The sequence below is a fragment of the Chiloscyllium punctatum genome, chromosome 23, assembly GCF_047496795.1.
Source record: "Chiloscyllium punctatum isolate Juve2018m chromosome 23, sChiPun1.3, whole genome shotgun sequence".
In the NCBI taxonomy this organism is placed as follows: Eukaryota; Metazoa; Chordata; class Chondrichthyes; order Orectolobiformes; family Hemiscylliidae; genus Chiloscyllium; species Chiloscyllium punctatum.
The window spans coordinates 58,557,610-58,629,698 of NC_092761.1; the positions used below are offsets into that span (position 1 = coordinate 58,557,610).

At 44.4% G+C, this 72,089-nt stretch overlaps 1 long non-coding RNA gene across 1 annotated transcript; it reads left to right on the forward strand.

Moving 5' to 3' along the window:
* The first annotated feature begins 12,205 nt into the window (after window positions 1–12,205).
* On the forward strand, window positions 12,206–46,096 carry LOC140493984 (uncharacterized). The gene is made up of 3 exons (XR_011963821.1): window positions 12,206–12,329; window positions 21,117–21,223; window positions 45,704–46,096. It is a non-coding gene; the product is annotated as an uncharacterized lncRNA (long non-coding RNA).
* The last annotated feature ends 25,993 nt before the right edge of the window (window positions 46,097–72,089 follow it).

Here is a 72,089-nt window from a genome sequence, read left to right on the forward strand (position 1 = left end):
TAGCCAGATTCTGCACTCTGACTTCAACCAAGTAGTGTACTGAATTGCTCATTGAAGTGTGAAGTCTTGTTTTGACTATAAAAGATTTGATAGCCATGGATTCTGACAAGCACTCGATTCATGATAGCTTATATTCACTCCTTTTGCATTATATACTGTAAGTTTATTTGTTCATGTCTGATCTTTCAATGCTCCATAACTACAACAATTGGCATGCCCTGAGAAATCTGTATGAATTGATTCAATAGAGTCCTTGGACTTTGGGATGTCTGGTTAAGTCACACTTGCTCGAATTTTGTTTTGGGTTGAAACAGCTATCAAATGCCTTTCAGATGGATTTGAAATTTGCAGAGATACCTTCCAGCCCCCTGTCATCAACAACCAGCTCAATTTTAAAGAGAACCTATCAACCTGGTCTCTCTGACCTTTGCCAAACTCAATACATTTGACACTTTGGAAATTTGCCCATAACACCCAATGCTGGCCTCTTTGAGGGTCTTCGAATGGCTACAGAAGGAACAGTGACAGCTCAACTGTGCTGGCCTCTTTGAGGGTCTTCGAATGGCTACAGAAGGAACAGTGACAGCTCAACTGATGCCGGGGCTTCGTCTATTCATGTACAAAACTTACAATAATTTTTTTTTTACTCTTTTGAAGTCTGCAGATTTCATTGAACCTGACACTAAATTATGATTAAATCAAATTCTCCATTTTGATGCCAACTTTAGTGTTGCCATTCATTTGTCATTTGAATTGCGCTTGCATTCTGCACATTGGAGAGAGGGCTATCTGGTCTCAGGTGGTACCTTGCGACCTGTTCTGGGTTTCCCCTTACAAAGGGAAGCAGTGGCACAGTAGTAATGACACTGGACTATAACTCCAGAGTGAAGATGAAGGTGAATGCTCTGGGGTGATGGATTTGATTCCAACCACAGCAAATGGTGAAATTTGATTTCAATTACCTGGGTAGCTTTGTAGTGCCATGGTCTAGGGTTCAATTCAAGGCTTGGGTGACTGTGTGTGTAAAGTTTGTACATTCTCCCTGTGTCTGCATGGTTTACTCCCACTGTCCACAGATATGCAGGCTAGGTGGATTATTGATTTGATGAGATTAGATTCCCTACAGTGTGGAAGCAGGTCCTTCAGCCCAACCAGTCCACCCCTCCGAAGAGTAACCCACCCAGACCCACTTCTTTCTGACTAATGCACCCATCACCATGGAAACTTAGCATGGCTGTTTCACCTGACCTGCACATCTTTGGATTGTGGGAGGAAACCGGAGCAAACCCATGCAGACACGGGAGGCAAACTCCACACAGACAGTCAGCCGAGGTTGGAATCGAACTTGGGACCCTGGTGCTGTGAGCAGCAGTGCTAACCACTGAGCCACTGTGCCACCCCATGGGAAATGCAGGGGTAGAAGGTGTGTGAGATGCTGTTTGAAGGGTTGAGATGGCCTGCTTCCATACTGTGGGGGTTCTTTCATTAAATGAGTGACCTGGGTGCGTCTGTGGATTAAAGGTGGAAAGAGCAGTGAATGAAACAGTGTGTTCAGCTTTATTCATAGGGTTGTAGAGTGCAACAGCAGGAAGGTGAGATTGGACAAGGCACTTGTCAATCCTCAGGTGGAGTATTGTGTACAGTTACAGATGTCATATTACAGGAAAGATGCAGAAGCAATTAACAAGAATGGTCCTAGGAATGAGAAGCTTGATTTATGAAAATGAATTGAAGAGGTTGGAATTATTCCCTTTGTAAAGAAGAAGGTTGAGAAGAGATTTGATTAATATTGTAAAATCATGAGTGGGCTGGATAGAATAGACAGAGAGAAACTGTTCCTGCTGGTAAAAGGGATAGGAAGAGAGAGATAGAGAAAAAAAGGGTGGTACCTTTTCACACAGCGAGTTGTTAGTGTATGGAATGCACTGCCTGGAAATGTGGTGGAAACAGACTGAGACATTCAAGCGGGGCATTAGATGACTATTGAGATAGATATCATGTGCAAGGGTATGGGAAAAAGGTAAGAGATTGGCACTAGTAATGATACTCATTTAACAAGCCAGTGTCGGTATGATGGACCAAATGGTTTCCTTCTGTTCTGTAGCAATTCTGTGATGTCATGGACCTTTATGGCTCACTAGTCCACACTACTGCATCAGCCAATCACACACACACATAGGGCAAGATTTGCAATTGATTTTAAATTCCTTTGGGTTTTTATATTCTTGAAAGGATAAAAGGTATCCATGTCTTTTGACTCATGCCCACAGTCTAGAATATAATCCAAAGGAAATGTTTTCCTACTGTCAGAAGGTATTTAGATACCTTGCATCTCTACTGTTGAAGTTAGCTTCTTTGAAGCTCCTTTGACACGCTACAAGGTGTGACATTCCAAGGCTTCACACAGGAAATCTTTCAGCAGTCAGTGAATTCCATTTTTAGAAGTTAGATTATCAATCAGGCTTGGTTTTGCCGTCTTTGTTTTAAGAGAGAAAAAAATCAATAAATCCATATTTAATCTGGTGTTCTGGTTCATTGTCATGGCATAATACCCATCATCATCTCATTATCCTATCCAAGCACATGCATTAGAATAGATGCCTGTATGTATCATCATAATATTCTAAGCATTGCTTCTCAGGAAGGTAGCTCCACACAGATAAAGTCACCTTTCTTGCTGTCACTTCCTATGTTGACATTAGCTCTCTTGCCCTTACTCTCCAACTTATAGCCATGAACAGGCCTCGGTCAAATTCCTCAATGTGCCTTGCTATCTCTCTAACCTCCTCTAGCGTTGTAAACTTCTTAAATCTCTGCCTTCACCAATTCAGGTACTTGCTGCATCCCTCTGCACCATTGAGCATTGTTCATTTAGCTGTCTGAGCTATTCTAAAACTTCCTTCCAAAACCTCTCTGTGTGTCTCTCTCTGACTCTCCTTTTAATAGTCTCATTAAACCTTAACCTCATTCAGTCAGCTTTTGATTAGTTATTCTGCTATTCCTTCATATGGGCTGGGTGATCAACTCTGACTGACAGCTTTCTTGTGAAGTGTTTGGCAATGTTTTACTGCGTTGGAGGTGGTTAAGGACTACAAGCTGGTTTTCTTGTTGTCTGAGCTCCCAATATGGAACATCACCCATTGGTAATGAACATTCCAGTTCCTGATATGTGTTCCATTTGGAAAGTTGACTCTAGGAATTGAATACCTATGAAAGGCCTGTTGTACGATTAAATCCACATGAGGCAGCTCCAGCCTGCAGCTGAGCAAAGACCAAATGCTAGACTCGAACAACAGAGATCATGAAGGTGTTGCCTCAGCTACTTGTGGAGGTCATTGGGGCTGAGTATCATGTGTGATGGACATCAGGCAGCTGAGGGGATCCCATCTACTTTGTATACTGTACAGTAATGGCCAAATAGCACCACACCCTTACTTTGTAGTAAATCTTGCACCTTATAGCCTCAGGGAAGTCAGATTTCAAGTGTTCCTGAGACAGCTTGCAGGAGGAGATTGCCTGGTGTTTATAGAGTGTACAGTGGGTGAGCAACGTTGTTCTCTCGGTTGCCCTAGTTACCATGGTTGAGCTAAAGTGACCCCCTCAAGTTTTGCTGGAAACGCACCAATTTGATTGCATTTTTAGAACTGCTGCTTTCACTGACTAATATTTTTAACATGAGTTTTGCCCTCAAAGCTTCTTGAGGGAGTTGAAAGACATCTTAAACCAAGGCCGTGGGACATCGGAGTGAAATTATCAGGAGAAACCCAGTGTCAAAGTGTGGCTAACAATCGTAATAATTTGATTTGAGCAGATTCTCAGCCCCCCCCCCACCCCTGGCTTTTAGGATTGGCCCCATTACTTGTTTCAGTCCATAAATCTGTGCTCTCCACAAGGGTCTCATTAACATTTGACCTTGTGGATTTCACATTATTGAAGTTTGGCGGTGGACTGGCACTATCTAACAGCCAGAACCATGGCTTGACATGTGTCAGCAATGTCTATGACCTCCTGAATTTAAAACAGATTTCTATTCCACAGTTTCCTCTGATTGCTGTGTTTTAGGAAAATTTAACCCTTTCATGTGACACCTTCCTTCAGACACTAACAAAGGGACTGAGTATAAATATAAAGGATTTTTCTCCCTTCATGCCCTGATGGTGTTTATATCTCACACTCCACCGTGATTCTGCACAAAGGCCAGTGCCCCTATACTGTGTAATGTCTGCCACCATTGACCATTGAAGCTGGGATAGCATGCCACAAGAAACAATAGACTTGCATTTATGTAGCACCTTTCACAACCTCAACTCTGACTGACAGCTTTCAAAGCACATGCTGTTTAAAGTGTAGTCACTGTTGTGATGTTGGAAATGCGGCAGCCAACTTGTGCTTAGTAACCCCTCCCCAAAATACAATGAGATAATGAGGAGATATTGATGTTATTTTGATGGATTTTATGATGTGGAGTGAGGGGTAAATATAGGCCAAGACACCAGGCATAATCCACCTGCTGTTTTGATTTGGAATAGTGCCAACACTGGTGCTGTCACAGTGGCCTGTTCTTATTTTAGGCAGGATTCCAGCACCTCTGGCTCGATGTAAAGGTTTAAGGGGATTATTCAGAGAAAAATATTCCACTTGATGTAAAACTAAATTATAACCAAACTTATTTAGTATGTATCCTCCCATGGGCCATCGCTAGACTTTTCACTGCTTCATATACCCAAAAGATGTTACATTTTGCTTCATAGAATGTGACTTGGAGAATTACCTGCAGGGTATGTTATTCCAATCTATCTGCTGCCCTTGTCCTTCCAGGTGGTAGAGGTAATGTGTCTGGAAGGTCCTTGTTAAGGACTCTCGGTAAGTTGCTGCAGTATGTCTTGTCAATGTTACGTTCTGTTACCTGTGTGTGTTGGTGGAGGAGGGAGTGAATGTTGAAGATTGTAATGTTGTGCCCATCAAGTGGGCTGCTTTGTCCTGGTTGGTGTTCTTGGAGCTGCATTCATCCAGAAGGTAAGAATATTCCTTTGCAATCTTGACAAACCTTGTAAATGGAGTTTGGGGTTGGGTTACTCGTCTTAAATTTGACCAGCTCTAGTAGTCACAGTATTTGATAGGCTGGTTCAGTTCAGTTTCAATGGTCAATGGTAATTGTCAGAATTAATATTGGGCCTGAGGATTGTTCGGCAATGGTGGTAAATGTCAAAGGGAAAAGGCTTGAGTCTTGTTGGAGACAGGCCTTGATTACACTGTTGTGACATAGATGTTACTTGCCACTTATTAAACCAAGCCTAAATTTTGTGTGGGTCCTATTGAATTTGGACAGGGACCAGATCAGTATCTGAGGAGCACAAATGGTGCAATGCTCAGAGAACATTCCCACTTCTTTGATAAAGCAGCTGAAGCTCATTGAGTCTAGGATGTTACTTTGATATGCTTTTGCAGGGTTGTCTTAGTGTTGACATCCAACCAAAACCTGCTTCTTCATGCAGAGTATGACTTCAATCAGCAGAGAGCTGATTCTCATTGGCCTTAGGTTTGCTAGGGCTCCTTGATGCCATACTCAGTCAAATGGGCCTTGATGTCAAGGGGAAATTACATTCATGTTACACTTGAATCAGCTGTTCTATCAGATCAGGAGCTGTGTGACTTTGATGGAACTTCAGCTGAGCTTTAGTGAGAAGGTTCTTGCTGATATAATGTTGCTTGACAGCATAAGGATAACACCTTCCATCACTTTGCTAATCGCCTACAATGAATTTGACCTGTTTTTCATGCACAGGTCATACCTGACCAATTGTGTGTCTTGTAGCCCGACCTGGAGCAGCCTGTTTAAGGATTTGCTGGACTATAAGATGACAGGCAGATTGTGGTTGAATACAATTCTGCTGATGATGGCCCACAAGGAATCCTACCTTCTGACCTTTTTCAAAAACACCAAGTTGTTGTGAGGTTTGGAAGCTAGAAGATTGCTTATTGTAAAAGAAGACCATTGCATTTCAGAATCCCTGCCAACTATCCATCTAATTGAGGCAATGTGTTTTGGCCAAAGTCACTTCCTTCAACCCAGATAGTTTTAGCAATAAAATGCATTTACACAATGACAGGCATCTGAGAATGTTTTGTTAGAAGAATTTAGGAGAGGGATCGTATGTGGGTTCAAGATGTAACGTTTGAGAAGACTGCTCAAGGCGGTGAGACTTTGTGAGGCATTGAGTTTTATTTAGAAAGTTAATTCCTAGAAGATGGTTATCAAGTTGTTTGCACATTGTTAGATGCCGTGTGTCGAGGGAGAGTTGGAATCAAAGCTCAATGGTCTCAGATTGCAAACAGAAACGTGAGTGGTTTAGGGATCAGATAAAAGCCCAACCATAGAATGGTAAAAGTGTCCTCATCAGGAGCGGAACTGAGGTCATTGTCTCTGATGACTTTTCAGGCAAATCTGCATTCCCAGAACTTTTCTGACAAATAGGAAACTGAGCTGCTCTCCCGATTTAAGGAAGGATATCCTTGCATGGGACGTTTGAAGAAGATTCACTCAATTGTTTCTAAAGGTGAAGAGGCAGTCGTACGATGTGAGCAAATTGAATTTTTGTTCCCTAGAAGACTGAAATGTGATCTCATTGAGATGTACAGGGTTCTGAAGGGGCTTGATAGGGTCGATGCTGAAAGATTATTTCTGCCAGTTGAGAAGCCTGAAACGCTGGGGGAAAAGAGCCAATCATCTCAGAATGAATTCAAGAGACATGATTTCAATCAAAGCGTTGTGAATTCTTTGTCTCAAGAGAGCTGTGAATGTTCTATTGTTGACTATATTTAATGCGGAGAGATCTTTGTTCTCTCAGGGATATGGAAGTGGGCAGGAATGGAGTTGGAAGCCCAAGATCAGCCATGATCATATTGAATGGTGGAACATACATGACAGATCCAAGAGATGGCAAGCAGGAACTGCCTCCAGGCTTTGCTTCTTAATAAGTATGTTTCGACCCATAGGGTTTTACAGCACAAAAGAGGCCCTTTGAGTCATCAGGTCCATACTGGCCCCAAGCCACTCTAGTTCGACTTACCGGCACTTGGTCCATAGCCTTGTACATTGTATGTTATGGTCCTTCTAAATATCATCTAAATGCTTGTTAAATGTTGTGAGGGTCCATTCCCCCCACATACTGCCATTGTAGTCAGTGAGTTCCAGATACCCACTTACTTCTGTGTATTCTTCCTTACATCCCCTCTAACCTTCTTGCCCTTTGTCCTCAATCTTTATTGCATCTCAATACCAAAACCTATGATACATGGTAATCAGAGCTATGCCAGGCTCTAATCTTACTGTTACAATATGATAGACCATTCCTTCATCTATACTCGCTAATAATAATTCTTTTCCAGTGCAGGATCCTTGATATGTGGCTCTCTCTTTCATTCCGTATTGATCAAACTTATTCCTCCTACACTGTGCTATTGACACCCAGAGAGGTATAGCTCATTGACATAATTAAAAGATTGCTCCAGGATCCTAAGGTCCCTTACTCATTAATATGGGCCTGTCGACCGAACAGCTTAGGATCAGAAAGGAATGAGACCTAACATCCTGGACTTCTTCACTGTATCTGTAACAATGTCAATAACATCAGTGTAAATTGTATTTAATTGTTAATATGCAATGACGTGTTTTATTTAAGACCAGTGGCTCTGTTTGTTAGACTACCTGGTGATATTTCTCAGCCACACCAAACAAAATAGGCTGTGCAGATCTTACACTAACAGAGAATAGTGGCAGCAAATCTACCCCATACTGAGCAAACGTGCCGACAGCCACATGCAGCACTGCCTGTGGTGAGAATTGTTCCCATGGCACGTTGAGCCAGGTTAGTTAGAAAGGTTCCAGACCACACCTCACTTGCTGCTTTGATAACAAGCATCAAGCTGGTTCAGGTGTTACCATGATATCCCTGGATCATGAGACTATAGATTTGGGCTCCATTTCAGAGAGTGACCCTATAATCCAGACTAAAGATTCAGTGCACTAATTGAGGAAGATGGAATGTGGGTGTCACTGGCTGGGCCAGCATTTATCACCCATCCCTAGTTGCCCTCGAGAAGGTGGTAATGGGCTGCCTTTTGAACCGTTACATTCCATGTGCTGTATGTTGACATACAATGCCCTGAGGGAGAGAAATCCATGATTTTGACCCAGCGCTAGTGAAGGAACGGTGATATATTTCCAAGTTAGAGTGAGTGGCTTGGAGAGGAACTTGGAGGTGGTGGTGTTCCCTTGTATCTGCTGCCCTTGTCCTGCCAGATGGATAGGCCATGGGTTTGGAAGGTGTTGGCTAAGGAGCCTTGGTAAATTTCTGCAGTGCATCTTGTGAATAGCATACACTGCTTCGACTGAGGGTCAATGGTGGAGGGAGTTAATGTTTCTGGATGTGGTCCCAATCAAGTGAGCTTCTTGAGTTTTGTTGGAGCTGCACCCATCCTGGTCAATATTCGTCACTAAGCCAACAATAGCAAAATGCTGGCTCAGCCGTCAAAGCCCACATCTCCTAAGTAAGTCAAAGAAAAGCAAATTAGATGCACATATATCTTAGACCTTGTAGTGGGATCTTACTTTGTGCTCATGTGCAGATATGCTTTTTAAATCATAACAGCGCAGACTTCACAAATATAGAAATTCCTGAGAATGTGGCAGGCACTACGTAGATCCAAAGCAATTGTTTTTAAAAACAAAGCAAGTCAGAGCTGAAGAAATTTGAGGGACACATGCACCAACATCAGAACACAAAGGCTGGAGTCAGGAAGAAAATTAAACATGGTCCTAACATCTAACTGGGAGAGAGAGCAACATTTGCCTGAGGGGTAGGGGGTGGGGGTGAAGGGTTGGGCTGATCTTTGGCGAGATGCAAATGCTGAGGGGGAAAGGGTTTTTTAATTGTCCAGGACAATGAGGCTTCAATGTGCAGAGGTTTTTAAAGCTTTGTCAGAGGAGCTAATAGTTGTTAATATAATACATGTGTTCATAAATTTAAAAATGAATAAATTGACAGAAATCCCTTTCTGATAATATATCTGTGACCCAGACTAAGGCCTGAGAATGGTAAGCATTATCACTATTTTCCAAGCTGGTAATCAAGGTAGCATTGAGGAGAATTTTTGTCGACCCATCCACAGCAGTTCAATTAGACATCTGGAAAAGCTCGCCTGGGTTTCGGTAATTGGCTCATTATTTGAGTGTCCAAGGCCATTATGTACGCGCGTCATAAGGAGCTCAGATATACGGCCTGATTCAATCATCTGTGGCTTCCAGCAGTTTTGTGCAATAGCCTCCTGTGCACAGATTGGAAACAGGCCTTGTTTATTGGATTATAAATAGAGGATGTGGAGGCCTTGTTGTAAATAGCTCTGCAGGCTCAGGAGCCTTTGCTGACTTCACCTTGTTAACCAGCCGAATCAATTGAGAACTAGCTAATAAAGTGCAGCCAAGTCACAGCAGCAGTTTTGTGCTGTGCTTGATGTGTTCATGTGTGACTGTTTGATGCTCTTCATAAAGGCAACCTCTGGTGATCATTCTGAGGCGAGGTGTGACATGGCAACACAGTGGCACACTGCATCATAAGAGAGGCAGGGTTTCTGTGCCCAGCAGCCCAGTGCAGTGAGTGGGAGAGAGCACCCATGTCAAATTGAGGTATAGCTTCTCCCATTGCTTCATCATCAGGAGGTGTAGAGAGCTAAGGGGGAATTTGGCGTGTAACCTAACAGCCCATACAGAGGCTTGTAGTCAAGTGCTTTGTAGACTGGAAGCGCTCACTGGAGTTTGGATTGAGGCTGACTTTCAAAGCAATATAAGAAATGGCAAAAAGAATAGCAAAGCATTTCAATATTTCTCACTCTAGGTCAGTGTTAAAGACTTTATGTTATTGAGATAGTGACTCAGCCTACAGCCAATGGACACACGTAGTTTGTAGTTTCATAAAAGTGAAGTTGCAAGTAGACAGGATACTGAAGAAGGCGTTTGGTATGCTTGCCTTTATTGGTCCATGCATTGAATATAGGAGTTGGGATGTCACATGGCTGTACAGGACATTGATTAAGCCACTTTTGGAAAATGGTGTTCATTTCTGGTCTCCCTGCTATGGGAAAGATGTTGTTAAACTTGAAAGAGTGCAGAAGCAACTTACAAGGATGTTGCCAGGATTGAAGAGTTTGAGATAAAGGGAGAGATGGAATAGACTGGGGCTATTTTTCCTGGAGCGTCAGAGGCTGAGGGGTGGTCTTGTAGAGTTTTATAAAATCATTAAGGGCATCGATAGAATGAATAGCCAAGGTCTTTTCCCTGGGGTGGAGGTGTCCAAAATTAGAGGATATGAGTTTAAGGAGAGAGGGGAAAGATTTAAAAGGGTTCCTAAGGGGCAACGTTTTCACGCAGAGGGTGGTGTGTGTATGCAATAAGCTGCCAGAGGAAGTGGTAGAGGCCGGTACAATTACAACATTTAAAAGGCATCTGGATGGGTATATGAATAGGAAGGGTTTAGAGGGATATGGGCCAAATGCTGGCAAGTGGCTCAAGATTAATTTAGAATATGTGGTCAGCGTAGACGAGTTGGATCGAAGGGTCTGTTTTTGTAGTGTACAACTTATTATTCTGCGGAGATTCGTTAATTCATGTCAGTAAATGAGTGTATGAGTAAAAAGGACAATCACTAAGTAGAAGGATGAACGAACAAATCGTGCCAGACAACAAAATGATTCTGAACATGCCACCAGTCACTTTATGAAGCAATGTTTTGGTCTCAGGACTCCTAGTTTCTTCTCGGTTCTTCAAGGCTGATCGCTTACTAACTTTACTGAACTGACTTATTGCACAGTGTATAGGACATAGTATCATGACTTAATAAGTTTAATGTAATATATGAAAACACTTTTAGAGCTTTAAGATTTTAATTATAATTTTCCAGTCCACTTTTGTTGGGTTACACATGTGGGTGCTGTTAATTGTTGCCTCTCTTTTTTGTCTTAATTCTTGGTTAACTAACTCTCTCCTTTAACTCTCTCCTGCTCAAACTCTTCCTTTAATTCTCCTGACTTTATATCTCCATTTTAACTGTTCTAACTAACTCTATGTGGAGACAGGATTTAATAGATATGTTGACATGCCTGTAATCCATGATGTAACCATAACCTTAGTTGTTATGTGTGAAGACTCTGCTAGGAGGTTGGAACCAGTAAAACACAGAGAATGCTGATTTGTAGCCTTGCCTTTAAGTATAATCTGCTAACAAATGTGCTTTACAAGGATCAGGCTGGAGCTCAAATGAAGATCCATTATAAAGCATGGCAGCAGCAGTGGAAACGCAAGTCGAAAATGGACTGTGTTTTCAGTGGCATCTGAAGAAACATGAGGCAATGTGAAAACTTCCTCATGAGATCTCCCTAAATATAGTGACTTGAAGGTTTAGCTGAAGTGAGTTTAGGTGAGGTATGCTTTGAAGTAACAGTGTACTTGCTCCAGCTCAGCAGTCCCTGTCTTTAACAATGCCCTTTGTTGCTGTTGGCAGACTGATAGAAGAACTTAAACATCAGTTGTTGAATCCCCAGTCCACAGGTACCATAGAGCCTTGGCTTTCCATTTAAACCAGCAACAGCCACATTGCCAGAGAGATCTTTATCAGGCAAGATGTAGGTGCAGCTTTAATAGATTTTCACTCAGTCCGATGCTTAGTTCCGATAGCCTTGTTATTGAATGCACTTAGTCCAGCAGCCAACAGTCTTGGTACACTCCATTGAGGATTTATATGATATGGCCAATTCATGTGATGATGTGGCATTGAGGGATGAGCCCATTTGAATTGCAGACTCTCTGAGTTATTGTACTCTGAACACGGCTCAGCTTTTGTAAGAGGCAGACCATGTAGAAAGCACAATGAGGGTGAAGATTTGACAAGAACCCTGAAATCTTATTGGCCTGCTATTTCTCTTGAATGTTGACATGTTTCCATTTTTCTCTGATGCTGTATCTTCGTCACTCAGCACGTCTTCACCACCAGATCTTGCCTTCACAGGAAAGCATCATTACAGAGTTAAACCCTGATTGGAATCCAGTCAAGTACAAGAGTAGCAATCTGTTGTCAGCCCGATTCAATGGCCCACTTGTGCCACCATTGCCAACCGTTAAGATGCTGTTTCTAATCCTACTCTTTTTTTGTTTAAGTTGGTGAAAGTCTGGCGGCCTGGACCATATTCAGGTCATTGGTCTCCATCCTTATTTCTAATGACCAGATCGGGGAGAGTTGTGAGATCTCCACTGAACAACTGACTTTGAAGGACAAATGGTGAGGTTGGAAATGCATGGAGCTAAATGAGAATGCTTTCAGTTTAATATTTCAGTCTGTAATGTTAAGAGCATATTTTAAAAATTATTAATATAATAAATTGAGAAAGTACTTGGTGGGGGTCGTAAGTATAGATTTTAATGGTTAAGTAAATTAGTCTGAGGAACGATGCGTTATACTGTGACTTCAGAGCATGTATTTGTGCTCTTTTCGGAGGAGTCTGTATAACATGGAGTCTGTAATATTACCATCATGTATTAACATTTATTAATGTACATTGTTTAAATGTCACCTAGAAATAAGGTTGCACTTGTGTGAACATCCAAAGAATCCACATTGGAACACTTTCCATTGAATTCTCCACATTCAAATTCTTTAAGTCTCCTGATGTAAACTCTGTCTTGGCAAGAGCCCCTCTTTAGAAACGGATCCTCTGACAAGTTTGTCCTTTGTAGGCTGTTGAACACATAAACATAAGAAATAGGAGTAGCTCACTGGGCTCTTTCAGCATACTCCAATACTCAATACAATCTTGGCAGATCTGATAACCCCACTTACCCCTGAGCGCTTGTCATCCATTTGCTTATCAAGAATATATCTACCTTTGCCTTTACGGTATTCAAAGTCCCTGGTTCGTTATGGCCAGGGCCTGGGCTGCCACACTCCCAGAAGGGTGTGGATGCTTCACAGAGAGCGCAGAGAAGGTTTACTGGTCTGGAGGGTTTTAGTGATGAGGCAAGGTTGGATAAACTCAGAATGTTTTCACTGGAGAGACGGAGGCTGAGGGGCAACCTGATCGAGGTCTACAAAATTATGGGAGGCATAGATAGATAGGGTGGAGAATCAGAGGATTTTTCCCAGCGTGGATAGGACAACTACAAGAGGGCACAGGTTCATGGTGTGAGGGTAAAAGTTTAGGAGAGAAGTGGGGGGGAAATGTTTCTCAGAGGGTGGTAGGTGCCTGGAATGCATTTCCAATGGAGGTGGTAGAAGCAGCAATGTTAGCAACATTTAAGGCTTATCTTAATAGACACATGAACAGGAGGTGAACAGAGGGATAGAAACCACGCATGGGAAATATGTAGCGGGTCTAAATAAGGACTAGAATTGGTATATCCTTGGTGTGTTGAAGACCTGTTCCTATGCTGTATTGAATCAAATTAAATGGAATTGTGGAGGCTTTCTTCCAATCCCAGACTAAATGAATTAATCTTTTAAACAGACCAATGTAACCAGGCTTTCTTGAGCCAATAAAAGCGTTAGATTGAGTTACTAAATGTGAAAAGGATTAGTAACACAGCACAGTAACACACAGATCGCCAGTAAGAGTGAATTCAAATGAAGATCAAAATTTAAAAGACTGATAAGTCAGTTCCTCTCCATGAAAAGTAGATAGTGGAACATTGATGGGTATATTGCCAGGAATAGAAGGTTTAAGTGACAAAAATAAGCTGGATAGACTGGGGCTTTTATCACTGGAATGTCAGAGGTTGAGGCGTGACTTTATAGAGGCTTATAAACTTGTGAGGGGCATAGATAAAGTGAGTAGCAAAGGTCTTTTCCCTAGTCTGGGGGAGTGCTAAACTAAGGGTATATTTTTATGGTGAGAGGAGAAAAATTTAAAAAGAATCTTTTTTACAGAGATGGTGATTAGTGTGTGGAATGAACATCCAGAGGAAGTAGAGGATGTAGGTACAGTTACAATGGTTAAATGGATAAGTACATGAAAAGGAAAGATTTGGAGGGAGATGGGCCAAGTGCAGACAGGTGGGACTAGTTTAGTTTGGGAACATGGTCAGTGTGGACTAGCTGGACTCTGCTTCCGTACTGTGTGATTCTATGACTGTGCAGATTAGTTGAAATCCTGTTGTGGTTTGCTAGCAGCACTTAGTGAGAGAATAGTTTTCCCTATGATGCAGGGCTGACAAGTGAGCAGTTCTTTGACAGAACGCTAACACTCAAACCCAGGCTTGTACACATGGGCCTTCCAGCCCTCCATTTGTTCCTCTCATGCCGACTGAAACAGTACCCTTCTACTCATGCTCTCATTTGATTGGTTGAAATAGCCCTCACTCTTAACAATTTCTCCTTTGAATCCTCCCACTTCCTCCAGACCAAAGGGGTAGCCTTTGGCACCCACATAGGCCCCAGCTATGCCTGCCTCTTCATCAAGTATGTGGACACCGACACCATTCCCCATCTTTTCCTCCTTTACATCAATGACTGTATCGGCACCACATCGTGCTCCCATGAGGAAGTTGAACAGTTCATCACTTCACAAACACCTTCCACCTTGACCTTGAGTTCACCTGGACCATCTTGGACACCTCCGTCCCCTTCTTGGACCTCTCCATCTCCACTTCTGGTGATCGACTCAACATGGACATCTGCTACAAACCCATGGACTCCCACAGCTACCTGGCCTACACCCCCTCTCATCCTGCCTCCTGTAAAAATGCTAACCCTTACTCATAATTCCTCTGCCTCCACTGCATCTGCTCCTAGGTGGACCAATTCCATCACAGGATATCCCAGATAGCTTCTTCTTCAAAGATGGCAATTTTCCCTCCCACATGGTCAACAATACCCTCCAGCGCATCTCCTCCACTTCCCACCCATCCACCCTTGAACCCCATTCCTCAGATTGCAACAAGAACAGAACCCCTCCTCTCCTCCCACCCCAGTACTCACCTTCCTCCCCACCAACCTCCATATTCAACACATCATCCTCCGCCATTTCTGCCACCCACAAACAGACCCCACCATCAGGGATATATTTCCCTCCCCACCTCCAGAGAGACCATTCCCTCCACGACTTCCTTATTATATCCACGCCCCCCCCCCCCCCCCACTCCCCCACTAACCCACCCTCCCCTCCCTACACTTTCCCCTGCACCTCTCCCCTCACCTCCGTCCAAGGCCCCAAAGGATCCTTCCACATCCTACAGAGATTTACTTGCACTTCCACATATGGCATTCTGTCAATTCCTGCCTCAGGCAACTGTCTGTGTGGAGTTTGCACATTGTCCCCATGTCTGTGTGGGTTTTCTCCGGGTGCTCCAGTTTCCTCTCACAGTCCAAAAATGTGCAGGTTGGGTGAATTGGCCATGTTAAATTGCCCATAGTGTTAGGTGAAGGGGTAAATGTTGAGGAATGGGTGTGGGTGGGTTGCTCTTCGGAGGGTTGGCGTGGACTTGTTGGGCCGAAGGGCCTGTTTCCACACTGTAGGTGATCTAATCTAATCACATTCCCAGCTACCTTCCCCCCAACCCCACCACACACACCACCACCACCCCCCCCCCTCCCATTTATCTCTCGCCCCCTTGGGCCGCAAGTCTTATTCCTGATAAAGGGCTTCTGCTCAAAATGTCGATTCTCCTTCTCCTTGGATGCTGTCTGACTGGCTGTACCTTTCCAGCACAACACTTTTTGACTAGTTAGTATACACGGGTATCATGAGCACACACAGACCAGGGCTTTAGTAAGTTTCAATCCCTTCGTTTAGTATATTGATGGAAGGATAAAGCCCAAAAGGTATCTCCAGGAAGTGTTTTTCTGCAAAGAGGTGTGGATGATAGCCCCATTGATGTCTTTTTCTGTTAGGCCTCCCTTTCTCTCTGTTTGAATTTTCCCTGACACTCTGCAAATGTGATATTTCATGAGTCCCACACAGACATCACTGAATTCACACCTGCAGTGTGTTTTTTTTTGTGTGTAGCAAGTTTGTTGGAGAACACACTTTGGAATTCGAAATTAAAATGCCCAAAGTACTTTAGGTTTCTGATCTGTCATCTTAACAGCACTTCTGAAGGCCAAAGTTCCAAAGAGTCCTGAGCTTTTGTGAGAAAGAAATTCTCCTCACCTCTGTCTGAAATGGGTGAGCCCTGGGGTCACAGTTCAAAAGTAAGGGCGAGATGCGATAACTATGAAGACAGAATAAACACTTTTCCTGGAAACAGGAGTCTGAGAGGAGAACCCATTGATGTTTTTAAGATTATCTAAAGTTAAGCATGGAGAAGGTATTTCCAGTTGTGGATTAGATTGGAACCAGGAACCATGCTGTAACACGACCAAGTGAGATCAAGAACACATCCCAAGGTATTCAAAACTATTTGAACGCTCATGATACAATCCCTTAAATGTAACCTACAATAGGCTGCTTATGATAAGTGACATAGACAGAAAAATGAGTGAATCTGTACAGGTGGAGTTCAAATTAAGGGGTTCTGCTTTGGGAGAATGTCAAACTGATCTTTTAAAAAAATTCCAATGGCAAATGATGAAGGCAGTGACAAAGCCCAACATGGTGGGTGGCACGGTGGCTCAGTGGTTAGCACTTACTAAAGCCTTGGTCTGTGTGTGCTCATGGTACCCGTGTATACTAGTCAAAGAGTGGGGTGCTGGAAAAGCACAGCCAGTCAGGCAGCATCCAAGGAGAAGGAGAATCGACATTTCGAGCAGAAGCCCTTTATCAGGAATGAGACTTGTGGCCCAAGGGGGCGAGAGATAAATGGGAGAGGGAGTGAGGAGAGGGGGGACCTGGGTTCAATTCCACCCTTGGGTGATCATCGATGTAGAGTTTGCATGCTCTTCTTGTGTCTGCATGGGTTTCCTTTGGGTGCTCTGGTTTCCTTCCACAGTCCAAAGATGTATGATTAGGTGGATTATCCACGGGAACTGCAGTGTTACAGGGATGGGGTGAATCTGGTTGGTGTGGGCTGAATAGCCTGCTTCCACACTGTAGGGATTCTATGAAAGCAAAGAAAATGTCTTAGATTATCTTGTACTTCTTCATGTTCAGGAAGCTAATGGGATGACCTAACTGGACTGTTTACAACAGTAAGGAAGATTTGATCAAATAGAAAATGAGAAGGTATTTCCTTTAATAGGGTCATCTTCACCTGTAGCTGTCTTTGAATGTCAGCTCCTTACCTTGAATCATGATTTGAGATTCAACCATACTTTGGTTTATTACAAACAAATTCTTGTGCAAAATCCCACCTTTGGGACATTTTCACCAAGATGTCAACCCATGTAAAAGACCCTAAACTGCTCCTTCATCGGTTGGAGGGAAATGCACAGTATGTAGACACTAACAGACAATGGCAAGATAATTCCAGATAATTAAAGGTGTCGGCAGATAAGTACAAATGGTGTGAGTGGAGTGTCGCTGGGCTGAATAACAAGTCTTTGCAGGTGATCAAAAGTGTCAGATGGTGTGAGTAAAGTGTCCACAGCTGAATAACAAGTGAAACATTATTTGCTACCATTTGTTTGGGTGTCACAGTAAAGGAGCAGTCCCCATCCCTGACCGCTCGTATTGCCTCTGTTCACCTACTGACAGTGAGGCTGGATGGGAGTTAACAGATTTTTTACTGAGGCCCCTTTGGAGGGTTAAATTCCATTCTATTTTTGTCCTGGAGCGTGCCCCATTTTCCAGCAATTCATTAATTTCTTGATTTAAAGTCAGAGAATAGGAATAGTGTTCATGTTACTGAGTGAAGTGTTGGGGTGAGTCAGAGCAGTGTGAAGGGTTTTTAAGAAGGTGGTGAGGGTGTCAGAGGAAAATTAGTGGAGGGTTGGCAGAGGGAGAGAAGGCAAGGGAGTGAGATGCGGGGGTGGGAAGGATTGTGAGGAGGGTGAGATGGGAAGAGACAATAGAATCCCTACAGTATGGAAGCAGGCTATTCATCCTATTGAGTCCATACCAACCTTCTGAAGACCATCTCACTGGACGGTCCCCACTACCCTATCGGGTAATGTTGCATTTCCCATGGATAACCAGGGTGCACATCCCTGGTCACACCAGGCAATTTGGCATGACCAATCCACCTAACTTCCACATCTTTGTACTTTGGGAGGAAACTGGAGCACCCGGAGGAAACCTATACAAACATGGGTAGAGCATGCAAACTCCACACAGACAATTGCCTGAGGGTGGAATTGAACCTTGGTCACTGGCATTGTGAGGGGGCAGAGCTAACCACTGAGCCATCATGCTGCTCAAGAGGCAAGACAAGTTAGAATACAGGGTGAGGGGTGATGGAGATTGGATTGGGAGAGTACAAGTGGCAGGGAGTTAAGGGGGTTGGAGACGAATGGGTGCAAGCGGGGAATAAGGGAGTAAAGGGATGAAGAGATAATGAGTTGGAATGGGAGGGAAGCAATAGGAGAGGTGAGGGGGTTGGGGAATGAGGGGATGGAGAAGTGAAGGAGTGTGGATAATTAGGGAGTTGGGGTTCATAAGGGGACAGGTGAGGGAATGAATGAATGACAGGGTGATGACAGGGTGGGGGAGATTTGGGTAGTGGAGACGATGAGGGGGAAATGACTTGAGTGTGTAATCAAATTTTTGGGGGCAGTTCTGAGATGTAGGAAAACAAGTGGTTGAGGGAAATGAGGGGTGGGCACAGTAAGGGGGAGGAGAGTGATGATTTGAGGATGGTGAAGGGGAATGGGGCAATGAGGGGGTGGGAATAGTGAGGGGGAAGGGGGCAATGAAGAGGTGGGGATGATGGTGGGGGAAGGGCATGATGATGGGGTTTGGATGGTAAGGGGGTGATGAGGAGGTGGGGTGTGAAGGGATTAGGTTGGTGAGAGGAGGGAGCGATGAGGGGTGGGGACCATAAGGAGGCGATGAGGGGTTGGGAATGTGAGAGGGTGAGGATGGTGAGGGGGAAGGGGGTGATGACAGGATGGAAATGTGAGGGGGTAATCAGGGGTGGGATGGTGAGTGGGAGGTGGTGATGGGGGGGGGGGATGGTAAGGGGCCGGGAGTGATGAGGAGATAGGGAAAATAAAGAATTTTGGGGAAAATTGGTTGCGAGGCCTTCGCTTCCTGTAGTCTGACAATCTTAAAATTAATTTTCAGTGACACCAGGAAGGATTTGCAAGCAATTCAGCTTCCTATTGAGGGAGGTCTCCTTGCTGTGAGAGGCTGGTTGTTGATCGTCCACGTTTATCGTGGGCGATGGAGCCGCTGGGCTATGATCTGATCTCTGTGGAATGAGGGTTCCTAGAGAAGCCAATCAGCATTAGAAAGGAGCTCTTCACCGTGACCTCAAGCTCTTAGGAAGGCAGTCCCCATGTGGTCCTTTTGTACTAAATTAATGTCAGTGCAGACCTACCCTTCAGTGTTTCTGCCCATTGTGTACTTGAAGCTTAAACCTCTTGATAACATAATGGCTGAGCAGGGGGATCAGACAGGCAGGCTGATTGTGAATTCCTCAACAACGACCAAGGGTGACATAGCACAGATGGGGCAGGAGCGAGGCTCATGTGAGTGGTTTTGGCAGGAATGGGCAGCGGATGGCGCAAGTGTTAAGAGTTTTATAAAGAGAGTCAGGTTTGTTTTCAGCTCTGAGCAGAAACCTGAAGGAGTTTCATTGAGAGGTTGTTGTAACAAGAGCTTCTTTGGATTAGCAATGGTTTCAGTTAAGGGTCTGCAAACACACACTGACACACGCACACTGACACACTTACACACACTGACACACACTGACACACACACCCACACACACTGACACATGTGCACACACTGACACAGACACACACTGACACACACACGCACACACACTGACGCGCACACACAGACAGACTCACACTGGCACACAGACACATATAAATGCACCGAGACACACATTGACAGACTGATAGACACACACGCACACATACTGACAGATAGACAGACACACACAGCCTGAGACACACACTGGCTGATAGAAGCATACACAGACTAACAGACACACACACACTGACTGAGACACACGTACACTGATAGACACACACACAGGCTGACAGAGACATATACTGACTAACAGATACACACACTGACTTAGAAAGACACACACAGACATGTGGGCAGGCACATGCACATGGAGTTACACACAGACCCCTGAAAATTTGCAGCAGCGTTTATCCGCGGTTTTAGGGTTATTATTGGGTGTACTTTTCCAAGTTAAACAGAATGTTTTGTGCTTTCATGAGGAGACAACTGCGCCCAGCTGATGGTAGCTATTGTGCTTGCATTGGAGTGTCAAAGGGGGTGGGGTCAGGTGCCATGAACCCTGACCCATCCTTCTGCATCTCTGGGCTTTTTATGTATGTGTTATGAGCTGAGTGTGTCATTCACTTACTGCCCTACCGCAATGCTGTTCAGCCCCAGTCTCAACATCAGTTCAGCATATTTCCCCACACTAGATTGAGACAAAAACCCTTTTAATCTGAAAATGATTGCTGTTCCTTAGTGCTTTCTTGCAACTGTCTGATGCAACTCACATTTAATAAAAATGTGGCTCTCCTTCAGCCCGTGATCTTGCTGCCTGTCCAATCAGCCTGACACTAGTAGAGTCCCTTGCTAGCTTCTCTGTCCCCTCACAATGGGAAGTCACTTAAAGGAGCTAAACAAATATTTTGTGCCTGTGACAAAAGCTTATCACTCTTTTAAAACCTTTCAGAAGCAATAGAGATCCAGTTTTCACATTGAAAGGTCAGAGTTTCCAGTTTTCACATTGAAAGGTCAGAGTTATTCTTAGAGAAGACACACTTAACCAATTCACTTTAACACTTCATTCTCAAACAAAAACCAATGGTGAAACTCATATATTTAAATATATCCGCTCTGGCTCAGAGGTTACCACACTTTGTGTTGGAGTCAGAACGTTTTTGAGTTTAAATTTGACTCCAAACCTCTCCAGTTTTCCTTATTCTCTGCAAAATGAGCATCCATTGGGACAGGTGACAGGAAGATGTTTTAATGTTTTAATCTATGCTTTTTTTTCTTTTCAGAGGAATTACAGCACACAATGAGGCCATTCAGCCGGTTATACCAATGCTGCTTTGTCTACAGGAATGTCTGCTCCTTCCCCCTTATCCCACTCTGTTCTTCCTGTTAAGTAAGTGAGTTAAGACAATATTCTGTGCTTGCTAACAGATCAACACTTTGAGATACCCAAGATCAACATCTGAGACAAACTACTGAAACAAAGGAAAGTGCATTTATATAGCACCATTGACAATCCCAGGACCTCCCAAAGCTGTTGGAATACAGAAAAGTTGACAGACAATTCACTCACACAAAGTCCCACAATAGCAAAGTGATAATGACTGAATAATTTATTTTAATGAAGTTAGTTGAAGGATAATTAATGGTCAGGAAACCAGGACAATATCGCAGTAGACAATCTCCACTGGCCTTTTTCAGAGCAGTGCCATAGGATTGTTCACATCTTAGTGGGAGAACAATAGTGTCAACTGAAAGAGGCAATCACTGTGGCACTTATTCAGTACTGCACAGAAGTGTGAGAATGGGTCTGCTAATATTGCTGTAGGGTGGAAACTAAACCCGTAGCTTGATGTAGAAATGCAGATTATGGAATGTGTAGGTTCTGCAACTATTCCTGTGCAGCAGCCAGATTTACCTGTGCTTCAGTATGGGGAGTGCAGTTTTAACTGAGCTGTATCAAAGTGGGGGGGGGGGGGGGGGGGGGGGGGGGGTGGAATTTCCAGATGGAGCGCTGAAGAGTTAGTGGAGAATATACTTTCTATTGATACCATCCCCACTTCTGACTTTATGATGGAGGGAATGTTGTGGGTGAAGCAGCTGAAGATGGTTGGGCTGAGGACACTACCCTGAGGAACTCCTGCAGAGATGTCCTGGAGCTGGGCTGACTAGGATGACTCCAACCACTTGAGGGTTTATTCAATTCCTACTGAGTCCAGTTTTGCTAGGGCTCCTTGATGCCACACTCGGTCAAACGTGGCCTGGATGTCAAGGGCTGTCCCTCTCCCCTCCCCTCTGGAATTCAGCTCTTTTCTCCATGTTTGAAGCAAGGCTGTAATGAGGTCAGGAGCTGGGTGGCCCTGGCAGATCCCAAACTGGACGTCACTGAGCAGGTTATTGCTGAGCAATAAATTGATGACCACTTCCATCACTTTATTGATAATTGAGAAAAGGCCTTGGTAACTGACCGGGTTGGATTTATTCTGCTTTTTCTAAATAGGACATACCTGGCCAGTTTTTCACCCTGTCTGGTAGATGCTGTGCTGTAACTGTACTGGAGCAGCTTGGTCATGGGAGAACAGGTTTTGGAATACAAGCCTTCAGTAATATTGTCGGAATGTTGTCAGGGCCCATAGCCTTTACAGTATCCAGTGTCTCCAACTGTTTCTTGATATCATATGGCGTGAATTAAATTCACTGAAGACTGGTATCTGTGATGCTGGGAACCATTGGAGGAGGCCAAGATGGATCATCCACTCAGCCCTTCTGACCGAAGATTGTTGCAAATGCGTCAGCCTTAACTTTTGCATTGTTGTGTTCAACTCTTCCATCATCAAGGGTGGGGATATTTGTGGAGCCTCTTCCTCCAGTGAGTTGCGTAATTGTCCTCCACCATTCATGACTGGACGTTGCAGGACTAAAGAGTTTGATCTGACCCGTTGGTTGGTGTTTACTCTGTTTAGCACACAACTAGTTTTGACAGAGCATTGTCATTTTTAGGTGTACCTGATGCTGCTCCTGACATGTCCTCATGTACCCTCCACTGCAATGAAAGGACATTCTGGCTATTGAGGGATCATCTCCTTAATGAAAGCAAGTATGCAGGTACTGCAGGCAGTGAAGAAAGCTAATGACATGCTGGCCTTCATAACAAAAGGAATTGAGTATAGAAGCAAAGAGGTCCTTCTGCAGCTGTACCGGTCCCTGGTGAGGCGCCACCTGGAATATTGTGTGCAGTTTTGGTCTCCAAATTTGAGGAAGGACATTGTAATTATTGAGGGAATGCAGCGTAGGTTCATGAGGTCAATTCACGGAATGGTGGGATTGTCATATGTTGAATGATTGGAGCGACTGGGCTTGGCCACCCTTGAATTTAGAAGGATGAGAGGGGATCTGATTTAAACGTATACGATTATTAAAGGATTAGACATGCTGGAGGCAGGAAGCATGTTTCTGCTGATGGGTGAGTCCCAAACCAGAGGACACAGTTTTTAAAAATAAGGGGTAGGCCATTCAGAACAGAGTTGAGGAGTAACTTCTTCACCCAGAGAGTGGTGGGTGTGTGGAATGCTCTGCCCCAGAAGGCTGTGGGGGCCAAGTCTCTGGATACTTTCAAGAAAGAGATGGATAAAGCTCTTAGAGATAGTGGGATCAAGAGTTATGGAGATAAGGCAGGAACAGGATACTGATTTTGAATGATCAGCCATGATCATAATGAATGGTGGTGCTGGCTCGAAGGGCCAAATGGCCTATTCCTGCACCTATTGTCTATTGTCTATTGTCTAGGGTCGATTCCTTGATCCGATAATAATGGTAAAGTGATGGATATAGGAACAGGAGTGGACCATTAACCTCTTTGATTCCGCTCTGCCATTCAGAATGGTCATGGCTGATCAAATACTTCAATGTCTTTTACCTGGACTCTCCCCGTAACCGTTTTTTGTTATTCATTTACAGGATGAGGGTGTCATTGGTTAGGCCAGCATTTATAGCCCATCCCTGAGTGCCCAGAGGGCAGTTAAGTGTCAACCACAGAACTGTGGGTCTGGAGTCACATGTAGGCCAGGCCAGGTAAGGATGGCAGATTTCTTCCCTAAATTACATTAGTGAATCAGATGGGTTTTTTTTCCATAAATTGGCAATGGATTCATGGTCACCGAGTTTTTTGTTATTGAATTGAAATTCCAAAATATGCCGTGGAGGGATTCAAACCTAGGTCCCCAGGACATTACCTAAGTCTCTGGATTAACAGTCGAGAGTGTGGTGCTGGAAAAGCACAGCAGGTCGGGCAGCATCTGAGGAGCAGGAAAATTGACATTTTGGGCAAGAGCCCTTCATCAGGAAAGCCCTTCCTGATGAAGGGCTTTTGCCCAAAGCGTCACTTTTCCTGCTCCTCCGATGCTGCCCGACCTGCTGTGCTTTTCCAGCACCACACTCTCGACTCTGATCTCCAGCAGCTGCAGTCCTCACTTTCGCCTCTGGGTCAACATTTCAGTGATAATACCACTAAATGATTTTTGACTTTGGTGATCAGTAATCTAACATCCTCTACTTTCCATACAGTCGGGAACTGAGCTTCCACAACCCACTGGGGTAAAGAATTCCAAAGGGTCACCACTCTTTCTGTAAATATGCATCTCCTCACCTCAGTCCTAAATGGCATCCCCATATTTTTAAATTATACCCCTTGGTTATGGACTCTGCAGCCAGGGTAATCACTATGCCTATATATCCCCAGTCTGTCCCTTTCAGTACTTTGCTGGTTCAACTCTCATTCTTCAAAACTCTCAATATTACAGGCCCAGTTTTTAATAAAAATTTGTTTGTGTGATGTGGACATCACTGACTGGCCTGTCAATGTTGTTCTTGAGAAGATGGTGGTGAGTTATCTTCTTGAACCTCTGCAGTTCTCCTGTTGTGGGTTGGCCTACAATGCCTTGGTGGGGGTGTGATTCTAGGATTTTGATTCAGCAAGTGTGAAAGAATGGTGCTATATTTCCAAGTCAGGATGCTGAGCGGTTTGGAGGGAAACCTGAAGGTGGTGGTGTTCCTGTTTATCAGTTGCCTTTGCCCTTTTAGAAGGAAAAGATTGAGAGTTTGGAAGCTTACCTTTTGAATGATAACGTCCTGTGAAATGCAAATTGTTTGACAGCAAATGGTTCAGGATATCAAACTTCACTTGATCTGCTTTGGATGTGGTAGTAATAGTGAAAATTTGCTTTTGTGATTGTTCATTTGATTGGAACCCAGTCTCAACCTCATGTGGTGGTTTCTTGTATCTGGGCAATTGTCAATTTATATATATTTGCTTTTTCTTGATGCTTCATGATTTCCTTTCCTCCTACTCTGGCATTCTCATTGACTGTCAATGGCTTAGGAGAGGTCTGTGGCTGTTGAAGTTATGGCCTATTATCTGTATGGTGCCATCACGGAATTGGTGCAGTGCAGAAACAGGCTATTCAGCCCATCAGCACCGCCTTCCTAACCTGCAATCTGCAGTCCTCACTTTCTCCTATTCAGCCCATCATGACAGGTTGTCTGAGCATTTAGTGCCAAGCTCCTGCCATTCCCCAGAACTCAACATGGGTTTCTGTTGAGATAATTGCCTGATGCCCTTTGAATGCCCCAACCATACTTTAGGCAGTGCTTTCCAAACCCTGATCATTCATTGTGTGAAAAATAGATTTTATTTTCTCCTCCCACATTCTTTTTTTTTTGCGAAACAGTTTAAAACTGTACCCTCTGGTTCTCAACCTTTTATCAGCAAGGACAGTTTCTCCAGACCAGTCAGAATTGTGAAAAATCCTAAATTTGCTCTCAGCGTTCCCCTCTCTATGGAAAACCATCTAAGCATCTACAATCTATCCTCAAAATTGAAAGTCTTTGCCCTTAGAAATATTTGCATACACCTTTTCTGCACTGTCTCCAATGCATTCACATTTTTTCTGAAATGTGATACACAGACAGTACACAAAACTCGAGCTGAGGACCAGCCAGGGTCCCATATAGATTTGGCATAATTTCCCTGCTCTTGTATTCCATGCATTTTTGTTAATAAAGCCTGGAATACTTTATTGACAGCATTGACACACATAAACATTCTGCTCCTTCACTCCCTTTTAAATATTATCCTTTATTTTATACTGTCTCTCAATGTTCTTCACACCAAAATGTATCAGCTCACACTTCATCATATTGAACTACTATCCGTTACCTATCTGCCCACTTACAGTCAGAGAGTCATCGAGATGTACAGCACGGAAGCAGACCCTTTGGTCCAACCCACCCATGCCAACCAGATATCCCAACCCAATCTAGTCCCACTTGCCAGCACTTGGCCCATATCCCTCTAAAACCTTCCTATTCATATACCCATCCAGATGCCTTTTAAATGCTATGATTGTACCAGCCTCCACCACTTCCTCTGGCAGCTCATTCCATACATGCACCATCTTCTGCATGAAAAAGTTGCCCCTAAGGTGCCTTTTAAATCTTTCTCCTCTCACCCTAAATCTGTGCCCTCTAGTTCTGGACTCCCCCACCTGGGAAAAGACCTTGTCTAGTTACCCTATCCATGCCCCTCATGATGTTATAAACCTCTATAAGGTGACCCTTATAGCCTCTGATGCTTCAAGGAAAACAGCCCCAGCGTATTCAGCCTCTTCCTATAGATCAAACCCTCCAAACCTGGCAACATCTTTGTAAATCTTTTCTGAAAATCTTTCAAGTTTCATAACATCCTTTCTATAGCAGAAAGACCAGAATTGTGCACTGTAATCCAAAAAAAACCAATGTCCTGTATAGCTGCAACATGACCTCCAATTCCTGTACTCAATACTCTGACCAATAAAGGAAAGTATACTAAATGCCTTCTTCACTATCCTATCTACCTGTGACTCCACTTTCAAGAAACTATGAACCTGCACTCCAAGGTCTCTGTTCAGCAACACTCTCAAGAACCTTACCATTATGTTTATAAATCTGCCCTGATTTGCCTTTCCAAAATGCAGCATCTCACATTTACCCAAATTAAACTCAATCTGCCACTCCTCAGTTCATTGGCCCATCTGATCATTGTACTCTGAAGTAAGCTTCTTAGCTGTCCACAACATCTCCAATTTTGGTGTCATCTGCAAACGAACTTACTATACCTCCTATATTCACAACCAAATCATTTACATGAAAAGTAGTGGACCCAGCACTGATCCTTGTGGCACACCACTGGTCACAGGCCTCCAGTCTGAAAAACAACCCTCCATCACCACCCTCTGTATTCTACCTTCAAGCCAATTCTGTACCCAAATGGCTTGTTCTCCCTGTATTCCATGATCTAACCTTGCTAACTAGTCAACCACGAGGAACCATATAGATCACATCCACTGCTCGCCCCACATCAGTCTTCTTCATTACTTCTTCAAAAAGCTCAATCAAGTTTGTGAGACATGAATTCCCACACACAAAGCCATGTTAACTATCCCTAATAAGTCCTTGCCTTTCCAAATACATGTTCATCCTGTCCCTCAGGATTCCCTCCAACAACTTGCCCATCACCGACGTCAAGCTCACTGGTCTACAGTTCCCTGGCTTGTCCTTATCATCTTGCTTAAATAGTGGCACCACACTAGTCAACCTCCAGTCTTCCAGCACCTTACCTGTGACTATCAATGATACAAATATCTCAGAAAGAGGCCCAGCAATCACTTCCCTAGCTCCCCACAGAGTTCTAGGGTACACCTGATCAGATCCTGGGGATTTATCCAACTTTGTGTTACAAGACATCCAGCACTTCCTCCTCTGTAATATGGATATCTTTCAAGATATCACCATCTATTTCCATACAGTCTATATCTTTCATGTCCTTCTCCACAGTAAACATTGATCAAAATACTCATTTAGTATCTCCTCCATCTCCTGTGGCTCCACACAAAGGATGCCTTGCTGACCTTTGAGGAGCCCTATTCTCTCCCTTTTGTCCTTAATGGGCTTATTAAGTCCCTTTTGATTCTCCTTAACTCTATTTGCCAAAGCTATCGCATGTCCCCTTTTTGCCCTCCTGATTTCCCTCTTAAGTCTACTCCTACTGCCTTTATACTCTTCTAAGGATTCACTCAATCCCTGCTATCTACACCAGACATATGCTTCCCTTCTTTTTCTTACCAAATCCTCAATTTCTCTCGTCATCCAGCATTCCCTATATCTACTAGCCTTTCCTTTCACCCTAACAGGAATATACTGTCTCTGGATTCTCATTATCTCATTTCTGAAGACTTCCCATTTTCCAGCCGTCCCTTTACCTGCGAACATCTGCACCCAATCAGCTTTTGAAAGTTCTTGCCTAATTCCATTGAAATTAGCCTTCTTCCAATTTAGAACTTCAACTTTTAGATCTGGTCTATCCTTTCCAATACTATTTTAAAACAAATAGAATTATGGTCGCTGGCCCCAAAGTGCTCCCCCACTGACACCTCAGTCACCTGCCCTCCCTTATTTCCCAAGGGTAGGTCAAGTTTTGGACCTTCTCTAGTAGGTACATCCACATACTGAATCACAACATTTTCTTCTACACACTTAACAAATTACTCTCCATTTAAACCCTTAACACTGTGGCAGTTCCAGTCTATGTTTGGAAAGTTAAGTTTCCCTCCAATAACCTCCCTATTATTCTTAGAGATAACGGAAATCTCCTTACAAATTTGTTTCTCAATTTCCCACTGACTACAATTCCAATAAGGTGATCGTCCCTTTCTTATTTCTCAGTTCCTGCCAGATAACGTCCCTTGATGTATTCCCAGGAATATCCTCCCTAAGTACAGCCGTAATGTTATTCCTTATTAAAAATGCCCCTCCCCTTCCTCTCTTGCCTCCCTTTCTATCCTTCTTGAGACACTTGTACCCTGCCAAGCTGCCAGTCCTGCCCATCCCTGAGCCATATTTCTGTAATTGCTGTGATATCCCAGTCCCATGTTCCTAACCATGCCCTGAGTTCATCTGCCTTCCCTGTTAGGCCTCTTGCATTGAAATAAATGCAGTTTAATTTATTAGTCCTACCTCATTCTCTGCTTTGTCCCTGCCTGCCCTGACTGTTTGACTCACTTCTTTTCCCAACTGTACAAGTCTCAGATTGACCTCTTTCCTCACTATCTCCCTTGGTCCCACCCCCCCCACCTTATTAGTTTAAATCCTCCTGAGCAGCTCTAGCAAATCTTCCTGCTAGTATATTAGTCCCCTTCTAATTCAGGTGCAATCCGTCCTTCTTGTACAGGTCACTTCTATCCCAGAAGAGATTTCAATGATCCAAAAATGTGAATCTTCTCCCATACACCAGCTCCTCAGCCATGCATTCATCTGCTCTATCCTCCTATTCCTGCCCTCACTAGCTCGTAGCACTGGGAGTAATCCAGATATTACTACCCTCAAGGACCTCCTTTTTAAATTCCTGCTTAACTTCCTAAATTCTCCCTTCAGAATTTCATTCTTTTCCCTTCCTATGTCGTTAGTTCCAATGTGTACAATGACCTCCTGCTGATCCCTCTCCCCTTTGAGAACATTCTGCACCCTCTCTGAGACATCCTCGATCCTGGCACCAGGGAGGCAACACACCATTCTAATGTCTCACTGTTGACTGTAGAAATGTTTGTCTGTGCCTCTGACTAGAGAGTCCCCTAACACAATCAATCGCTTGGAACCTGACGTACCTCACATTTTATTAAAACCAGTCCTAGAACTGTGTCCGTGCTACATTCCTCTGAGAATCCATCACTCTCTACGTGTGCAAAAACATCATACCTGTTTGAGATGGGGTTAGCTACAGGGGACTCCTGCACTACCTGCCTCCCTCTCTGACCTTCCCTGGAGGTAACCCATTGACCTGACTGCATCTGTGATCCCTCCTTGCAACTGCCATCCATCACACCCGCTAGGTCTTGTAAATTCCTCATTACCTCTAACTGTCGTTCCAACCGATCCATGTGATCTGATAGGAATCACAACAAAACACACTTCCTGCAGACATAATCATCAGTAACATGGACACTCTCCCTAAACTTCCACATCTCATAGGAAGAACGCATCACTCTACAAAAGGCCATCTTTGCTCCTTAATAATCTACAGACCCCCAGAAAATAACAGTCTTACTGCTCTAATAAACGCTGCTCCACTGCTAACTTTGTACCTATGTTTTATATTTTTAAAATTTAATCAAGTGACAGAGCTCAATAAAACTTATAGTCAAAAAAGAACCAACTCTACTCAGTATTATAGATTTACAAAAAAATAAGAACAGCAAGGATACATTTTTTTAACCGTGCATTTAACTGCTCCCATGCTGTGCGTTCTCTCACACAAGTTCCTCCAAGGTCAGTTGTGAATTTTGCTGTTTGTTAATTTTTCCTTGATGCACTCTGATGTCCAGAGATACCTGAACTCAAACAGCAAAGGCAGGAGCTGTGCAGATTCACTGCTGTGTCAGACAGCAGTGTAGGTTCGATTCTTCCTCTGCCTTTGCCTCTCTCTCTATCTGTTTAAAGTGCCGTTATTTTGATCCTTTTTTCCTCAAAGTTACACAACAATGCAGCAGCTTATAAACCAGCCATTACTGCTCCTGAGTTTGAGGAGACCACCTTCAACACTTAAAATACCTCAAGGAACAGCTCTTACAGTCACAATTGTTTCAGTCCTCCATCTTGAGTTACTCCTTTTCAATGTCTATTTGACATTCTGTACTGTCCTTCTCGCATTTTACAATTCTTTCCATTTTTGTGCTATCTGCAAGCTTCAAATTTATGCCTTCACACATTTACACATAGGATAAACAAGGGCCCCTATACCTTCCCCTGGGGATCTCCATTACCTCTAACCCTAAAAATACCCATTAACCATTACGCTCTGTTTCCTGTCACTGAACCAATTTTATACACACTTTGTTACTGTCCCTTTTATCCATTGTCTATCGCCTTCATGTCTTCATTCTTTTATCTGGACCCCTTCTGTAACTAAAGCTTACTACATTCTGAACAACAATGAGGCTTTTTACATGTGATTGTTCTAATTTTCATCTTTAATCCATTCTTACTGAAAGCTTTGTCACAACAGGGACAGTGCAAGGGATGTTCACCAAATGTGCACATGTAATGTTTCATTACAAGGCAGTTTCTGGCCACAATATGGAGAAATCTTCTCTTTCGTCCCAGTATGTGGCTTATCATGTCTCTTAAACACAGATGGAGGTTCAAAGGCTTTATCACATATAATATATTAGAAAATTTGTTCACTGCATGTGTATCAGTCGATGTCTCTGTAAGAAGAAGAGAATAGGGAACAAAGCCTTGCAAACCTCACGTTGGAACTGTCTCTCTCTGACCCTGGTTGTAACTGAAGTTGCTGGTTCGACTGGAAGATGAGGGTGGAGGTGGAGGGTTGTTTCTCACATTGGAGGCCTGTGACCAGTGGAGTGCCACAAGGATCATTGCTTGCTCCAATACTTTTTGCCATTATTATAAATGATTTAGATGTGAACGTAACAGGTATAGTTAGTAAGTTTGCAGATGACTGCAAAATTGGAGGTGTAGTGGACAGCAAAGAAGGTTACCTCAGATTACAACGGAATCTTGATCAGATGGGCCAATGGGCTGAGAAGTGGCAGATGGAGTTTCATTCAGATAAATGTGACGTGCTGCATTTTGGGAAAGCAAATCTTAGCAGGACTTATACACAATAGGGAGTGTTGCTGAACAAAGAGACCTTGGAGTACAGGTTCATAGCTCCATGAAAGTGGAGTTGCATGTAGATAGAATAGTGAAGGCGGCGTTTGGTATGCTTTCCTTTATTGGTCAGTGTATTGAGTACAGGAGTCGGGAGGTCATGTTGCAGCTGTACAGGACATTGGTTAGGCCACTGTTGGAATACTGCATGCAATTCTGGTCTCCTTCCTATCAGAAAGATGTTGTGAAACTTGAAAGGGTTCAGAAAAGATTTACAAGGATGTTGCCAGGGTTGGAGGATTTGAGCTACAGGGAGAAGCTGAACAGGCTGGGGTTGTTTTCCCTGGACCGTCGGAGGCTGAGGGGTGACCTTATAGAGGTTTATAAAATCATGAGGAACATGGATAGGGTAAATAGACAAAGTCTCTTCCCTGGGGTGGGGAGTCCAGAACTAGAGGGCATAGGTTTAGGGTGAGAGGGGAAAGATATAAAACAGACCTAAGGGACAACGTTTTCATGCAGAGGGTGGTACATGTATGGAATGACCTGCCAGAGGAAGTGGTGGAGGCTGGTACAATTGCAACATTTAAGAGGCATTTGGATGGGTTTATGAATAGGAAGGGTTTGGAGGGATATGGGCCGGGTGCTGTCAGGTGGGACTAGATTGAGTTGGGATATCTGGTCGGCATGGACAAGTTGGACTGAAGGGTCTGTTTCCGTGCTGTACATCTCTATGACTCTCTGAGTCTGAGGCTGAATCCTCCAGGACTTTGGTTACTGCTGTACTGTAGGCAATGTGGCAACTAATGTTCACACAGCCAGCTGTCATGGAGAGCAATGAGATAAATCAGATTGTATGTTCTGATGTTGGTTGAGAGAGAGAGAGACATGGACTTGGTACACTAAATGGCTCATGACCCAGTGTGACATCAACTGAACAGAACTTCAAGGGCCCGATTTCCATCCCCAGCTGATACTGCATTAGCTAGGCTGATCTTAACTGGAGAAGAGTCGTAGGTGAGGGGGGTGGGGGGGGTGGGGGGGGGGGGAGCTGGGTGGGGGGAAGGGTTGGTACCAGGGTCCATGCCCCTGCATAGCAAAATCAGATGAGAAATGAGAACAAGAACAGCTCTGTTCAGTTATCAGACCCTCCCAGTGCCTCAAGTGCATGTAAATATGGTTTGGTTTAAGTCAGAGATGCCATTGGCTTGTTTGTTGGCTAGAATCAAACCCCAATGTGTGTTTGTTTTCTCATGTGCTCCTGTACAGAACTGAACTGCTTTAGTGTCTGTGTATGCATTGAAAGATATTTTGTTATGAATAAAGAATATTTTTGAAATAAAAAGAAAGATGACTGCACTTCATAGGCTTTGGAAGGTTTGATGAAGTCCTGAGGTTGTGATCTAAATGCAAGCTGGACTGTAACTACTTGGCTAGATATTCCATGGAGTAGCAATCTCATGCAGGGCTCTGTCAGAAATATGGAGCTATACTTCCATTCTGACAGGTCCTTCATAACTCACAACAGTCCGGGATAGCTGACCACGCCCCTTTTCCTCACAGCAGAGAGTTGCCTCACAGCGCCAGAGACCCGGGTTCAATTCCCGCCTCAGGTGACTGACTGTGTGGAGTTTGCACGTTCTCCCCTTGTCTGCGTGGGTTTCCTCCGGGTGCTCCGGTTTCCTCCCACAGTCCAAAGATGTGCAGGTCAGGTGAATTGTCCATGCTAAATTGGCCGTAGTGTTAGGTAAGGGGTAGATGTAGGGGTATGGGTGGGTTGCGCTTTGGCGGGGCGGTGTGGACTTGTTGGGCCGAAGGGCCTGTTTCCACACTGTAAGTAATCTAATTGAATCTAATCTAATTGAAATCTAATTGCTGTATTTTATGACTTACCCCTTAAACAGTTCCTGTATGCGTTGGTTTTTTAAATTTTACCCACAGGATGAGGCCATCACTGGCTAGGCCAGCACTTATTGGTCATCTTTTAATACAGGGCTGTTAAGAGGCAATGACATTGCTGTGGGTGTGGAGTCAAATGTAGGCCAGACCAGGTACGGATAATAATTTTGTTCCCTGAAGGATATGACTGAGCAAGATTCGATTAGGTTTCCTACAGTATGGAAACAGGCTCTTCGGCCCAACAAGTCCATAGCCACCCTCCGAAGAGTAACCCACCCAGACCTACTCCCCCTATATTTACCCCTGACTAATGCACCTAACACTATGGGCAATTTACCTAACCTGCACATCTTTGGATTGTGGGAGGAAACCTACACAGACACAGGGAGAATGTGCAAACTCCACACAGACAGTCACCCAAGATGGGAATCAAACCCAGGACCCTGGCACTGTTAGGCAGCAGTGCTAACCACTGAGCCACCCCAATGTTAAATTCTTAATTCCAGACTTTAATTGGACTCAAATTTCACCATCAGCCATAACAGGATTTGAACCCAGGTCCCCAGAACATTATGTGCGTCTCTGGATTAATAATCCAGTGATGATACCACTAGACCATCACCTCCACTTCCAAACAGGTAGTTTGCCAGGCAGGTAGGTTGATCAGTGAGTTGAGGGGGGGAAAGTGCCAGGTCAGTCAAGTAGGGTGGCAGGGGTAGAGTGCAAGACGTAAGGTGCCAGGTGGGTCAAGTGCCATCTGAGAAGGTTGCCAGGGGTAAGATAGCCAGAGAACCAGCTAAAGGGTGGAGCATTTAAGGTAGGTCAGGGTGGGTGTGAGATTTGAATTTGGTGTTGGGAGGGGGAACATCATGCTGCAAGGCGGGTAGAATTGGGAGGGGATGGGCGGGTGAAGCAATTTTGGGTTCAGGAGGGGTGTGGGTTGTTGTTGGGTTTGGATGGGAGTGGATGCCAGGTTGGGGGGGGGGGGGGGGGGGCGGTATCAGGTGGGTGTGATGAGTGTTAGGTCCAGCGCCTGGTTGTGGGTATTGGGTTAGGGTTCAGTGTGTGTGCAGAGTCTCGGGATGGTGTTGTTGGGTTTGCACAAGCTACCTTCCGGAAGTTAGTTGGATGTTACTCAGGATGCAGGCGAGGATTTTAATTGTCTAACCTTTCCTGAGTAATTGCTTACATAATCCCCGCAGAAATTTCTAAATTGTCTAAATTAAGTAATCACTTTGAGGTTCTGCCCAGTGTATCTTCATTCCTTCAAACTCCGCTTATGACAATATTCTAGAGGATTCCCTGCACAACACCAAAGATTGTTTCAGGAACAATAATTGGGCCATTTGGAAATTCCAGGCCCAGTGTTTTCTGATTTAAGGTTGTGATAGTTTCACTGTAAATGTGAACGAGTTCTTTCTTAGATTCCTGGTCTCGCCGTAAATAGATGGAAATGTCACTGCTGATGACAATGTTGGACACCGCCTGTTGATGGCGCTGCTGCTTGCTCTCCATTGTCTCCGTTTCTCAGGAAAGTTCCAGCAACAAGGAGTGACAATCCAAACAGGGCAAAGTTGGCCAAGAGGTGTCCCATGTAGGTCCGGGTCACAGAGCTAAGGCTCTTTGCATATTCTGAGACAAAGGTGAAGGATGATTTGTCCAATCTATGATGAGTGTATGAGGATGTTTTTCCTCATAGATGTACAGGGGAACCTCGATTATCCGAAGGACATGGGCGGGCAGTATTTCACTTGGTTAATTGGATTCTGGATAATCGACTGCTGGATAATCGAGGTTTCTCTGTATTCATGTTGTTAATCTCTGATTATTGATTTTCTTAATTGTAATTCTGAGGCCTAGTGTTAATCTTGTGATATCTTATTCCAGTCTGTACCTGTTCCAGCCTGTAGCTGCTCCAAACCCCAGGCAATCGCAAGATTTTACTCCTTCCACCTCTGGAAGCACCTCAGCCTCCGGCTGCTCACGCTATTACCATTAGGCTCCCCCCCTACATGAGCTTTAAGATACAGGTATTCCAGAAACTGGCCCCTCCCAGTCTTGTCCCAGACTACTCCCACTCATGCCCCATGCTTTTCCCACTTCACCCAATGCTCCTCCTACCTCAGCCAACACTCCCCCCCCCTTCCACTTTAGTGAATGACCCCCAACATCAGTGACAAACTCCTCCCAGTCCTGTTTCAGACCTCCACACTCCATTCAGGCTCCATCCACTCCACCCAGACTCTGCCCACTCCAGTGGTAAACTCCTGCGATTCCAGCCCTATAACCCTAAAAATCCACCCTCTCCACTTCGGCACCCCCCACTCCAGTCACAAGCCTCCCCCACTCCAGATTAGAGTGGTGCTGGAAAAGCACAGCAGTTCAGGCAGCATCCGAGGAGCAGGAAAATCGACGTTTTGGGCAAAAGCCCTCCCACTCTACCCAGGCCCCTCCCACTCCAGCCCATGCCGCTCTCACTCCTGTCTCAGGCAGTACCAAGGCCCCTCCCATTGAAAATCTGAGACATTTCTTGTTACCAGCTCTTCCTGGCTTCTGTCACTAGCCACAATAACACCTTGAGGTTAACGGCATACCATGAGAAATGTAATCCTCTGTGGGCAAGACTGGCTCAGTGTTGCATTGATAGACACCAGTGGGGTTATGGCTGCAGAATTAGTTCAGCCTGGGAACCAATCCTACCCAATAGAACAATATCACCAGCAACAAGAGTGCACTCACTGCACTGCACAGTCTGCTCTCTGAACCAAGCCAGCCACTTGTCCCTTCTCCTTGTGGGACCGAGACGTGTAGCTAATGCAGTGTGTAACACAAGCTGCATGAAGGTATACTGAAGTCAGTTATCCGTTTCATCTTAGATTTCGTCTGCCAAAACCTGGATTGAGTCTTGGTTAGACTTCACTTGAGCTACTGTGAAGCACTCTGCTGCAGATTATAGAAAGGATAGAAAAGAAGCAAAACAGTTGTCTCAGGACAATAGAACTGACATGTTGTAACTGAACAGGTCACAGGGCTTTCAACCAGAAAAAACGCGAAAGTCTGGGTTGAAATGAAGATTCTTTGAATGTTGCCGACTTTGACAGGGCAGATGTCAAGCTGTTTTGACACGAGTGTGCAGGTCCAAACCAAAACAATATTCTCGTAATATAGTTACTAATGAAACCAATAGGGAATTCTGCCGAAATTGCTTTACCCAATGAGTGAGTGAGGAGTTTGTTACCACAGAACGTGGTTGAGGTGAATGGTATAGCTGCAATTAGAGATATAAGATAGAGAAACACATGCTTAATTCATTATTTTAATCAACCCTGTCCAAAAATGTTCTAAAATATCTTGAGAGCAGGCAGGAACTGAACCTGGGCCCTTTGACCCAGAGGTAGGGACACTCACACTATGCTACAAGACCCTAGTGCTACAGGGCTAACTGAAGAAAGCTTGTGTTGAGTAAAAACACCAGTACATATACTGATGGACTAAAAGGCTTTTATCTGTGCTATAAGCATTCTGTAATGCTGTGAACTATTAGCACTCTCTGACCCCAGCTGCACATCTGATTGCCAGCTTGGTAGTATCTATCAACCACTTCAGAACAAACCCTGACTCCAAAGTAGGCCATTGGCTTGGCAAAAGGGAAAGAGGTGGCTAAGTGGTTAGTACTGCTGCCTCACAGCACAAGGGACCCAGGTTTGATTCCAGGCTCAGGCAACTGTCTATGGGGAGATTGCACATTCGCCCCATATCTGCATGAGTTTCCTCCGGGTGCTCTGGTTTCCTCCCATTGTTCATAGATGGGAGGGAAGGTAAGTGATTAGTATTTGAGTGGGTGTGTTCTAGACCCCAGGTCCTACTTTCGTAGGGCCTCCTCTAACCTAACTTTAAAGTCCACAGGTTATTGACTCAGTGTTCTTGTTTTTGGAGACAAAGTGTACAGTCATGGCAGCGCAGGCGGTGGGATGTTCCTCCTGCAGGATGTTTGAGGTAGGGGTGACCACCGATACTCCTGCCGACTTCGTCTGCAGGAAATGCAGTCAGATCCTGATCCTCACCGACCGAGTTAGGGAACTGGAACTGGAGCTGGATGAGCTGAGGATTATTCGAGAGGCTGAGAGGGTGATCGATAGAAGCTACAGGGACATAGTTACGCCGGAGAACAGAGGTAGCTGGGTAACAGTTAGAGGTGGGAAGGGGAAGAAGCAGGCAGTGCAGGGTTCCCCTGTGGTCGTTCCCCTAAAAAATAAGTATACAGCGTTGGAAACTGTTGGGGGGGACAGCCTTGCAGGTGTAAGCTGCAGTGAAGGGGTCTGTGGCTCTGAGACTCAGAAGGGAAAAGGGGAGAGGAGGAGAGCGCTAGTTATAGGGGACTCTCTAGTTAGAGGGACGGACAGGCGGTTCTGTGGACATGGGCGAGACTCTCGGATGGTTTGTTGCCTCCCGGGTGCTGGGGTCCGAGACGTCTCGGACCGTGTCTTCAGAATCCTTAAGGGGGAGGGTGTGCAGCCAGAGGTCGTGGTACACATTGGCACCAACGACATAGGTAGGAAGAGGGGTGGGGAGGTCATTCAAGAGCTCAAGGAGTTAGGCTGGAAGCTAAAAGCTAGGACAGACAGAGTCGTCATCTCTGGGTTGTTGCCGGTGCCACGTGACAGTGAGGCAAAGAATAGGGAGAGAGTGCAGTTGAACATGTGGCTGCAAGGATGGTGTAGGAGGGAGGGCTTCAGATATTTGGACAATTGGACTGCATTCTGGGGAAGGTAGGACCTGTATAAACAGGACGGGTTGCACCTGAACCAGAAGGGCACCAATATCCTGGGGGGTAGGTTTGCTAGCACTCTTCGGGGGGGTTTAAACTAAATTGGCAGGGGGATGGGATCTGGACTTGTAGTCCAGCAAGTAAGCTAGCTGTGTGTCAGGATGCCCAAGACTGTAGGGAGGCTGTGGAGAAGGTAGCACTGACAGGGACTACTTGCGGACACAGAGATGGGCTCAAGTGCGTATACTTCAACGCAAGGAGTATCAGAAATAAGGTGGGTGAACTTAAGGCGTGGATCGGTACCTGGGACTACGATGTTGTGGCCATCACGGAAACATGGATAGATGAGGGACAGGAATGGCTGTTGGAGGTTCCTGGTTACAGATGTTTCAGTAAGATTAGGGAGGGTGGTAAAAAAGGAGGGGGGGTGGCATTGCTAATTAGAAATGGTATAACGGCTGCAGAAAGGAAGTTTGAGGGGGATCTGCCTCTGGAGGTAGTATGGGCTGAAGTCAGAAATAGGAAAGGTGCAGTCACCTTGTTGGGTGTTTATTATAGGCCCCCCCAATAGCAGCAGAGATGTGGAGAAACAGATTGGGAAACAGATTTTGGAAAGGTGCAGAAGCCACAGGGTCGTAGTCATGGGCGACTTCAACTTCCCAAATATTGATTGGAAGCTCTTTAGATCAAGTAGATTGGATGGGGCGGTGTTTGTGCAGTATGTCCAGGAAGCTTTTCTAACGCAGTATGTAGAATGTCCAACCAGAGGGGAGGCCATATTGGATTTGGTACTCGGTAATGAACCGGGACAAGTGGCGGGCTTGTTAGTGGGTGAACATTTTGGTGATGGTGACCACAATTCTGTGACTTTCACCTTGGTTATGGAGAGAGTTAGGTGCGCACAACAAGGAAGATTTTACAATTGGGGGAAGGGAAATTACGATGCTGTAAGACAGGATTTGAGGAGCATATGTTGGGAGCATAGGCTGTCAGGGAAGGATGTGGTGGAAATGTGGAACTTTTTCAAGGAGCAGATACGACGTGTCCTTGATCTGTACGTACCTATCAGGCAGGAAAGAAATGGTCGTGTGAGGGAGCCTTGGGTGACAAGGGAGGTTGAATGTCTAGTAAAGAGGAAGAAGGAGGCTTACATAAGGTTGAGGAAACAAGGTTCAGACAGAGCAGTGGAGGGATACAGGATAGCCAGAAGGGACCTGAAGAAAGGGATTAGGAGAGCTAAGAGAGGGCATGAAAAATCCTTGGCGGATAGGATCAAGGATAACCCCAAGGCATTCTATGCGTATGTGAGAAACCTGAGAATGACGAGAACGAGGGTAGGTCCGATCAAGGACAGTAGTGGGAGACTGTGTATTGAGTCGGAAGAGATAGGAGAGGTCTTGAACAAGTACTTCTCTTCAGTATTTACGAACGAGAGGGACCGTATTGTTGATGAGGAGAGTGTGAAACGGACTGATAAACTAGAAGAGATACCTGTTAGGAAGGAAGATGTGTTGGACATTTTGAACAACTTGAGGATAGACAAGTCCCCCAGGCCTGACAGGATATATCCTAGGATTATGTGGGAAGCAAGAGAGGAAATTGCAGTACCGTTGGCAATGATCTTCTCGTCTTCACTGGCAACGGGGGTGGTACCAGGAGACTGGAGAGTAGCGAATGTTGTGCCCCTGTTCAAAAAAAGGGAATAGGGATAACCCCGGGAATTACAGGCCAGTTAGTCTTACTTCTGTGGTAGGCAAAGTAATGGAAAGGGTACTGAGGGATAGGATTTACGAGTATCTGGAAAGACACTGCTTGATTAGGGACAGCCAGCATGGATTTGTGAAGGGTAGGTCTTGCCTTACAAGTCTTATTGAATTCTTCGAGGAGGTGACCAAGCATGTGGATGAGGGTAGAGCAGTGGATGTAGTGTACATGGATTTTAGTAAGGCATTTGATAAGGTTCCCCATGGTAGGCTTATGCGGAAAGTCAGGAGGCATGGGATAGAGGGAAATTTGGCCAATTGGATAGAAAACTGGCTAACCGGTCGAAGGCAGAGAGTGGTGGTAGATGGTAAATATTCAGCCTGGAGCCCAGTTACAAGTGGAGTTCCACAGGGTTCAGTTCTGGGTCCTCTGCTGTTTGTAATTTTTATAAATGACTTAGATGAGGGAGTCGAAGGGTGGGTCAGTAAATTTGCAGATGATACGAAGATAGGTGGAGTTGTGGACAGTGAGGAGGGCTGTTGTCGGCTGCAGAGGGACTTAGATATGATGCAGAGCTGGGCTGAGGAGTGGCAGATGGAGTTCAACCCTGCCAAGTGTGAGGTTGTCCATTTTGGAAGAACAAATAAGAATGCGGAATACAGGGTTAATGGTAGGGTTCTTGGTCAGGTGGAGGAACAGAGGGATCTTGGGGTCTATGTACATAGATCTTTGAAGGTTGCCACTCAGGTGGATAGAGTTTGTAAGAAGGCCTATGGAGTATTATTGTTCATTAGCAGAGGGATTGAATTCAAGAGTCGTGAAGTGATGTTGCAGCTGTACAGGACTTTGGTTAGGTCACAGTTGGAGTACTGTGTGCAGTTCTGGTCGCCTCACTTTAGGAAAGATGTGGAAGCTTTGGAGAGGGTGCAGAGAAGATTTACCAGGATGTTGCCTGGAATGGAGAGTAGGTCGTACGAGGATAGGTTGAGAGTTCTCGGCCTTTTTCTTGTTGGAACGGCGAAGGATGAGGCACCCCTGATAGAGGTTTATAAGATGATCAGAGGAATAGATAGAGTAGACAGTCAGAAACTTTTTCCCCGGGTACATCAGAGTGTTACAAGGGGACATAAATTTAAGGTGAAGGGTGGAAGGTATAGGGGAGATGTCAGGGGTGGGTTCTTTACCCAGAGAGTGGTGGGGGCATGGAATGCGCTGCCCGTGGGAGTGGTAGAGTCAGAATCATTGGCGACCTTTAAGCGGCATTTGGATAGGTACATGGATGGGTGCTTAATCTAGGTTAGAAGTTCGGCACAACATCGTGGGCCGAAGGGCCTGTTCTGTGCTGTATTGTTCTATGTTCTATGTTCTATGTTCTATAGATGTGCAGGTTAGGGGAATTGGCCATGCTAAATTGCCCATAGTGTTCAGGGATATGTGGTTTAGGTGCATTAGTCAGGGGAAATGTAGAGGAATGGGCCTGGGTGGGTTACCCTCTAGAGGACCGTTTAGACTTGCTGGGCCCAATGGCCTGTTTCCACACTGTAGGGATTCTATGAGGTCTTGAAGTGCAACAAATATCCACCTAATGGTGTTGACAGTGAAGTGGGGGTGGGGGGGGGGGGGTGGGGGGGGTGCAACTGAATCAGTCGAAAGGAGGCATAGACAAACAAATGATTCCTCAATCCACTGTAGCCTACAGGTTTCACTCCATGTGTATACTCTCAGACTTCCTTGTTTAACATAATTTCTCTTCATGTTTGAAAGGACATCAAAATATGGGATGTTTGGGACTTCCATGTGTTCAAATCTCATGTTAGGTTTCTAACATAGCGGAATGTTTCACGGGCAGAAGCATCAAGACATGATAGATACGATTGAAAGGCACCTGGCTGAGATAAAGTGAATGTGAAGAAGTTGTATAGGAAGATAAAAACAAAGGAGCAGGAATAGGCCATTCAGCCCTTTGAGCCTGCTGAACCATTCAATATGATCATGGCTGATCATCCAACTCAATACCTTGTACCTGATTTCACTCCATACCCTTTGATCCCTTTGGCCCTAAGAATGATATAACTGCTTGAAAGCATTCAATGTTTTGGCTTCAACTGCTTTCTGTGGCAGAGAATTCCACAGGCTCCCCACTCTCTGGGTGAAGACATTTCTCCTCATCCTCGGTCCTCAGCCCCTTCACAACTTCAGCTGTGGTTTTAAGCGACAAGCCAGCTGAAGGGAGAAACCTGGTTTCTGTATCCATGGTGTTGGTGATGTTGTTCAACCCACATTGTCCTTCTGGATTCTGCCTTCTGATCTGAGACAGGGTAGTGAAGGAAGGCCTTGCAGAAGCAGTGACGGATGGTAATGTCCAGACAAGTTAGAAGAGGTTCAATAGCACTGAACTCGTATTTCTCAGAAGTGTGGGTTCATGTCATTCAGATCAGTAGTAGACTTGCCAACTTTAAGGGCATTTAAATGGTCATTGGATAAACATATGAATGAAAATGGAATAGTGTAGGATAGATGGGCTTCAGATTGGTTCCACAGGTCAGCGCAACAGTGAGGGCCGAAGGGCCTGTACTGCGCTGTAACATTCTATGTTCCATGTTCTAGGTTGTTTGGAAAGATTGGACTCCCAAGACTGGGAAGGAGGTAACTGTTGGCTTGGACAGGGATGTAGATCTCCATCTGAGGTAGCAGTCAGGGGCACATTGTTGAACAGCAAGCACCAATCCAGTCCTTGCTGTCCTATCTCTACAGTCAGCTTCACCCAGGAAATGCCCAAAGTTGTTGTTGGAATTGTGAGAGGACTGGGCACTTGAAGCAAGACTGCTCTCAACAAAGGCAGCTCATTGGGCACTGAGAACCCACTCAGTGTAACAGCCTTCTGTCCTTCCCAGATGTTAAACTGACTGGGCCTCCCACTGAGAGCCAGGTGGGTGAGTTCAGGCTCCTTGAGGAAGAGGCTCTGTTTTCTGTGAAGTGCCAGGGCCTTGCCAGGCAGTGAGGGTGGAATTCGACAAGGTATAGACACCCTGCCTCTTTGATGTAGAGATATCAACCATATCTTATCACTTCCTCCATGAGCATCTGACTGAGGAGTGTGAGCTGATTGATGTCTCTGTTTCACATGGGTTGTACCATCCCTCTCATGGCCATGTTAGGCCCTCACTATCTGTCCTTAATTACACTTTCCATAGCTTGAGATTTCTGATAACCTGTGACCCGACTCCAGTGGAATCAAGGATAATGGGAATACAGAGGTGTTGGCATCAAATGTGTTAAGAGATATCTGGGTGTCCTTGCAAAACATTTATAGTGACCAAAATTGGCTGATGGGACACTGGAGACTTTCTCCTTGCTCCACACATTCAGACGTATCAGCTTGTATGCAACCCTGGAACCGTTTGAGTAGTGGGGAATCAAAGTTCTTAAAGTTTCATATCAGCCATCTCAATTGGTCGATATCAGGCACATGTCGCAGAGTATCCACTTGGTGGAACAGTGGGAGTTGCCCTGACTTCGGTAGAAAAGGGGAGGGTCCCATTTGGATTGTCAATCTCAGTGATAGAGGTGTTTATCTCCAACCAAGGATGCTAGTAGACATCAGTAAACCTTGCACAGTTAGTGGATTGACTGGGAGAGACACTGCAAATGTAATTTCCAGAATGGGCAATGGTGAGTTGGAGAAGGTATCTTGTTTGCACTGTCACCAAGTACATGATAACTTTCAGTGAAGGTGTTGCTGAATTGTGTTTTGGGAATTGCTAAGCCACAGGTTTGTAACTAAAGATGACCATCCAGTAAAAATTATTCACTCCAGAATCTCATCCCATCACTGGCAGGATGTCTGGGGCCACGTGCAGAAGTCTTTGGAGTGAAATGCAATCTGAGATTCATCCGAGAAAGGGAGTCATGTGAGAAAGAAAAACCGAAAACTGATGATTTGTTTTGATTATCAGGTGCTCTCCACAAAGACTTATAACAATCATTCCCTTTACCTAGGATTGAGAGAGCATTGCAGGTTTTCAAAGGTACAAAATATTTCTGAAGTCTCAAGTTAGCCCGCATTTATAACCAGCTATTTGCTAAACAAGATCATTGAAAAGACAAGATTCTGAACAGGTACCTCAGGGCTTTACTTCCTGATACAAGAATGCTGTATGGCCTCTGTGATGCCCCTGCCACCTTCACCCATGTGTTAGTAAGTCTGTTGGTGACCTTATTTTCCAATCCTTCCTTGTGCCATCTCTGGCTCAATATTCGGGTGGACCCTTGTAAGACTAAGCATTTGTTGCAGTTTAATTTGAAAGTCAAACCAGACAAATGCCAACTTTTCTGGGCAAAGGTATTGTACTTTGGGCACTTCATTGTTCCAGATGATGAGAAAATCCGTGAATAGAGGAGTGACTTTGGCCTAAGGCAGGGGTGGAACTGCAACTAGCTGGTTACCACTGGGGGCCTGGGTAAGGCTCTGTACAGTTGGCTGCCCCACTCCACATTTGCTGAGGAAATCAGAGACAGCTAAAGATGATGTTGGGAAATAAGGTGTGATACTTCAAAGAGCATGACAGGGAGTTGGAGTAGAGTAGAGTAAAGTAGAGTAGCTCTTATTTGTCACTTCTACTATATGCAACTGACACAGTAAAACCGAGACAGCGTTCCTCCAGGACCGAGAGCGCCACATGGACAGCACAAACTACACAATTGTACACGGAATAAAGTGCATAAGAAGTGCAAAACACGCAAGTTGTGGAAGAATGATAAATAATAGACATTTTTGTAACAGCAATTCGAAGTTGTGCAAAGAATTTCAGATGGGCAAGAGTCCGATAATACAGTGTGAAGGAGCCTGATGGCTTGGGGGAAGAAACCATTCCACAGTCTGGCTGTGAGAGACTGAATGTTCCAGTATTTCTGCCAGATGACAGGAGGGAGAGGAGTTTGAGTGTGGGGTGTGTGGGGTCTTCCACAATGCACTTAGCCTTTTGAATGCAGCATGTGTTGTAAATATCTATAATGGAGGGAGGAGAGACCCCGATGACCCTCTCAGCCGTCCTCACTATCCGTTGTAAGGTCTTACCATCTGAGACGGTGCAATTCCCGAACCAGGCAGTGACGCAGCAGCTCAGGGTACTCTCAATGAACCCTCTGTAGAATGTGATGAGGATGGGAGTGTGGGAAGTGGGCTTTCCTCATTCTGCGAGAAAGTAGAGATGCTGGGCTTACTTGGCTATGGAGCTGGTGTTGAGGGACCAGGTGCTATTCTCCACCAGATGTATGCCTGAACATTTGGTGCTGTTCACGATCTCCACGGGGGAGCCGTCAATGTCCTGCGGAGAGTGGTCGCTCCGTGCCCTCCTGAAGTCAGCAACCATCTCTTTCGCCTTGTCCACATTCAGAGTCAGGTTGTTGGCACCAGTCCATTAGCTGCTGCACCTCCTCTCTGTATGCTGATTCCCTGTTCGTGCTGTTGAGACCCACTACAATCGTGTCATCAGCGAACGTGATGATGTGATTCGGCCTGTGCATCACTGCACAATCATGTGTCAGTGGGGTGAACAGCAGTGGACCGAGCACACAGCCCTGGGGGGGGGACCCCGTGCTCAGTGTGATGGTGTTGCTGATTCTGTTCCCAATCTGGACTGACTGAGGTCTGCCAGTCAGGAAGTCCAGGATCCAATTACACGGGGAGGTCTTTAGGCCCAGCAGACTCAGCTTTCCAATCAGGTGCTGAGGAATGATTGTGTTAAATGCAGAACTGAAGTCTATGAACGGTAATCTGACGTAGGTGTCCTTCTTCTCCAGGTGGGTGAGGGCCAGATGGAGGGTGGTTGCAATTGGAGCCCAGCCCGTGAAGACTCCTTTTATACCTTCGAACAAAAGCTTGTTTAAGCACCTATCCTGGAAGGTCCAGATCTCCAAGGTCCTTTCTCTCTGGAAACCAAGAGTGTCTTGGTATAGGAGCAGAGCGTCACAGGTTCAAGAGAAGAGCAGAATGGTTATCATTTACGTCAGTTGGAACCGCAAACCAAGACAAGAGGGGAATGGTGAATTACTCCAGCATGGAAGTCAAACGTTCCGCTTTCAGGTTGGCTACTTCTCCAAAGTTCAGAGACATTCTGATTGTACATGACCAGTTCTGGAGCAACGGGGGCCCATTGAGGCTGCAGAACCCAAACATATTAGCTTCCAAATTTGACACAGGCTGGGCAAAGGTATTAATAATACTGATGCCCTTACTTGACAGACTGACAACTGGAAGAAACTTACCCCTTCCCATCTGGAGGAAAGATCCTTCAGCTTATCGTTTCTCCACAGGTTAAACACAAGCACCTAACTATTTTAATCTAATTTTATGGCATAGTGGCACCAGGTGGTGACAGTGAGAGAGAACACCAAGCAGGGGAGCTCAAGCAGTAGTGCCAGGATATCCAACAGTAGCTGGTGACAGTAACTTTCAATAAGCAGGTCTACAGACAAAGGGTGGCAGAAAATCTGAAACTCTTTCATTAAAGGATATTGATGACAGTTGCTTAGATCTGTGACTAATAGTTTTGTTTCTCTGTGAAGCAAAGGTGTTAAGGGTTAAGATGGGTGACCTGGGATTATGATCAGTACAGTTGCAATATCCCCTTGGAACTCTGACTGAGTTACAGCAGACTCTCACAGATCCTGCCCAGGGGTCACCACAACTTGGAAGCCTCAAAACAGGGTTATAGGGGAACAAAGTAGTTTGGGAAACATTCCTCTAAGGAGCAGAGTGGGAAAAGGCTGTAAAATCATCCACAATCTGTCTGAATGGGGGAAGAAACAGGAAAGACTATATTTCAAAAAAACCAACAAATGACAGGTGCTGGGTTTCAGAATGTTCTGAAGAAGGGTCGCTGGACCTGAAACATTAACTTGGCTTTCTCTGTCCACAGATGCTGCCAGATCTGCTGCGTTTCTCCAGCAGTTTCTTTTTTTTTGTTACACTGCATTCTTGTTGCACTGACCACTCCAGGGCTGAATTGCAATGTCACAGACCCTTCCGACAAAGGGACAGGGTTAACTGAGGCTGCTAGCCAAGTGAATTTAATCTAACTTCTCCCCAGAGATAGCGAAAGCATTGAAGTATAAAGAAATGTAGCCTGGACAAGTGTCTTTCAACAACCGGCTGTTAATTACCACGTTAACTGAGAGAAGCAGAAATGTTTTCTGTATTCGGCTGGGCCAAAATTCTGCCACAATATGATCCCTCGCTGTGATTTCACATTATTTCAGTTATGACCGAACTATTCGGGCAATGTATTGTTTGGAAAGGATTTTGTAGGGTGAGGGGCAGGGCGAGCGTGACAGGTGGATGGAATGAAAACACTGGCCTCCGTTACAATCAGCCTCAGCACAAACTGCCACAGTCATTCATTCTCTTCCCAGGATCCAAGCACAGGAGAGAAGGGGCACCACAGTACTCTCTCTGTGCTGGGCTGAATCCTTTCACACACCCCACCCCTGCTGCTTGCAGTCAGATCACTTTACACACCGGCTGCTTCCAAGGAAAGGAGCCCCAGCCTATAACTGGCTGATAAGACAGCCGTTCTTGGACCCTGATTATTAATGGTGGCAGTCAGGATTTGCTTTATAATCTGACAACTGCTGAGACACTGGGAGCAGAACAAACGTCCACTCCCACATCGAATTTACAGCCGGCTACAGCAGACTGAGGTGATTCGATGTCTCAGTGGTTGCTACTGCTGCCTCACAGTGCCAGGGACCTGGTTCGATTCTACCCTTGGGTAAATTCTGTGTGGAGTTTGCACATTCACCCTGTGCCTGTGTGGGTTTCCACTGGGTGCTCTGGTTTCCTCCCACAGTCCAAGATGTGCAGGTTAGGCGGATTGGCGATGCTAAATTGCCTGTAGTGTCCACGGATACGCAGGCTAGATGGATTAGCCATGGGAAATGCAGGGTTACAGAGATAGGGTAGAGGTGTGGGTCTGGGATTCGAAGATTTGGCCTGCCCTGTCTGGATGCTGTTTAGGCTTCACGCAATCCTCCTCTTCCTCTCAATCTATCAGTTGGATCTTCCATTTTGTTCTCCTCCATGAGTCTGGATATCACTCTCAAGTTTCTCTCCGTCCTTCACTTCAAATGGTAGTACATTCTGGATGCTCACCACTGTCTGGAGTTACAAAGAAAAGTCTCTTCAATTTTCCAGTTGGATTTACAAACCTGAACAAATGGAAAAATCTTCCCCACAACTACTTTGTCAGATGCTTTCATAAGTTTAAAGACTTTTAACACACCATCCCTGGCCTTCTCTTCCCTCAATAAGAGAGTCCCATGCAGTTCTAACTTTCCTTCTATATTTAACCTGTCAGCTCTGTTTTGTCGATATAAACCTTTGCTTGCACATTCACCACTGCCTCAATATAATGGGGAGGCAGGAACTGGGCAGACTCCTCCAAAGGTGGTCGAACTAAAGATTGACATCGCTCAAAACTGAACTGGATGCTGAGTTCCACTCACCAACATTGACACTCTCAACTTTGCTGGAAGGTACAAGAGAGGGGAAATGGTGCATTTTCTCAGCTCCGAGACAGCACTGAGCTGAGATATCACAAAGTGAGGTGCAGGGTACTGTCCTCTCCATGCTACTCCTTCAAAATTAGCACTTCTTGACTGTACAGTGCCATACGTTTCTCACACACTTTTCTTTGGTTTCTCAAGTAAGACTTGCTCAGTAATATGTCCAGGTCAAATGATAATGTGCCTCTTGCTTAAGTGATCTTAAGCCACCAAGGATTGAAATCCAAAGCATTACTCTCGGGTACAAATAGATAGGGAGTTGCTTCGGTGTCTTTGTACATGAACTTGTACCGACTCCCATTCATTAGATGAGATTCCCTACAGTGTGGAAACAGGCCCTTCAGCCCAACAAGTCCACATCGACCCTCCGAAGAGTAACCCACCCAGACCCATTTCCCTCTGACTAATGCACCTAACTCTACGGGCGATTTAGCATGACCGATTCACCTGACCTGCACATCTTTGGACTGTGGAAGGAAACCGGAGCACCTGGAGGAAACCCACGCAGACACGGAGAGAATGTGCAAACTCCACACAGACAGTCGCCCAAGGTAGGAATTGAACCTGGATCCCTGGTGCTGTGAGGCTGCAGTGCTAACCACTGAGCAACCATGCTGCCCTAGAGCTCCATTTAGCTGGAGTACTGAGTGCGGCTTGGTCACCACACTCTAGGGAAGATGTGATTGCTGTAGAGAGGGTGCAGAGGAGATTCACCAGGATGTTGCCTGTACTCGAATGTTTCATGTATAAAGAGGTAAGTTAGTCTGGGATTGTTTTCCTTAGAACAGAGAAGGCTGAGGGGGGACCTGATTAAAATGTACAAAATTATGAGGGCATAGATAGGAAGAAACTTTTCCTTTAGTAGAGGGGTCAATAACCAGGCCCACGTATTTAAGGGAAGGGGCAGAAAATTTAGAGGGGGGTTCAAGGAAGAACATTTTGACCCAGAGGTGGTGGATTTTTGGTAGAGGTAGAAACCATTCCAACATTCAAGAATTATATTTCGATGAACACTTGAAGTGCCATAGTGTACAACTTTATGGACCCAGTGTTGGGAAATGGGACTGGAGCAGATAGGTGCTTGATGGCTAGCATGGACATGCTGGGTGGAAGGGCCTCATTCTGTGCTATAAAACTCCATGTCTTTATGACTCTAATCTTCACCCTATAAGCTTGTTGATCTGCAATAGTTTTCCAATGCAGCAACACCTCAAATTTAAAGTTCTCATCCTTGTTCTCAAACTGTTCCCTGGCTTTGGCCTTCCCTATGACTCGAACCTCATCCAGCTCAATCGCTGAGGTCTCAGTATTCCTCCCATTCTGTCTGCTAGTGCCTCCTGGATTTTCATCACTCCAATTATTGACAGCTTTGAGAGTCGTGAGCCTTTGGGCGGCGCGGTGGCACAGTGGTTAGCACTGCTGCCTCACAGCGCCAGAGACCTGGGTTCAATTCCTGCCTCAGGCGACTCTGTGTGGAGTTTGCACATTCTCCCCGTGTCTGCGTGGGTTTCCTCTGGGTGCTCCGGTTTCCTCCCACAGTATAAAGATGTGCAGGGTAGATGAATTGGCTCTGCTAAATTGCCCATAGTGTTAGGTGAAGGGGTAAATGTAGGAGAATGGGTCTGGGTGGGTTGTGGGTCGGTGTGGACTTGTTGGGCCGAAGGGCCTGTTTCCATACTGTAAGTAATCTAATCACTCTTGGCCCTAACCTATCACTAAACCTTTCCACCTCTCTAACTCTATCTCTTTTAAGACGTTTAAAATCCATTTACAGTATTTGGGCAAGATTTTAGTCTCCTGTCCTATTAACATCAGGTTAGATGATTTGAGATGACTTGTGCTATTGTTATCAACGTCATATGAATAAAAATTGTTGCTGTTGTTAAAAACGCTCAACCCAGGAGACTGAGTTCTTTGGAACTGAGGTTGAAAGTGATTTGTCCAAATTATCAACTTGTTTGCCACTGACTATGAAGCAATTTTTGTTACAAGTTCAGGAACTTGTGTCGATTTTAATTAATTTAGTCAGTTACAATGGTTCGGTTGGATTAAATGACTTATGTGAAGTGACAATTAAAGGTCAAAATGGTTTCCATGCATCACCATGAACTGGAAAACTTATTTTTGTTGTGATAAAAATGAAGTAGTAATGCTTTGGTGTGTTCAGTGAGGCTAAGGGACAGGTCCTTATGGGTTATGCTCCTAAGATTGTGGTTCTTAATATTGACTCCCATCATTTTCCATGAGAACCTAGAAGGAAACCCAGGTATTAGCAGGAGGTCAAGTCCCTCTCTGCACGGTATTGGACAAAACTGCAAAAGAAGCATGGTGGCTCAGTGGTAAGCACTGCTGCCTCACAGTGCGAGTGACCAGGGCTCGATTCCACCTTCAGACGATTGTCTGTGTGGAGTTTGCACATTCTCTCTGTGTCCACACGCGGGTTTCCTCCTGGTGCTCCAGTTTTGTCCCAGGCTGGGTGGATTGGCCAGAGTTAAATTACCAGGGATGTGCAGTCTAGGCGGATTAGCTGTAGGATTTACAGGGAATGGGCACGGGGTGGGATACTCTTTGAAGGGTTGGCGTGGACTCGATGAGCTGAATGGCCTGCTTCCATGCTATAGGGATTCTATGATTTGTGTGGGATACTGGGTGATATCAAAACTAACGATACAAGAAAAGTTCAGCAGATCATGTACACTGTGTTTATGGGAAGAGACTGTTTCTGATCAATGACTTTCCAGCTGAATTAGGGAAAGGTAGGTATGTGAGTTGTTTAAACCAAATGCAGAGTTAAGAAAAGGAAGAGGGAAAATTCAATAAAAGATAAGTTCTGCAATGACTGAGATAGTAGGATTTATTAAGTGACATCCGTGGGTAGGAATACATCTTGCCCTTTTACAAACTGTGATCAGCATGTTGTGTGTTTCCTTAATCTCAGAATGAGTGCATTTATTCCTGATGAAGGGCTTTTGCCCGAAACGTTGATTTCGAAGCTCCTTGGATGCTGCCTGAACTGCTGTGCTCTTCCAGCACCACTAATTCAGAATCTGGTTTCCAGCATCTGCAGTCATTGTTTTTACCTCACCAGTTAAGTAAGTCCACCAGCAAGCTTTTTATTAGTTTTGAAATAAGGAAGCTTATCGCACACTTAGCTCTGATTTAACACAATTTTTTATTCACTCATTCCCCAGTCACCGTCACACAGACAAAAACTAGGACCGATGAAGCTAATGATTAGTATCTACATTTATTTTGCGGCAGGCCTGCGGCGTCTTAGATAAAGATAACACTTCCAAACTGGAGGCTCCTTGAAGTTGAATTTCCAGCATGTTGGTTCTCGGGTGAAGTTGGAATAGTTTGGAGGCACAATCCTTCTCTTTGTTAGGTCCTCTGACTTTCCAAGAGTAGTTTGTTACCTTGCCCTCTTGGATGGTTTGCAAGAGTTCAATGGCCTTTGATGGTACTCTCTTCTGCAGAACTGCTTCTAGTTCATTTAAAATCAGACAACGAAAGTGTCCATTCATCAGCAACATCTAAATCGCTTTTTTCCAAATAAAGGTTGGCATGCATGATAATTCCAAGCTTCTGTTTTTTTTTGTTTTATACTTTAAGTTGTTGCGGTTCTGTTCGCCGAGCTGGGAATTTGTGTTGCAGACGTTTTGTCCCCTGTCTAGGTGACATTCTCAGTGCTTGGGAGCCTCCTGTGAAGCGCATCTGTGATCTTTCCTCCGGCGTTTGTAGTGGTTTGAATCTGCCGCTTCCGGTTGTCACTTATCCACAGATTCAATCAATAAGCACATCGACCTGGACCCAATATACCGGCCACTGCAGCGGACAGCTGGAACTGACAACTGGAAGCGGCAGATTCAAACCACTATAAATGCCGGAGGAAAGATCACAGAAGCGCTTCACAGGAGGCTCCCAAGCACTGAGGATGTCACCTAGACAGGGGACGAAATGTCTGCAACACAAATTCCCAGCTCGGCGAACAGAACCACAACAACCAGCACCCGAGCTACAAATCTTCTCACAGACTTTGAATACTTTAAGTTTCATCCAGACTACATCGGAAAGGGGAAACCATCATAATCAAGGGGAGGCAATAGCCTACCAGTATTATTGCTAGACTGTTAATGCAGACACTAAGGTAATGTTCTGGGGACCCTGGTTCAAATCCTGCCAGAGCAGATAGTGGAATCTGATTAAAATTTGGGAATTAAGAGTCTAATGATGATTGTGAATCCATTGACGATTGTTGGGATAAAAATGTCTGTTTCACTCATCTCCTTTAGGGAAGGAAACTGCCATCCTTACCTGGTCTGGTCTACGTGTGACTCCAGAGCCACAGCGATGCGGTTGACTTTAACTGCCCTCTGGGCAATTAGGGATGGCCAGTAAATGCTGTCCAGCCAGCAGTGTCCACATCCCATGAATGAATAAAAGATTACAAGGAAGGTTGACAAAGTCCATTCACATCCACCTTGCACACATTGACTTTCAATGGTCTCATTTATCCAGGATGAAGACAGGAAGATGGGGTTAGATTCAGGGTTAGAGTTCTACAGTTCTTTTGCGTCGATCCATTCCTAAATACCTAGATGTGTGAATTCCTTGGGTCAAATACATGTTCGAGATGTAGGACTGCCTGAAGGTCAAAATCATGAGATTTTCAGCAGTCATTTGAATGATGTGTTTTTGTTCAGTTTTCAAAAAAATAACTGCAATTTGATAAAATGACAAGAAAAAATTCTTAGTGAGCTTGAAAGAACACTATAAAGGGAATTTTATTCTCTACCTTACCAACACCATATCTAACCCTATATGAAGAATTAGATAATTATCAGAAGGGACATTAATAGGATTATAGATAGGGAATGACCTGGGTTAAATTTTCTCCTGTAAACATTCCATAATTCTACAATAAAATGGGATTTCTGGATTGGGAATGTACTCTGTGATCCAGCACTAATACCTTTAAACTCGGTAAATCCAACAAGAGCAAGGGGATAATGTCATTTCAACACTCAAGTGCAATCTTTTAATGTACCGTGCATAGTTCTCTGAAATAACATGTGGTTTTATTATCTTTAATCTGGCCTGTACATAACCCAGTCTGAAATATCTGAGGAAGGGAATTTGTGCCAGATCAAACATTCAAGAAAAGCAGAAAATCCCATCCTAGTATCCGGAGATATTTATCAACTAGGTCAAAACCCACGCCCATAATCACTATCCAGATTCCTTGTGAACGCTCAGCGGTGACTGATGGTGATAAATATCTCCCCACATACCTATCAGTCAAAGTTATGAAATTACTGAACTCACATGATGCTGGATGGTGATGAATTACTATCCTGTACTCTCAGAACTACAAATTAAGAAAATGATTAACCCTCCAGTCCATTTTTAAAAAAATCTTTTCTTCATTTTAAAGTTTCCATCCCTGGCCTCTTCAATCTTTCCTTAAAATTTATCACTTTGATTTCCGTATGCAACCCTTTCTCTCAGTCTTCTCTGACCAAATATCATTGTTAGGAGGGCAACAATATTCCTAAAGTAGTTTCTTCAAGATGTTCTTGGGACCATGACATAAAAAAAAAAGATATATGTCTTGTTGATTAATTTATTTGACTCTATTGCTTTACACACTGAGTTAATAATGGTTGCTGAGAGGTTTTCCCACATATGTTGAAGAAAACATATCCATGGCTTGTTTCTCAGATGGTTTGATTGTTACCATCACCTTGATGGGGACCCATCCTTTGGGTTATTGCAAGTGTGTGGAACTGTTCAATACATCAAAGCGAAGAGGTCAAATACAGATATCCAGTAGGATTGTTTAAAGCAAGTGATTACTTGGCAACAGGTAATCAATATTTACAAATGCTGGAAAAAGACGCATTTTGTTGAAAATCTTGTCTTGCACTGATTAGAACACTTTGTGAGAATACCAATTCAAAGGGAAAAACTAACATTTATCATGCATGAGAGCAGAGTACTGATTGGTTGGACATTGGATCCTGGTGGAAACATTGGCATAGAAAATGTACCCGTTGGTAGTCAACAGCCAAGATTTGTTTAAATTTCAAACCGTGCACGTTGAGTCCTGATTGATGAGGGCATTGCTCTAAGAAATGAACCAACCAATGGCTGTCACTTATTCTGTTGGGTTGAAACAATGGAATGGGGAGTTCTGAAGAAGAATGATATGGAATTCCACAGATGCTACAAGACCATAGAGTTTCTCCAGTGCATTCTATTTTTATTTAAGAATATACAAACTTGTTTTTATGCTCTTGAATCACATCCCATAGTGCCACTAACTTACTGATGGTAATGAATTTGTATTTATGATCTAAGAGGTTCCCATATCTTCCCATGGACTGGTTGCGATGGGGGAGGGTGGGGAAGTAGAAACTTACAGTGACTGAGTGAATTTGTATTTATGATCTAAGAGGTTCCCATATCTTCCCATGGACTGGTTGCGATGGGGGAGGGTGGGGAAGTAGAAACTTACAGTGACTGAGTGATATAGTTTATCTGCCCTGTTCAACTCTCCCCCAAAGCCCTGCGAGTTCTATTCTCTCTTAGGGAAATGTATTTGGGAATTTGGTGGTGTCACTTGTTGGTTTCTTTAAGCGCAGTTTGCTAGCTTTCTGTATTCTTCTAGGTTGGGCCATTTCGATCAGTGGAAGCAATGCAGCTACTCTTAATGTGGACATGAATAAATTCCACATCTTTGCCAAACTCAGTGTTGCATCTATGTTAATTGGTATGTGCTACCTGAAAGAGCAGTGGAGACAAGTTCAGTCATTCATTTCAAATAAAAATTGAACATTTACCTTAAAGGAACACTTCCAATGAACAGCAGAGCAGTGTGACTGAGGCATTGGTCTATTAAAGGGCTGGGACAATATGATAGGCTGAATGGCTTCCTTCTATGCTGTATGTTTCTATGTTGTTGGGAGCATTGATTAACCATCTCTTACCATCCCAGACAGAGCACCGGGCGGATGTTCTGGAAGTGAAAAAGTACTTGACTGTGCTGACTAGACCTGTCCCCTCAGTTTCATTGTTTTGACTGTGTTTACGAAACCACATTACAACGAATGAAAGATTTGTACTTATGTAGCACCCTTTGTGGCTGTTAGATGTCTCCAAGGACTTTGTAGCCAATGAAGTGTTTTTGGAAGTATAATTGTTGGAATGTCAGAAACACAGCAACCAATGTGCCGAGCTGCCACAGACAGCAGGTTTGCCAATTCCCAGATAATCCCAGATAATAGGTGGATTAAGGATAGATGTTACCCAAGACAACATTGATAACTCCCCCATTTGTCTTCAATATAAGTTCATAAGATATAAGGGCAGAATTAGGCCATTTGGCCCATCAAGCTGATATGCTTCTCACCCATACTATCTTGCCTTCTCCCCATAACCCTTCAACTCATTATTAATTAAAAATCTGTCGAATCCTCCTTAAATTTACTCACTGTCCCAGCATCTACTTTAGGGTAGTGAACTCCACAGATATAATGCCATGGGATCTTTTATACACACCTGAGAGGAGCGGTGAAGCCTCAGTCCAGGGATAATTGAAAAACATGATACTTTAGGCATCTACTGAAGTGAGAGAAGGTTGGTTAGCTCAGTTGGCTGGATGGCTGGTTTTTCAGTGCAGTGGGATGCCAGCGACATGGATTCAGTTTCTTTTGTTTAATTCATTCATGGGATGAGGACGTCACTGGCTAGGCCAGCATTTATTGACCATCCCTAATTGTCTAGAGGGCAGTACGAGTCAACTCCATTGCTGTGGGTCTGTTGAGAAACCTTATTGTCACATATTGGCTATTGTTTTTGCTTTACTGGTGACAACATGTCAAAAAAAGAGTTCTGGGACTTAGCGTCAGCGAAAGGGGCTACAAAAATCTGAACTTTTCCACCATCTCTAAATGATTAACTTCAGATATTTTCACCAGCTTCCTTGCCCTGGTACCCATTCTCCATTTTTTTAAAGTTAGAGGATATTTTCATTTTGAAAATTCCATGTGCACACCATGAGACAAATGAAGAGATGGTTAAAGTTTAAATCTTAAAAAAGCTGTCAACCAGAGAAGGAGATTTTTGGTCTTTAAGCCATTGGATCAGAGCTGACGAGCTACAGAGATCTCTTCTCCTGGGCAACCTCTCCTGGGCAGAGAGTGGTGTCAGCCTCAGCACTGCTGGATGACAAATGTTGTAGAGTAGATGCTGATGAGCTGCAGTGGATGTGAGTTTGCTTGAAGACAAACGAGTGTGGCCTGCAGGACAGCAGAAATCCTGACAGTGGTAGCTACAAGGAGCAATGGGCGTTGAACAAGGAATCCAGTAGGAGGCTTTTAACCAGTTTTGGACTGAAACATTCAGAGGAAGTGAGGTGGCATAAAGCAACACTCCTTCTTTAATTAGTTGCAACCTGACTTTAAAGGACTTTAATTTTTGTCTCTCAGTCAAGTCCAAACATTGCCCTGGTGTTGTAATTACTAAGAAGACAAAACAGACTTCCACATGAGTTGCCTCATTGCTGACCCCTTGACACAGTGCTAATGATCAACCCCATTTACATCTTCGAGGAAGTTAAAATGAAGTAAAGTGTTGTCACGGGATGCCTCCCATCTGGGGTAGATTGTGAGCTTCTCTTGCACATTGCTGCAGTGACTTGTGTCTGTGCCAGTTTGTGACAATCATGTGCTGGGTTCTGAAGGAGACCCCAGGGAGTTAAATCAGGGAATGATTATTGGCCTTGGACAACAGGAGATGTTGTGTCCCAGGCTGATTCACAGGGTCTGCCTGCAGCATCTGCTAAAGCGATTTCCTCCGACTCGCCGATATCCAAAAGGACTGTGAATGATCAAATGGCAACAGGAATGAGGTCACAGCTGGGAGAAAATTAGTGAAATGCTGGTTCAGCAATGTTGGTGATCATGTCAGATGCAGATGAATTTCCGTGTTGGTACATCTCAATACCAGTGATACCTGTACACCAACATTAAAAATATCTCAGGAACTGATTGGATTTGCCATAGTGGATGGGCAGTTGCTGACTGGGCTGCAATAAGAAGGCCATCAAATCAAGTTGCATGTGGTGATCAGCTTGACATTAAAACGCCACACACTCTCTAAATCAAAATTCTTTTAGTACTCGCTACTGCAACCCGACCCCACCCAAGTCCTCAACAGCCTCCATTGATTGTGTCTTTTTAGAATAGAACCCCACAGCCTGGAAATAGGCCCTTCAGCCCATCAAGTCCACACTGTCCCACCGAAGAGTATCCCACCCAGTCCCATTCCCCAACCTATTATCCTACACTTACCCCTGACTAATGAACCTAACCTACACATCCTAAACACTATGGGCAATTTAACATGGTCAGTTCACCTGAACTACACATCTTTGGATTGTGGGAGGAAACCGGAGCAAACCCACGCAGACACGGGGAGATTGTGCAAACTCCACACAGACGGTTGCCTGAGGCTGGAATCGAACACAGGTCCTGGCGTTGTGAGGCAGCAGAACTAACTACTGAGCCACTATGCCGCTTTATCATTCAGAAACTACATCTTTGTTTACAACTCTCTCTACTCAACTACTCAACAACTGTTCTCTCCATCCACCAATATCATTTATTGTATCTGTTGCTCCCAATGTGGTCTTCTCTACATTGGGGAGACTGGGCGCCTCCTAGCAGAGCGCTTTAGGGAACATCTCCGGGACACCCGCACCAATCAACCAAACCGCCCCGTGGCCCAACATTTCAACTCCCCCTCCCACTCTGCCGAGGACATGGAGGTCCTGGGCCTCCTTCACCGCCGCTCCCTCACCACCAGACGCCTGGAGGAAGAACGCCTCATCTTCCGCCTCGGAACACTTCAACCCCAAGGCATCAATGTGGACTTCAACAGCTTCCTCATTTCCCCTTCCCCCACCTCATCCTAGTTTCAAATTTCCAGCTCAGTTACTGTCTCCTTGACTTGTCCGACCTGCCTATCTTCTTTTCTACCTATCCACTCCACCCTCTCCTCCTTGACCTATCACCTTCATCCCCTCCCCCACTCACCCATTGTACTCTATGCTACTCTCTCCCCACCCCCACCCTCCTCTAGCTTATCTCTCCATGCTTCAGGCTCACTGCCTTTATTCCTGATGAAGGGCTTTTGCCCGAAACGTTGATTTCGCTGTTCGTTGGATGCTGCCTGAACTGCTGTGCTCTTCCAGCACCACTAATCCAGTATTTGATTTTCAGCATCTGCAGTCATTGTTTTTACCCAGTCTTGCTGTCTACTGGCACAGGCTCCTGTTGGCATCCCCTCTCTCCCTCTACTCCATCACTGATGGCATTGCCTGCATCTCTGCTCTGTGGCTTTGTTTCTCTTCTCTTCCAGGTAAGCGTGCCTTCATCAGTTGCCTTCACCAACTCTCTTCTGCTAGTTTTCTCTGACCGTTCTGGCACATTTGCCACTCCATAGTTACACAATGCTGCTATTGTCAGTGGCAGAATCAATTCAAGGTCAGGTTTTTCCTTACTGCAGAGGGTAGGGGATGGGTGAGTAGGGAGGAGGGGAAGGTTGCAGGGACAATGAGTGAATAAGCAAAGACCTGAAACTGCACTGCCCTCAAAGAGCTACTTTGAAGTGGCCCCAGAAACAGGGAACCTACATGTTCTTTGTTGTGAAAAAAACATGGAGGAAGCAAAGAGGTGGGAGAAAGAATTGGGAATAGGGACGACACAGCCTCCTGCAACAGAACCTTCAAGAAACAAACATTTCTTTCAAAATGAAATTGGGCATTTGGCATGACCTAAGCATGTGACCTTTGACCTGCTTGTGAAAAATGTCAGCAAGTGTGGGGCAGGACTGAAAGAGAATGTTGACAGCATTCAAGATACGAAAGAGAGAGGACAGTAACGGATTAAAGTCCTGGTTCATATCTCAGCACTGATCTATTCCTATCCAGGTACTGCTGAGTGACAAGGAGACAGGCTGAGATGAAGGCAGAGACGGCAATCCTGGCCTGGAATGAAGTAATTAATTTACAACTGAGCCTAATCACATCCCTGTATAACCTCTTCTTAGCAACAGCTATGCCCAATTTAATGACCCAGGCTTTTCACTTCATTGTATACACAGACTAAAGAAAATGATCTTGGTAACCTGGCCACAGGACATTGAAGGGTGAGAAAGAATATGCATTGTGAAAGTGTATACAGAAAAAAAATACCTTTTTTTCAATCCACACCTCCCTTACCTCTAAATTTGACAGTTCCAACACACATTTGGATGCTTGCCCATGGCCATCCAAACACTATCGCCCAGATCCTAAAACATAACAAGTCCCTACAACTTGCCCTAACCTTAATCTTAAACCTAAGCCATTCTGATCTCATTGCCTTGCTGTGGTTCCCAGTTAATGAATATCTCGAGGAGTTTCCAGAAAGATCTCACTGCCTCAAGGTGAAGCCAGACTCCGTCTGCAGTCAAGACCAAATGTAGACCGGAGGCTAGGTGCCCGAGCGGACTGGGTTGGGAAGACATTCTGAACATCTTATGTCTTTACTTTCCTCACTTATTCCTATGATCTATAACACTGGACTTTTTAATTGCTTTACTTTTCTCATTCTTTTTCCCTAAGAATTTGTACTGAAGTATTTGTGCCTGGGTACCTTGGGACCTAAGATGGCGCCATAAGTGGTAACATGTAAACTTTTCCCCTTACTCTTTTGAATACATGTGCCAATAAACCTAATTCTAATTCTAATCTTGACATTAAAATGATCAGCTTTGTTTTCAATCCCTTCCATGCCGCCATGATCTCCACACTCATCTCCAGTTCATATCCCCCTCCAACATACATGGGTTTCTCCACTTCTGGCCTCTTGGCCAGTTCTACTTTCCATTGCAGTACTCCAGTGACTGTCTTGATGGACCCTGGTTGTTGCCAACCACAATGGTTTTACAACCAAGCCCTGGCACAAGTGCTCCAATTCATAATGGTTCCAGCGGAGGAATCCCAAATGATTGTGTTCCCAGATCGGGGGGGGATGAACTGAATCCCCTTCATTCACAGCTGCCCCTTTGGTCGATTGCAACACGAGGTATTATAAAGGGTCCTTTCCCTCATTAGAACATTTCACCCAGATTTATGTTTCAAAATGAGCCAACTGAACCGGGCTTTCTTGGGTTAAAGAAAGAATGTGTTCATTTGTGCCTAAATATGCAATGAAGTATAACCCAACACTGACACATACACAGGTTAGTGATGGCAGTGAGTATAAAGAAATATATAAGTTCATAGATATGCAAATCAGTCTCTGGGTTAGTATCGTACAGTGTAGAAACAGGCCATTTGGCCCATATCAACCCTCCATCCAGACCATCCCCAACTCTGCATTTCCCATGGCTATCCCACCTACGTTTGGATTGTGGGAGGAAGCCACCACCGCTCCCTCACCACAGGACACCTGGAGGAAAAACGCCTCACCTTCTGCCTCGGAACACTTCAACCCCAAAGCATCAATGTGGATTTCACCAGTTTCCTCATTTCCCCTTCCCCCACCTTACCCCAGCTCCAACCTTCCAGCTCAGCACTGTCCCCATGACTTGTCCTACCTGCCTATCTTCCTTTCCACCTATCCACTCCACCCTCCTCTCTGACCTATCACCTTCATCCCACCCCCATTCACCCATTGTACTCTTTGCTACATTCCCCCACCCTCCTCCCTGACCTATCACCTCCATCCCCACCCCCATTCACCTATTGTACTCTATTTCTGATGAAGAGCTTTTGCCCGAAACGTTGATTTTCCTGCTCCTTGGATGCTGCCTGACCTGCTGTGCTTTTCCAGCACCACTCTAATCCAGAGTCAGGTTTCCAGCATCTGCAGTCCTCATTTTTACCTAGTTGATTTGAACCTTACTGCGAATCCTCTTGCAAGGATGCCTTCCTTGAAGAAGTTCTCCTCCTTTCTCTACAAGAATCTCAGTTAGTCTCTCTCTCACTGCAAACCCCAGGTCATCTCCAACCAAAAGAGAAAATGCTGGAAAATCTCAGCAGGTCTGGCACCATCTGTAAGGAGAGAAAAGAGCTGGCGTTTCGAGTCTAACTGACCCTTTGACAAAGGGTCAAAGGATGCTGCCAGACCTGCTGAGATTTTCCAGCATTTTCTCTTTTGGTTTCAGATTCTAGCATCCGCAGTAATTTGCTTTTTTCCCCAGGTCATCTCCTCTGCCCTGAAGCTCCTCCTCATTTCCTCTCCCCCCACCTCACCCCAGTTCCAAACTTCCAGCTCAGCACCATCCCCATGACCTGTCCTACCGGCCTATCTTCCTTTCCACCTATCCACTCCACCCTCCTCCCTGACCTATCACCTCCATCCCCTCCCCCACTCACCTATTGTACTCTATGCTACTTTCTCCCCACCCCCACCCTCCTCTCATTTATCTCTCCACCCTTCAGGTGCTCTGCCTGTATTCCTGATGAAGGGCTTTTGCCCGAAACATTGATTTTCCTGCTCCTTGGATGCTGCCTGACCTGCTGTGCTTTTCCAGCACCACTCTGATCCAGACTCAGGTTTCCAGCATCTGCAGTCCTCATTTTTACATATTAGCTGCAGTCAGCTTTTAAAAATAAAAGCATATGTGGGGTCTGAGAGTGCAGTTGCACGGTTTCGCAAGGTGATGTGATAATCTTATTTTGACAAGATCATGAATGAATGTTTCCTCCAACCCATCCTACTGTGTTCAATCATCTGATTATTTGTGTTTTATTAGTTTAGTCAGTTATCTGACTGGATTTGATTGTTTGAGCCTGTTGGTACAACCAGAGATTGAATTAAACAGGGCAGGTTGTGTGTGTGTGTGTGTGTATGTGTGTGAGGGCAGGTGTGTGTGTGTGTGTGTGTGATGGCAGGTGTGTGTGTGTGTGTGTGTGTGTTTGTGTTTGTGTGTGTGTGTGTGTGTAAGGGCAGGTGTGTGTGTGTGTGTGTGTTTGTGTGTGTGTGTGAGGGCAGGTGTGTGTGTGTGAGGGCAGGTGTGTGTGTGTATGTGTGTGTGTGTTTGTGTGTGTGTGTGAGAGGGCAGGTGTGTGTGTGTGTGTGTGTGAGGGCAGGTGTGTGTGTGTGTGTGTGTGTGTGTGTGTGTGCCACACACACCCATACACATATAGCCAAATATGTACGCACATATACACATGCAAACACACCTCTCAGAACTTTGTAGAACTTAGTTCAGTCTCCCACAGCCTTTTCTGCTCTAAGGAAAACAATCCCAACCCATCTAGTCTTTCTTCATAGCTGAATCGCTCTATCCTAGGCAATGTCCTGGTCAATCTCCTCTGCACCCTCCGTAGTGCAATCATATTCTTCATATAGTGTGGTGACCAGAACTGCGCACAGCACTCTATCTGTGGCCTAACTAACATTATGTACAGATCCATCATAACGTCCTGTATTCAATATCTTGACTAATCAAGACAAGTATCCCATACGCTTGCTTAACCATCTTATCTACCTGTCTTTTAAGGATCTATGGGCATGCACACCAAGAGTCCTCTGATCCTCTGAACTTCCTAGAGTCCTACAATTCAACATGTCCTCCATTGCCTTCTCAATCTTCCCAAAATGCATCACCCCACACTTTTCAGAATTAATTTCCATTTTTCATTGTTCAGTTTATCTGACCAGTCTGTCTGTATTGTGTAATTCTAATATATTTGTAAGAATTATAAATAAACCATTGTTGATTTCAAATGAAAGCCATCTCTGCATTGTTCATAGATAAGTTAGACATCTTAGGAATTTAACATATTGGTGAATATATACCCTTTGATGATTTGTTTTCTTCTAAATCAGGCTCTGCGTCTGTTTATACCAGGCCTATTTTTCATAATTCTGGATTAGTGGTGCTGGAAGAGCACAGCAGTTCAGGCAGCATCCAAGTAGCTTCAAAATTGACGTTTCGGGCAAAAGCCCTTCATCCTTTTGCCCGAAACATCGATTTCGCTGCTCGTTGGATGCTGCCTGAACTGCTGTGCTCTTCCAGCACCACTAATCCAGAATCTGGTTTCCAGCATCTGCAGTCATTGTTTTTACCTCGTCTATTTTTCATAATGCTATGATGCTGAATATCTGAAACACAAACAGAAATCACTGGAGAAACTCAGCAGGTCTGACAACATCCACAGAGAAAACAATCAGAGTTAAAGTCTGATTGAAGTCTGGTGATTTTTCTTCAGAGTAGGCCAGTTTTTCACTTTTAGTGATTTACCAGTGTGGCAGGAACTCAATTTGTTATTGCAAAGAACAATGTAATTTATACAGTATCTTTTGCCTCAAAGTCTATCAATTGAACAACACACTGATCTCTAACATTTTCTCTAACAGAAAATGTTTTGCTAATTTCAAGCTCCATAATCAAACTGAATACATAATTAAATTCTAGTGCCCACCCTCTTGCTGCTCTGTGTAAATGTACTGTATTAAGCCATCCAGAGCGACAGTGCATTGGCTGTAGCACTGGTCTGAGCTGTGTTAACTGGTCGGACTTGAGGTGATGAGGTAATTGGATAAAGTACCAGAATGTGGTTACATCCAATGACATAGAGAGAGGCAAAAATTGAAAAGCAGAGATGAAGAATTCTTGCAGTTTAATTTATTACTGTGCCTAGAGTCAACTGGTACAAGGAATTAGGATAGAGCAGATGAATGCATGGCAGAGGAGCTGGTGCAGGAGAGAAGGGTTCACGTTTTTTGGATCATTGGAATCTCTTCTGGGGTAGAAGTGACCTGTACAAGAAGGATGGATTGCACTTAAATTGGAAGGGGTCTAATATACTGGCAGGGAGATTTGCTAGAACTGGTCGGGAGGATTTAAACTAGTAAGGTGATGGCGATGGTGGTGGTGGTGGGGTGGGGGGAAGGGAGGGGAAGGTCATCCAGGGAGATAGTGAGGAAAGAGGTCAATCTGAGACTGGTACAGCTGACAAAAGGAGCGAGTCAAACAGTCAGGGCAGGCAGGGACAAAGCGGAGAACAAGGTAGCACTGATATATTAAACTGCATTTACTTCAATGCAAGAGGCCTAACAGGCAAGGCAGAATAACTCCGGGCATGGTTAGGGACATGGGACTGGGATATCACAGCAATTACAGAAACATGGCTCAGGGATGGCCAGGACTGGCAGCTTAATGTTCCAGGATACAATAGAAAGGGAGGCAAGAGAGGAGGGAAAGTGGCGGTTTTAATCAGGGATAGCATTACAGCTGTGCTGAGGGAGGATATTCCTGGAAGTACATCCAGGGAAGTTATTTGGGTGGAACTGAGAAATAAGAAAGGAATGGTCATTTTATTAGGATTGTAGTAGAGAACCGTTATTAGTCAGAGGGAAATTGAGAAACAAATTTGTAAGGAGATCTCAGCTATCTGTAAGAATAATAGGGTGGTTATGATAGGGGATTTTAACTTTCCAAACATAGACTGGGACTGCCATAGTGTTAAGGGTTTAGATTGAGAGGAATTTGGTAAGTGTGCAGAGGAAAATGTTGTGATTCAGTATGTGGATGTACCTACTAAAGAAGGTCCAAAACTTGACCTACTCTTGGGAAATAAGGCAGGGCAGGTGACTGAGGTGTCAGTGGGGGAGCACTTTGGGGAGAGCGACCATAATTCTATTAGATTTTAAATCGTGATGGAAAAGGATAGACCAGATCTAAAAGTTGAAGTTCTAAATTGGAGAAAGGCTAATTTTGACGGTATTAGGCAAGAACTTTCAAAAGCTGATTGGAGGCAGATGTTCGCAGGTAAAGGGATGGCTGGAAAATGGGAAGCTTTCAGAAATGAGATAATGAGAGTTCAGAGTCAGTATATTCCTGTAAGGATGAAAGCCAAGGCTGGTAGGTATAGGGAATGCTGGATGATGAGAGAAATTGAGGATTTGTTTAAGAAAAAGAAGGAAGCATATGTAAGGTACAGACAGGATAGATCGAGTGAATCCTTAGAAGAGTATAAAGGCAGTAGGAATATACTTAAGAGGGAAATCAGGAGGGCAAAAAGGGGACATGAGATAGTTTTGGCAAAGAGGGTTAAGGAGAATCCAAAGGGATTTTATAAATACACTAAGGACAAAAGGGTAACTAGGGAGAGAATAGGGCCCATCAAAGATCAGCAAGGCGGCCTTTGTGTGGAGTCGCAGGAGATGGGAGAGATACTAAACTAGTGTTCACTGTCGAGAAGGACATGAAAGATACAGAATGTGGGGAAATAGATGGTAAAAAAATGTTCATATTGTGGAGGACGAGGTGCTGTATGTATTGAAATGCAAAAAAGTGGATAAATCCCCAGGACCTGATCAGGTGTACCCGAGAACTCTGTGGGAAGCTAGGGAAGTGATTGCTGGGTCCCTTGCTGAGATATTTGTATCATGAATAGTCACAGGTGAGGTGCCAGAAGACTGGAGGTTGGCTAACGTGGTGTCACTGTTAAGAAAGGTGGTGCGGAAGAACCCAGGAACTATGGACCAGTGAGCCTGACCTCGGTGGTGGGCAAGTTGTTGGAGGGAATCCTGTGGGACAGGATGTACATATATTTGGAAAGGCAAGAACTGATTAGAGATAGTCAACATGGCTTTGTGCGTGGGAAATCATGGCTCACAAACTTGATTGAGTTTTTTGAAGAAGTAACAAATAAGATTGGTGAGGACAGAGTGGTAGAAGAAGGAGTTTGGTATGCTTTCCTTTATTGATTAGAGCATTAAGTTTTGGAGTTAGGAGGTCATGTTGCAGCTGTACAGGACATTGGTTAGGCCACATTTGGAATATTGCGTGCAATTCTGGTCTCCTTCCTATTGGAAAGATGTTGTGAAACTTGAAAGGGTTCAGAACAGATTAACAAGGATGTTGCCAGGGTTAGAGGGTTTGAACTATAGGGAGAGGCTGAATAGGTTGGGGCTGTTTTCCCCAGAGCATTGGAGACTGAGAGCTGACTTTATAGAGGTCTATAAAATCATGAGGGGCATAGATAGGGTAATTTTTTTCCCTGGGGTGGGGGAGTCCAGAACTAGATGGTTTAGGGTGAGGGGGGAAAAATTTAAAAGGATCCTAAGGAGCAACTTTTTCACGCAGAGAGTGGTATGCGTTTAGAATGAGCTGCCAGAGGAAATGCTGGAGGGTGGTACAATTACAATATTTAAAAGGTATCTGGATGGGTATATGAAGAGGGAGGATTTAGAGGGATATGGGCCAAGTGTTGACCAATGGAGACTAGATCAGATTAGGATATTTGATCAGCATGGACGAGTTGGACTGAAGGGTCTGTTCCCGTGCTGTACGTCTCTACGATTCTATGTTACTGTGGGCTCCATTTTCTTTTGGCACCTCTCCTCCATCTGAGTTGGATATAGACCAACAGATATCATGATAGGGATGGAAAGCAATTTGTTAATATACCCATAAGGCAAAGAAAGCACTCTACAGCAGGACAAGAATTTATGAGGTAAAGTGCTATCCTCATTTACATTTAACGAGCACCCAATCTTTAACCGGTAAGCAACAGGAGGACAGAGAAAGAGAGAGAGACAGGATCAGAGAAAGAGATTTAGAATTAATTCAAGGGGCTAAGATCAAGTGATATTGTGAAATAATGATGTAGACAGGGATACATATGAAGAAAGTGTCAAAAATTGATCAGAAGGAATTGAGCCAGATACATTGATCACAGAGAGAATATTTGTGGAAGCGTGTTTAAGAGGTAGATTGAGTGAAGCAGACACAGATCAAACAAGTGTTGGAACCAGAAACTGAGAAACAAGGGTCAGCATAGAGTCATAATGGCCCAGATATTCCAATTAATATCAGAACAAATTCAAACAACTGTAATCCTCTTTAGAAATAGCCACTTACCTCACGATCTTTCTGACCAAGGCTCCCAGTCTAGCCTGGCCTAAAAGCATCAATCTGAGATTACCAGGAAGATTACCAGTGGGCATTGCATGTCAAGATAAAGCTCTTTTCAAATGACATTTGCTGCTGTATTTCAGAAGGTCAAGGTCCCAAAGGTGACTTTAATGGTGACTTAGGAAAGGCATATGCCTAAGTTAAGTGACGGGGTTGAGGAGCAGCTGGGTTGGGATGGGGTTAGGTGGCAGGAGTGTGAGATGGACAGGTTGCCGAATGAATTGGGTGGGGGGAGGGGGGGGGGGTGTCAGAGGGCCAGATCAATAGTGTAATTTGGGATTTAGGGTATCAGGTAAGTGCTTAGAATATGTTGGGTTTTTGCTGTCAGTCCCCATGGAGTCAAATCCAGCAAGGATGAGGGAGGGGACCTTATGGCTCTGCCAGGATTGGACTGGACAGGGTGGGTGTCGAGTCCACTATGAGATGGTGTGAGGTCAGTGTCAGGGGAAGTGTAGTGGGGATGGGGGTAAATCAGTAATGATTTAGGAGTCAGTTTAATAATTACCCAGGAATTAGAGTAGATTTTTAACCATCTAACTGTTCTTGGGTGAGTCAGAACTCTCCAATTATTCCGATATGATGGGTTCTTTTTGAGGTTTCCAAACAAAGAGGACATTCAGCTTCCAAAGAATTTGAGACAATGCAGATGCCCAGATTATTCTGCTCCAAACAACTATCTGGTCATTGGAGGGAGGTAGAGAGAGACATTGAAAGAGAGATAGAGAAAGATAAGCAATTTGAAAGTCACAGCGAGAGAAAGAAGATTGAGAAGTAGAAATTGAGTGGTAAATACCTAGAGAGATTTAGAGAGGCAGGCAGAGATAGTGAGACAGAAGTCGAGAAAGACAGAGGTTGAAATGTGAGCGGGAGTGCTAACATTAACCAGGCAAGCACAGTCAGACTACCAGATACACAGAACCAGCTACGTTTTGTGATATAAGTGATGGTCTGTCAGATCTGTCTTGATACTTTTCCTTTAAATCTATTCATTGGGAAGCATAAAAATGCTTAAAATTTGCCAGCCTTCCTAATTCATTGAGAATGCTGTGCACGCTTCTGTCTTCTTAATGCAAGAAAAGACATTGAGCTCACTGGGAGTAAGTGCCAAAACGATTTACAAAGATGGCACCAGAACTGGGAGCTTAAAACTGAACAGCTGGTCCTCTTATCTTGAAAAGTATTATGAAGGAGTTGTGAAGACATGGAGAAGATGTTACCAGTTCAAGGGACTTGTTCAAAACTGAATTATAAATAACGACAGTCACCAATAAATCTCATGAGAAAAATGTTAAAGAAGCCATTTTAACTCAGAGAGTGACTAGATTGGATCTTGAGAGCACATAGAATGGTTGCGGCAAACACTGTCAATAAAGGGAAGCTAGAGAAATGTGTGAAGGAGAAAGTATTTGCAGACGACATGAGATTAAATAAAGTTGGCGTAGGCTTGTATGAAGCATAAATACCAGAAAGAATTTGTTTGTCTGGGATTTTTGTGTTGGATGTTCCGTGACATTTTCTATAATTTCGACAGTAAAATTACAGCATTTCTGACACCCCCAGCCCTCCTCTGGCTCTGTGCCACTAATCCTATGTGACTGAATATTTGAATTTCCCTCTCATCCCTCCACTCCATCCCTTTGATAAAAAAGGAGAAGCCAAGAGTTTGGTACAAGGGCAGGCCATTAGCGATCTCTATCGTTCTGGAACCCTTTGGGAGTTGAAGTGGCTTTTTATGGCTTTTGCCCGAAACGTCGATTTCGCTGCTCGTTGGATGCTGCCTGAACTGCTGTGCTCTTCCAGCACCACTAATCCAGTATTTTTATGGATCTACTCTAGTGAGTTTTTTAGGCTGGAGTTTAAGACAGAAAGGCAGAGAGACAAAGGAAAGGAGGGAAGGAAGAGAACCAGGAAAAGAAAGTAGAATAGAGAGAATTATTGTCAGAGAAGGAGGGAGACAGAAATATAAACAGATAGAGACAGAGAGAAAGGGAGAGAGACAGACTGAGAGAGGGAGGAGTTGAGAAAGAGAGACAGAAATAGAGACACAGAGAGGGAGAAAGAGACAGAACAGAAATGGAGAGACAGACCGAGAGTCAGACTGACAGGAACTGTTGACTAATGGCTCAATTTCTTTCATAAAGTCTCAAGTCCAACCTCCCCCTTGCTCTTTAAGCTGTTCCTCAGAATTTCCAGACATGTCCTTCCACTGGGATGTGTCCCCACATCAGGAAAATCACAGTTCTTACAAAAGCTCACTGATCTGAAATACAACGGTTAACTTTCTCTGAATTGAGCCAATGCTTCCCAAACATATTCCAAGAGAAGGGTATTGGGGGGTGTGGAGGGAGCGCAGTGACTCAATCATAATGCCTCAGATCTGGTGTAACCCCAGTACTTAGGGGAGGTGATGGTGGCTTGACTGGGGACAGAGGTGCCAAAATAAGACAAATATAAATCAAAACAGCAGAAAGTAACCTTCACAAAGGTGCTGCATGAGACAGGCATAATTGCAAATATAATTGCTTGTGACTTCTTAAATATTATTTGAAACTTTTTGCTCATAGGAAGAGATTTCTACAATTTTCTGGCCTGTGAAATCTATCAGATTAAAATCTCATTAAAGGTGAGATTGTTGCTGAGAAATCTCACCTTTCGATGTTGGTAAAATGATTTTGGTTTCCCAACATAATCCTTGTGAATAATCTTCCAAATTTGGCTTCACATTTTTGGGGGACAGAGCCTGTAGTCAAATGAGGCATTTCAGCCTTCCTTTGGAAATAACCGAGATATTCCTGAGCCCATAGTTAAGGAAGGTTTCTTGGTAGTTATTAAGATGTTACCTACCCTCTTGTTTTTCATTCATGGTGAATCAAAAAGCTTGCTACTGGTGGAGGAAATTCTGATTCAACATTTGGCCATGGTGGATCTTACAAATGTTTATTAAATCAGTCAGGCAGTTCAGTTTCAGATTGGAGAAGCATTATGCCAATGAGGGGTTCCCATGTTTTATACTTGTTGCCTCATCACAATCCTCCAATGGCAGCATGTCTTTCCACAGCTTGCTAATCCTCCAATTGGGATTTCCATTGACTCTGCCTTTGGTCACCCTCCTCCAAATGGAGGGTGGAGCAGGAATTAGTTCATTCATCATCCCATTGTCAGGAGGCAGTGCATCGTCATAATGTCACTGGACATTATACTGAATAGCCGAGGTCTTTTATCCAGGGTAAGGGACTCCAAAACTAGAGGGATGAGTGGGAAAGATTTAAAAAGGACCTGAAGGGCAACCTTTCCACACAGAGGATGGTGTGGGGGTCGAATAAGCTGCCAGAGGAAGTGGTGGAGGCTGGTACAATTACAACATTTAAAGGCATCTGGATGGGTATAAGAGTAGGAAGGGTTGGAGGGATATGGGTGAAATGCTGGCAAATGGGATATCTGGTCAGCATGGATGAGTTGGGCCAAAGGGCCTGTTTCTGTGACTCTGTGACTAGTTAATCCAGAGCCCCTGGGATGTGAGGTTGCATCTCACCAGTAAATGGAGGTGTTTGAATTCAGTTAAAAATCTGAATTTTCTTTTAAAAAACTTGTCTGATAGCAACAATGTAATTCCTGTAAATTCCATCTTGTTTACTTATGTCCTTTAGGCAAGGGTCCTGTCTCCTGACTCTTAACTGCCCTCTGGGCAATTAGGGATGGGTAATAAATGTTGGCCTAGCCAAAGACATCCACAACTCATGAAAGGTTTGAACAGAAACAAGACGAACGACCGCAGTGAGAGAGCTCCGGTATGATTGAAGGAAGTTACCAACACTTAGCATTTTGTGATTTTGTAAACATCTGACCATTTTTTTGTGAAGTGAGAGAAACAAATTAAACACATATTGTTTCCCATCACATTATATTTTGGAAAAAATACAGTTGTTAATCAGCAGCCAGAAATTTGAGTCATTTTCAAATCTATTTAAAAAAGAGCTTTGTTTTCAAAATGATCAAAGTGAGCTAAATGCCCTGAAATTTCCAAAGTGAATGTTAATGGTACTTATTCAGAATAGATGAATATCGACCAACACACCTTGGAGCCTCATGTTTCTTCACATTTTATGAAATCTTTACATCTACAAAAAGTTTATAGTTTGACATCTTGTGTCATGATGACAGTACAGCTTTCCCTCAATAAAATGTCAGGCTGCATTCTGGGCCTAGTCTGATGGAGGGGAATTTGAACCTGCAATCTTCTGGCTGAGGCAAGAATACTGTCTAGTGCGTTGTTGATATCATCAGCCTAGGCCTTCCTACCCTCAGTCAATCTCTCCTGGTGTTTGCATCATAATTAAAGAAAATCCGTCCTACTTCTAAAACTCTTTTACTTCCCTGACCTCCCTTGTCAAATCATAATAAAACAAAAAGCCTCAATTCTCAGCACGGGTTCATCATTCCACACCTGATAGTGTTGACTAAGTGTCATGTGCTATCTGTGTATAAACACCAGGATGACAGATGAGATTTGGCTACTGTGATTGGTCTTCGAGTGTTAGAATGGGGGTCATTGAGGGGTAGGTGCTGGCCATCCTGGTGGCTGGGTCATGTAAACTGTGGTTAACCTGGCCTTATGTAGCTGACTGAAACTGAAATAAACAAG